The 72,089-nt window shown below is 40.9% G+C and overlaps 2 protein-coding genes across 2 annotated transcripts in view; both read right to left on the minus strand.

The window, feature by feature from the left end:
* Positions 1–20,655: 20,655 nt before the first annotated feature.
* T265_12849 (hypothetical protein) lies at positions 20,656–29,091 on the minus strand (the record flags this gene model as incomplete). The annotated part of the gene is made up of 4 exons (XM_009165884.1): positions 20,656–20,954; positions 22,967–23,243; positions 23,326–23,927; positions 28,968–29,091. Coding segments are annotated over 4 exons (1,302 nt in total), but the record flags the coding sequence as incomplete, so codon positions are not given.
* A 6,540-nt stretch (positions 29,092–35,631) lies between these two features.
* Positions 35,632–72,089, minus strand: part of T265_12850 (hypothetical protein) — a gene marked incomplete at both ends in the record, with an annotated part of 58,044 nt that continues 21,586 nt past the window's right edge. Inside the window, 2 exons of the mRNA XM_009165885.1 lie at positions 35,632–35,728; positions 59,747–60,093. Coding sequence (XP_009164149.1) covers positions 35,633–35,728; positions 59,747–60,093 — 443 coding nt within the window. The remainder of the gene's footprint in view (positions 35,729–59,746; positions 60,094–72,089) is intronic.

Genomic DNA, 72,089 nt, shown 5'->3' on the forward strand with positions numbered 1-72,089 from the left:
GGAACTTGTGGTTGAAACTTGCTTCTGGGTTTATGTTTTGCGTTAAAACAACTGTCGCTCTTTGTAACGTATGTCACCAATTTCTAGACAATGCACCATACTCATACCATACCCGTAGATTTTGACGATTATCCAACGATTTCACTGCCGCTTTGGGCTCGTGAGGTAGGTTCAGTCCCCGAGTTTTCGTCAAAGTTATCAGTAGTATCTCAATCAAAGCGGTTTAGCTGGGAGTCAGTTCCGTCTCACGTTCAATATTCCGGACAAAGTGATAAATCCGTATGACTAGCTAATGAACCCTCAGAGAATTCTTCGGTAGACTTATGAGTAGCATATTCTGTCAACAACACGTAACGCAGTATCTCGCATGTCGTAGCAAATGAACCAGCAACAAATTTGGCTCAAAAAATATCACAAAGGAGAGATTCAGGTAGGATTCATTTGAATTTTCTGTAGATATTAGCTCAAATATGCTCATGCTCACCCCTGACGATATTGAGCCATGTTCATACTTTTCACCCAAATCACAACACATCTGCACATCAGAGTTTTTCTGGTGTGACACAGTCCAGCTTAGTCCAATTAAATCAGCTGAGCTCTTAAGGCACTCTGAACCGCCGTTGTCCCATGACGTTCCGAACGAGAGAGTAATCAAAGAGGAGTTACAAGGCAAATGTTCCTCTCACTCTGTCTTGTCTATATATAAATGTAGGACGTTAGGAGAGGGAAAGTTCGGTGCATTTTGCAACATAAAAGGAAATTCAGAACTGTGTTACTAACAACTGAGACTGAGTCGGTCTCAGAGTTCCTCCAAAGTTTTTGCGAGCTCACAGGATAGAGACAAGCAATTAGCACCAAAAGTTTCGGTTTCCGAGACCATTTGCTTTGCATTAAGTCTTAAACGATAGGTCGAGTTTGGCGCTATGCGCCGTGTCAGATTGGAAGCGTGACGACTGGTGATCTGACCTTCGATTCGACTAGAATTTGGAGTCAGCTGACATGTCATGTGGTGTTCTGGGTACGTACAAGTCTTCGGACGTTTCAAAGTTCTCCTGACGTGTGCTACCATTCATAACTGAGGAATTTTTCCAATTTATCAAGTAGACGTTTCTGTACCGTGCTGCATTTTGGTCTTAGATCTGCAGAAAGAATTACACATCAGTTCTTAAGACTATAACCACCTTCACTCAACACTTGAAACCTTAATGGGTTTCCTCTTTGGTTGTTTTATCCATTGACGACTAGAAATAACCTAACTGAAGAATCGTTGAAATGCTTCATTAACTACTCACCAAAAACATCAAAACAGTGTCACTTACGACACATTTCCAGACTTAAAGCAAGCCGCGGACGGATCTTTTATTTACAGTGTTGTTCATCTCCGCAGACTTCGTGGGCTCCCTGAAGATTACCAAGCAAAGAGCCCGCATTTGGCGTGGTATTTTACTAGAGATGTGTTGGCCCCCAGCAATACTCAATAACACAAGAACTTTGGTCTTTATTAAAAATCAGCTTGCGGACGCTAAGGGGCTGGACAATCGACTCTGGTCGGCAGTTTCAGGCTCTTATCCACGGATATTTCATCTTTGGATTGGATGGCTTGAAAGGAACAGGGACAGTCTTGTGTCGACCGTGCCATTCACAACCCTGTAAAGTTACATGTCAGTACAGCTAGATCGACATAACCCATTGAACATTATGTAAAATGCCTCTAAAAGACAGAAGGCCGGCAGGAGAATACCAGAATAACAGCGGACAAGTCTCTCCAGTGAGGTAAAAATTGAGGCTAGATAATATATCGTTGTCGGCATCCGACCAAAAATAAAGAATATATATCCATAACTAGACTATGGATCATTTAGTGTGGCTGGAAGGAATTTCAGTGCCTCTTGGTTGCATTCTATCATTTCAGTGTAGGGTGTACGGGTTAATTCCCACTACACAAACGGCGTGCCGGAAGCTTATTAATCACCGAACAGATGCACTTGAGCCTGTCGAATCGCGTCAGTCACTGATACACACACACACTAGTGTTGTACACACTTTTCTGAAGATCGGACCAAGAAACAAGTCACGCTTCTTGAACATACATACAAATACACTGTTGCAGAAATGATATTCAGCCTAATCAAGCTGGTAAATTCCCAGTACTATCTCCGCTTGCATTTTATTGTGCGTGCATTGCAACAAGTCTATCACTGATACCATCGATAAGGTGCACGCATGCATCCGATCCAGGTGCAATGCTATTTATCACCACCTCAGGACTGTTTGCGTGCAGTGTGCTTGGTCTGTAGTCCACGCCAAAACTGCTTGCACACGATAGACACTGGTGGTGGGGTGGGGAGGCACGGTAACCCAGGTAATTGAGGTTTGTTGCCACGACCAAACACATCGAGACTGACCAACCGACTAAGCAGGTTTTTGGAGGACTTGAGCTAAACACGTGCGAACGAATTGAAGGTAGATGATATTTATCCTGGCTGACTTGTTTCCCTGATCTTTAAGGTGAAAATAAGTAGCTGCAATTAGAGACGTGGCATTCAAATTTTGTAGGCCACGCAATATAACGTGTTTTCTCCTAATCTGAAAACCGTGTGAGAATAAATTTTCTATTTGAAAAACAGTTTTCTTTTGATCCTACTTTTTAAAGCTAGATTTTATAACCAACAGTTCCATTTCAGTCTTTTGTTAGCTCATGTATATCTGAAAAAGTGTTGGTTTCATTTGCAAACTAATTTGGTTTTTCGAGAGACTCACCTGGAACCCAGCTGAATCTCTTGTTTGTGATGTTCTCAGGCATCATCAGACATCACAGCACAAGACATCACAAACGAGAGATTCAGCTTTGTTCAAGGTGAGTCTCTCGAGAGAACCAAATTAGTTTGCAGATGAGTGTATATTCGCTAATTTCGTGCAATTTTGTTTCACGTAGAACAAAAGGTTGATGGAAACCCGGGGACTGCGCCTACCTGATGAGCCCCAAGAAGGGCGAAACCGGTCGTGGGCTGTCGATAGATTTTCAGCAACCTTATGAGTAGCACATTACAAAGTGTTAGCTTCATTTCAGCGTTCAGTTTCAGAACAAGTTTGACAAAATCCAGGGACTAGGCCTAGCTCAACTCTGGATTATTCGCACATTAACCTCAGCTGTTACATTACAATTCTGGTTCATACAACATTCACGATATTTTAACTTAACAACTAACTTCAGTTCTTTCTTCGGAAGTCACAGCGAAGCACAAGGGACTGGGAAATCTTGAAGTTAGACTTTGGAGTTTCTAGGAGAAAAACATGCCGAAACACGGGGTTACCTCCGATATTTTATTTAAAGCATTAAAAACGACGATCTCGTCCGCATAATTCAAAACCAATAAAGTCTTTCCTGACTTGATTTTAATGTCTGTATTCATGGTGCCTTGAACTGCGCACCTTACAATAGCGTCAATTAAATAGCTGAACAAATCGAGAGGGAGAGGGTAAACTGCGCGAACTCTGTGAGTTGTCAGTTTGCTTCTGGGCACACTGTGTCGGGTCGAAACCCTTCTTGATGCTATTTGACGTGCTTCTGTCTTATCAGATAGAGGCGTTGCAATAGAAGTGAATCTGGTAGCCTTGTCAAGATGGGCCTACGGTTGGAACAGCGGTCCGAATATCACTGAACGACTCTGCCCTCAATTGATTGAAACTTTTTCTACCTTCCAACTGAGTACGAACAATCGAGTAAAAGCGAAACAAACGTTCTTTTGTATCGATGAACAGTGCTGGAGAAAGCTAGTCTGATCCAGCTGCCAGAATAAGCTTTGAAGCAGAAAGGCATACCACTGACATACCACCCGATGTTGAATATGAACTAATAAGCCACGGTTCACAATAAACGGATCGATTGAATAGCACAGGACCAGACAACAAAAGCCAGCTTTATTGTATTTTAATTATTTTCCGGCCAAATATTTGAATTCTGGTTTTTGTGATATGTCAGGTTCCCAGTATTATCTTTGGCTAAGTCACTTGCCGATTATCATAAACAGCTTCCGCGCATTCTCAGCCGTACCGCTTTCTTCCGTTTGTTGAACGTCCACAAAAAGACCACCTTTGGGTTGTGTCCGATGAGCGACCTAACTGAGTTGTACTCTGAGTCTGACGGACATTAAAGGAGCGGAAGTGGCCGTCGCGAGACCCAGCCGCTTCCATAGGTATGCCCAGAAACACTATAAGGTGTCACTATAAGGTGTCTAAACTGAACGATGATCAACTGTTGAACTGTTTCGTCGGTGTTTGACAAGGATGTGGCCAATCTGACTTCCAGGCTTCTCAGTTGTTGAGGTCGCCATGTAGCATAACGGCGCCCACACCGTCTAAACCTAGCGCTAGTGAGAAACAATTGGTGATCGGCAAAACTTGCAAAAGAACTGCATTAGGTTTCGCGTTCAGGGTAAACATGCCAGCAAAACTTGCTTCTGACAAAATAATATTCCCTGTGTGTGCATTGAAGCCTCGTGCCTTGAGGACTACAACCCAGTTCTTCGTGATTACTACATCTTCTCAATAGAAGGCGTCTTTCAACAGAAGCTGCAGTTTGTTGATTCTTACGCGGATATGACAACCAGAAATCTTTCAATACTTCGGCAGGCGAAAGTAGGAAGTCATTTGGTTGCCGCGTTGTGGAGCAGAGCCAATGTAGCTGGGGATTATGACGGTTCAGTAGCCACCTAGTAACAGTAAATTTCATTTCAAAGACAATACTCCTTCTAGATAAGGAACGATTTAGGTAGGTGGACTGAATAGTTCTCAGCTTATTCGTATTGCGAATACTAGATTCCAAAAAGAATGAGTTCCAGAAATCTCGTTGAAAGAAAGAGTTAAAGGTTTGCTGCATAAAATCTCTGCGTCAGTCACCTCTGACCTACGGTTTTCCCTGAGTTTTATACGTGATCTCTGCCACACATTTTTTGTTGAATGAATCAAAGTCGACCGATTTCTACCAAATTGACATTTAACTATCAATTTCGACTGGTGGTTGACCAAATCACTGACTTAGCCTGCAGTAAGAAAAGCGATGACAAAGAACCTCAAAGCTCGTCAAAAAGTTAGATGCGTTGTGTATTAGTGAACTATAGGCGAGCAACATCAGCAGCATTGGGTGTAATTCTTGTAAGCTACCCTCAGTTATGGCGTGTAATAATGCCTGAAGAGTAGCTGTTGATGCTCTTTTTCAAAACCGGCGAAATAAAACTAATACCGTTTTCCTGCATACCTCGGAAAGAACTATTTCGGTCACTCTGTGCTCTGTACAGGAAGATGTAGGTAGCTCAGGTAGCGTAGATCGAGCAATCAAATTGCCCAGCTCAGCGAACAAGCCAACGATCACCACTCTGAGCTCTGGTTCTGGCTATTTCTTCAAACGAAGACCGCCCGCGCTTTTTCAATTAGTTTTGGACCGACCAGCAACTAAACAAACTTACTACCCCGGAATATTGTTCCTTGTAAGGATGTTCGGTTTCTACCCACGGTGTCAATGTTGTGAGTTACTGAAGGTGTAAATGTCGAAATTTGGGAGGCCTATCCATGTCCGGATTTAACGAGCACGCATAGAACGTTACGAGCTTAAATTCGATCACTTGTCTGGTGATTCAAAGCTTCGATGACTTGGTTCATTGAATGGACTGCTTTGGTGCCATTTTTATGGCTAAACGTGAAGGAACACTTCAGTAGTATCAGTTTTCATCTAAAAATCTGAGATCGTAACCCAGAAATTTCCAAGTGATGTTACGAAATTCTACAGTATTCCTTACATTTTGGCCCGGATATTTTAGGATGGGGGATGGAATTTTATTGCGAATCGATAATATACCGAGTCGATTAGAAAGCACTGTGCCAATTGCACAAACAATTAAATGTAAGAATCATGTGTATTGTCCGGTGTTATATTGCTGTAGTGGGTTTTTAAGAGGAGTTTGGGGGCGCAACTTGTTCCCGTCTTTACGATGCACCTGGAGAATTTGCTGTCCCTAGCTCCACTTTCCACTTCCCGCTGTTTTCCTGAAATATTCCATATGTTGCGTACAATCTCAGTGACTCCGCAACAGAGCCAAACGGCTTTGTTTCCAGCCTATTTAAAGGGATATCCGGAAAAACGGTGTAGCCCATCTGGTGTTGTTCCTCTATCGTAGCATCGGTTAATTGGATTTCCGAAAAACGAACTATTCGTGAAAGTCGATTTTGGCCCGTTTTCAAATAGTCGCCAGACATAAATAGTGGGTTTGATTGCGTGCAAGTATTGTTCTCCTCGTCAATACACTCGCGGGTTATAAAATGTTTGATATGATGGAAGCTGATCAAATCAGACATGAGAGCTCTGTGAATTGACCAGCCTTCCCACATATCGATGCGGGTTACAATGCGTCAGTTCTTGTGGATGCTGTACACGTAGGTTTAGATACGTTGACCCCATTCGAAAAAAGTTCTCCCGTACAGAAAATGAAGCGAACGAAAAAAATTATCATTATTTTTTCCCACTTACATCATCCGTTTCCTAGAGCTCTCTATTTAGTCTTGGCAGCAAACCTAATTCCCGGATTGGTCAAAATCAAGGCATATACCATGTGAGAAGCGCGTCTGAGCATGTTAAAAGCTTGATTTTTGGTATTTTCGACGCCTTATTTTTGTGTTTTCAGTACTGAGAATGAGAACGGTGCCTTCATGTGCAGGTTAACAATGTGTCATCAAAATCAAGGAACTCACATCAACGGGTGATGCATGCAACCAAAAGGATCCAGATGCAGCGACACTCATCGTATAGTGAAGACGCCATCATCTACTGTCAACAACCACAAATGTAATGTACCGTCCTTCCAGCATGGCATATCAACGGGGCCCAAGCTATGATCGAAATGGATAAGAGGAATTACAACTAGTAATTTCCAAAGACCAGATTCTCGTACGCCCGGAAACTCCCACATATGCCTGTGCATAACGCTACAACCATGATCAACGCACAAGTTTCTCTTGATATCCACCAAATTCTCGAAATTTGGTTTCAATCGATGTCACAGGTGTGATGCTTCGAGCTGCACCTGGTGCATATCTAACCACCTGGAACTGTTTGTGTGTTTTGTGTACGATTGTGCTGTAAGAAAGAAATGGGTGCACATCCATGGGCTGATGTTCGGAAATCAGGTTGCTGTGAGGTTCAGATGACCTTTGCAAACGCTCGGTTCTGAATATTCCTCAAACATCGTGTGATAAATCTAAAAGGTGGGAAAGTACACCACCATCTGAACGAACAAGCGAGACTTATTGGGGTTTTCCATATTAACATTTTCTACAGACAGACGTTAAAACAGGTTACCAAAGGTGTTCAGTGTTTCTGTTGTTAACGGAGATACATGTGCAGGCTTTAATCTCCGTATCATTTGAACTCGATTTGGGGTCAGCATTGATTCAGATGGAAACGCACGGTACAAATCTATTCATTCTTCCGGGCCTTAGCAGGAAAAAAACACCTAGAAAGATCTTATTTCCTTGAGATCATATTAGATTGCTTTTTTGGACCAGATATAATTGAGAATCACCCTGCAGTTGTCTTGACATCTTTACTTAGCCACATTTTTTACATACTATTTGCTGTCCTACATCTCTGCTATGGTTTTTCATGGCTTGCTACAGAAGTGCACATAAAACCAATTCGTTCTACAACTCACTTGTTTCTGCTATCTTGTTGAAGCTGGTTTAGAGATCAAACTGCCTTGAGAACGCAACGGTTTTCTCCATCAATTTTGAACCACTTTATTGGACAAAATACTAGCTTTCTTGTATCTTGAAGTCGCAAGAAGGGTGCCTGCTACAACAATAAAGAGAAAGTCGTAGCTGTCTGCCCTGTTTACACTGGGGCCGGTTTAACACAGTGTTGAAAAAAAGCGTTCCCAACAATACAAGTTAAAGATCATAACGATGTCACTAAGGTCAGTGAAAAAACATTCAAATTTGCTTCTAAACCTGTCCAATCTTGGCTGTTGTGTAACTGTGTTTTATGTGTCTAAGTAAATCGTATTTCCAGCAACGGTACATCTCCGTATCATTCTAAGGATGACTCTTGGGGAACTTTAGGCTATCGCCATGCAATTTTAAAGGTGACTGGGCTTAAATTTAAGGTAGTCATTTTTTGTGGCACAATTAGGACACCTATTTTGCTTAAATTTACATCGTTTTCACTTCCACTGGTCACTCCAGGAGCTTTTTGGGGTCAACATGAGTCCCTTCATAGAAAAAACGAAATTTTAAAGCACGGAAATACGTTTGTTTCGCATTTGATTGGTTCGTTCTCAGTATGAGAGGTTACCTAACAGGAAACAAACCATTGTTTGGACATGAATAAGTAAAAATATTTCGGCAGCAATTTAAATATGTAACAGGCATAAATCACGATGTTTTTGTTCTCAAACAGCCTCGTCTACATACAGCAGCAGTAGATCGTTGTCCAAAACCATTTTTAACTTAAGGGTGGATTGATCAGAAAATTGACCGTTGATTACAACAGGCTGGTTAAAAAATAGGTGAGTACTAGGATGGTTATGTGGGCATTCTCTTGAATGTCACTCACTGGTTTTGCTTTCCAGCTCAAACGACTCTGAAGTAAATCGTTTGTACTGAAAAGAAAGTGAAGAAGGACCAATACAAGCATTGTTGCTACTACCGGAACCACAACATTTATCAGAGTAAGTCCAGTGACTTTGAGATGTTTCCGGGGTCACTGTATCTACTACGTTTATTCTTATCACTTAAGCGAATAGTTGAGATACTATTTGCTGTCTATTAAAAAAAGTTGCATTTTAATTTGTGGCAATTAGTACGCTAGTATGATTCCAGTGAATTTGCCCGAGAGATTTTTTGTGTAACCCCAATTAAAGCAATTGACCAATTAAGGGCAGCCATAGATATACGGACTGACTTACTCCCAAATTAATACATATTGTATCTCTGGTCTCTTAGTTGTGAAAGTTAGACTGAATTCGCTTTTTGAAAAGAACGATCTTCAGAGAAGCTCCTATATTTATAGTGTTACTGCTTTCGGGGTTTTGTAGAACGCGCACTCACTCTCTTTTGAACAATTGTCCCACTGTCCTGGCACAATCATCCTACTGGGTCCTAAGTGGGGGGACTCAAGTTGTGTTCAAGTAAGAGCTCATCAACGGTGAGTGCATTTGGCAGTGCCTCGCACATCAAACGTGCAAATCAAGCGTGTTGCTACTATTTAGACGGCGCACGCTGGACGCACTTGAATTGTTACGTCTGAGCAGTTGATCATGTTCACGCTTGAGTGATGTTAGCGGAAAGTCCGACGTCAAGAAAGTGCATTGCTGATGAGCTCTAATAAGGGCGAAACTAAAGTTCGGTGTTCCCTCCTCCCACATACGGTGTACGCTCATCGGATCGATTGCACCATCACAGGAAGACGACTGTCAAACGAGAGTCACGTGAGTGTGCATCCTTTATTTCTCCTGTGAGTTTATTAAACACTTCTCGGAGACCCGCAACGAAACAAAAATTTTCACCCAGTTGTTGCAGATCAACCGCTTATTTGAAGGTTTTGTCTGTTTATCTGCAACGTCACAAACGATGAATTATCTATATTACTCAATGACAACGAGGTGGCTCAGTGTTAGAGAGCAAAATTTACAGACAGGAAGGTCCGTGGTTCGAACCCGGCCCCTGCCTCTCAGCTTCCCCGTCTAGGCTTGGGCAACCTGGCAGTATCCCAGTCCTTGTGCTTCCTTCTGGTGGTATGGCAGCTAAGTACCGAAAGGATGTTTCAGCTGAACGCTTACATAACTCAATATCTTCTGGGGGCGTAGGCTCTCTTTAATCAGAAAGTAATCAGTGTTAACAAGGACAGTATCCAAACCATTCGTCTCCCAGATTGTCAGCAGTCAGCGTTTATAATGTTTTTTCTACCTAAATGCCTAACGATATCAAGATATGGAATAACCTGCGTCAGCTCAAACGTACTGAATGACAACCTCCCACTGTGAGTAACGAACCTTTACTTGGGGTGACATAAAGTCGGGGTGGAACTGAAAACTGAGAAAATGAATGATAGATTTTGAGTCAATTTCAACAGAGGATGTTCACTAGTGTACTTTAAAGCCAAGACACCTCATATTCATGTTTATGTACCTACAAAATACCCTGGGATCCACAACAAGCATTGTTTCGACGAGGTAGTGCGACTGCATGGACGAATAATGGGACAGAATTTTCTCAACGTACGAGCACTGAATAGTACAAGATCACCGAAAGACGACCGTAAATTTGGAACCCCAAATTATAGCTGCAAATCCTTTGTGCACCGTGTAAGACAGAACAATGCGTGGTCTAAAAAACACTGTCCACCGAGTTTATCAGCCAAAAATCGCGAATTTCCACCTGCTTCTTCGTGACGCTCAATAATGTAAAATTTACCAATCGGTTATACAGTGATTTCGCATTTTCACTTCTTGCAATTCAAAAGCCAAAGAAAGAATTTCATGCTTTTTCTTGAAAAAGTGTATGGGTTGGAGTTTCCAGATAGATCTGAGAAATGAGCTTTAGTGGTGGTGGGTAACGATGGCGGAAAAATTACAGTTCTTCTCGACTCCTGGAAGAACACAGAACGTTTCATAAGCACGCGGCCTGTTTCTGTAATATATCAATAGATCAACGAAAACGTTTATGCAAGAGATATCTGTGTGTCAGCTAAGAATATGACGTTTTTCACTTGAAGTCTTCACTATGAACTACACACCGTGGATTAGTGTTACGGTGGGGCGGATCATGGTTTGTAACCCAGTGTTATCTTGTTCGAAGATTTTAATTACCGATATTGAAGACACCTTTCACCTGACCAACAATTTCAAGCCTTGCGATGTATAAAGGGAATTGTATATACTAGAATGTCACCTGTGATTGATATCCATGTGGCGTCAAGCCGCAAATTTGCCACAGTCAGTGGAAACGATCACGCTCATATGACGTTAATCAGTTTGTGGACTCCACAAGCGATTGAATTTTGCTGAACTAAATGGGTTCGAACTCACTTTTGGAGAATCTTGGATTCAAGATGGGCCGCATTCGGCGGTCCTGAAATATATACAGGACGTTTAGTAACCTTGAACATAAGGTAGTAGTATCATTGTAGACACCAGTAATTAGTTTTGGTGCTTTTTTCATCCCGCTTGAAGAATTACATCCAGACTATTCCGATGCTTCCTACCGCGTAAGTATAAGCCAAAAATAGTAGTGTCGATGAGCCCTAATCTTCTCATCTTGAAAATACATTCCGTAAGTACCATCAGGTCACCGAACAGCACATGTTTAGGTGTTAACACAGACAAAGGGATTTATTTGACTGTCAACATGATGGGTTGGTGAGTTTGCTTCACGTCGCCCGGGCTCATCGATCAGTTGTGCTGTTCCGACTTCACCGTACCCCGACTGCATGTACCGTTTTTATTATTTCGTTTTACATATAGCAGACAATTGGTTACTCTTGTTCATTCACTGACTCGTGCGAGTCGCATCAGTGGCGACGGGAATTAAATATGAACAAACATCAAGGAGTTTTTAAAGTCAAAATACAGCGTAGTTGACTAAGATGTTGTAATCCGACGTTTCGGTTGCCGTGGGCTACAGTCTTGGAATTGATTCCTCAGTCAAAGAAACCAACAGTACACGTTGTTTGCTTTTTGTCATATCCATAAAATTAGCGAACCCAAAGAATAAAGTTTCTCGATCTTTTTGATACGAAAAACGAAATAACAAAATCTCGCCACTTAAACGCCTGACAACCGTCAGAAATGGAGGTTGAACTCTCAGAATAGAACCAAAACGATATAAGGTTAAAGTTAACGCTGAACTGAAAAGATGAAGATTCATCCACACTGGAGTATCGAGAACATGGGTGTAAGATGATACAAAGGAATTGGAAGACGGCGTCGTCCTAAGTGAGATTGTTTGCCATTTTTCCGTGATCGAAAGAATTCCGTTTAAGACACCTTTCAACCTATTCATGTAGTCCTGAAAGCGGATGAACATTTCGGACGTTTTATCTGATGAATCACCCATCTCATTGCAGGAACTAATTAGTACTACATGTTAGGCTTGGGACCCGGACTTCAGGTGCTAAACCCCATTGTTGCGTTTAGAGATTTTAGCTTCATCGTTACACGCGAACTGAGTATACAAGCCTCAAAAGCTAGCTAAAAGACACCTGATCTTAAAGATGCTGGCTAGAGAGTCCCTTGCCCAATCCAGTGTTGTCCATTTACTGGGTTTCACCAAGGATGGAATCCCTTATGTGAATTAGGATCTTAGGGATTTGATCGAACAGTTTGCCTAGTTACACAGCCCAAGGCTGAGGACAACGTCTCGGAGGGCGTGAAGATGGATACCCCGGTAAAAAAAACATTATCCCAAGGATGGAATCCCTTATGTGAATTAGGGATCTCAGGGATCTGATCGAACTGTTTGTCTAGTTACGCAGCCCAAGGCTGAGGACAACGTCTCTGGGAGCGTGAAGATGGATGCCCTGGTAGAAAAACATTATTCAACTTAAGTCAGACATTGCCATAAAACTGAAAGTGTGAAGCACTTCTTGATAGATCTACCATAAGACCAAGTGATACAGACATATCCTAAAAAAAACTCTTCGAAATTCTTGTTAGATCACCTCAAGTATTCTTTTGGATTACTGTTACGTCCCAATGTACACTAAGGTGCAATCCAGCTTTGATTTGTCTGATTGAAAGCGTAATTTAAAAAAATACTCTAACTGGGTTATTTGACCAGCGCGTGATCCACTCGTACAGTATGCACTCGCCCACCAACAGGTGGCAGATTTTGACGGATCACTTTTTTCATAAAAATCGCCAGTAAGATCAGGTTGACAACTCTAGTACAATTTATTGGTGTGTGTGTGAGGTTTGTCCGTCCTGTAAGTCATATGTAACGATTCGGTGAAAATATTAAGTGAAGTAACAGGCCTTCGAGTAGAGCAAAGAAATATATGGAAAGCGATTTACCATGGACGTAAGTTGGCCTCGTTTGTTTATCTATCCATCAATCTATTCGTTCACTGTTAATCTTGTTAAAGTCTTACCATCAAATTCAACATTTCTGCAAAAATCGTCTGCCTTGGTTTAGTCTCCAATTCAGCGGTTACTTCTTTTTACAAAACTTGAAAGGTTCAGGGCAGTATTACTCAGGTCTCTCTTCTCATCTCTTTCATTCGCCTGAGGTCACGTTCTTGCAATTTTCATGAACTTCGGTTTCAATCCTTTTGGAAGCTTTGTGATCGGTGTCGGTTTGTTCGCAATGCAAGAAACGCTCCATTAGTTTTGAGTTTCAGCATTGGAACTGGATGAAGAAATAGTCTATCCGTTGCGAAAACGGCCGATTGTATTTTGTGCGGGTGAACTGATCAGGTTCACGATTTACAGTTACATTTGTAACATACATTTGAACATATCATGAATGTATGGGGTCAAAAGATATATTCGGAGACAAATACGTATACGAATCTAATATGTTCACTACCTTTGACGATTTTCCGAACGCAATGTAGGGCAGCTGATATCATAACAAATGACCAAGTGACAAGAAAGCGGAGACTGAGATAGAAATGCGTTGTGCATCACCACTGCCAGAAAATGACATCAGAGTGTGTTACGCTTTTCGACTACGCTGAGTGTGGTTAGAATACGTCCTTCACCATCCAAACTGTCCCGACGCAGTTGACTGTTGGTCCGATAGCAGCTGATCCGTTCCCCGAGCATGGAAATTAGTTGGCAAACGTTTCGACACCATTCAGGGTGGATCCCGACACTTTTGCAAGCCAGTTGCCAGAATGAGCGAGTGGATCAACAGCCAATCAACCCATTCGAGCAACCGATATTTAGACACATTGCCAGTCCCTGTACAACTCTACTTGAGATGATGTTGTGGCCTCACAGAGCAGATTGTAGCTTGCCTTAAAATGTAAGTTTGATACTGAAGTTCTGAACCCTAAAATGCTCCAAAAGTTGGAAAGTGAACAAAAATATTATGGGAAGTTGGCACTGATTGCTGCTTGCCGTTGAAGCCGTAATGGAGTTTGTTTATGTAGGTTTGTGATTCTCAAGGAAGTATTTGCCGCTTAATCACTTATGTCAATATCTGATTAAGGGAACCATTCCCACAGCGTTTTTCTCAGCTGACATCAAAAATCAGACTATGCTATCTCATTTAATTGGCCTACTGAGTAGCGGTTGGCAAGATATTCGATCCAGGGTGCTCAGTGTTCTGTGAAAGTGATATATTGAACCAAGTTCTGATATTTAATGTCCTTACAAACTGTTTTATCTTGAGCTTGATGGTCGCCATTGAGAATACAAACTGGGAGTAAAACGGACACAGGGTACCAGGCATCAGTGACTAGACATCAGGAAAAAGTAACCCCGGGGATACTTCACCTCTTTCAACAAAGTGCTTGAGAGTAATCAAGACAAGCAGTCCGATGAGTAGCTATTAGGCGGGGGTTTACGTGTTCAGGTGATACTCTAATACTGCGTTTGCCGCGGCGCAGTGCTATCATTCTGTAAGCCTAATTGTTGCTATTGCTAGTCCCTGGCATTATTTACCATTGACTCTAATCTCCGTTTTTCAATTATTGGATTTTCATCATCAGATTCCGACCATGGGCACGTCCAACTTGTGACCGATTCGCACACCTCGGTCTCTTGATCGTATCATGTAGTGTAATGAACAAACTACGGAACAGGCCGGCTAAATGCTCTCGGGAGCATTTTATCGAGAGCCCCCCCCTGGGTCGTGGTTAGAGGTATCGGGTGTTCCGCTGGCATCACTCACCTGTTCATCTATCCAGCGTGCACTACTGGAGTATGGATAACACGCTCTCCTAGCATGTCGTATGCGCGGAGTTACACTCCTGATCCGGCAAATGAATAGGAACTGCGATGAGATCTAATAAAGGCGAACATCACTTCCAGTCCTTTTCTTTCCATTCGGTATGACCTCATCAAAATGATTGTGTCAGGACAGGAGGGCGACTGTTCAAATGAGAGTCATGTGAGTACGTGTTCTAATAAGTCCCGGAAACATCAACACTTGCGATGTTTATTGCTTATTGGTAGTAAAGTTTATGACAACATTCCGTAGATTCTGCTGTCTTCAGGCGATTCTACCTTCGTTAAAATGACAGTGAGATTTTGAAATCCTCCAGTTGAATTTTGGCCGACATTTGAGGCTTGCCTATCCCAAGAAGCACAATACAAATATGTTGTTATTTTCGGGAATGACCAGCAATGCGCAAAACTCTAACCTCCAGACCTGTAGTTAAAAAACCGAATGTTCTTCTTGTTCTTCTGTTGTGTCCACACAAATTGAGGGAATCAGTAGACTGGAGTTTCGCTCTTATTTTAGATATGTATGCATTTCTGACCCCAATTTTCATCAGGTTGCAGAACTGGACGAGCGTTATTCAAGAAAAGTGGTAGGAATCTTCGATCCAGCCACATACGTCATCTTAAACAAAAAATTACCATTGGGGCACAACTTTACTTTAACTAGATTAATGGTTTAAGTACTACGGTAATGTCCGACCTCATCAGGCGAGGCAAAAATCCGAGAGCATCAGGCTGGGTTTCGGTAATACAATGAATACATTTCACAGATCTTCGGAGTATGTCAAATTCACAAGCAGATTACCGCACACCGCTGGCTACGGGATCCTTCTAATCGGTAGATGTGTTCGCTGTTCAGTGTATACTCGTTGCAAAGGGGGTGCCTTCAAAGTTTATGGATATTCTTCCTGCCGTAAGTGTGGGTGACCAAATCAGGTATGGAGATAGATAACTAGACATCTGTTATGGTAAAAACACTTATGTTATTTGATGATCATGCATTCGCACAAACAACACAAGTCGAATATCGAACAAGTCCCTATTTTGGTTCTCATTTTCCTCCTTTATAGTGCAAGTCTTGACTTCAGGAACCCCATACCCATTTGAAGATTCAGCGTAGAGTACTTGAATTTTCCATGTGTTTACTGATCTTAGAAGTTGAAAAGGCCGTGATTGCAGTGCGACAGATGATGTGTTAATCTTGGCGTTCAAAATGCTAAGATAAGGGTAGTTCTATCCCGTGGCTGCGAAACTCGATATGTCTGACATGAAGACTTGAAACGTCCTCGGGTGTTTGTTCATAGCTCTCTCCGGAGTATAGCAAACGTTAACTGGTCGCATCATGTACGCACTGGAAGTGGTCTGTAAGTGAATAATGGGTTACTGAGCCATATTCGCCAGAGTATCAGCTATGGCTTATCAGGATGGAACACGTACGACCCCTACCAAGAAAAGCCGTATTTGCCACTCCAAACTGATTTGGGTGAAATATTATCGGAGAACAGGCCATGATTTGGCAATGCGTGATGAAAGTGACTGCTGTAAAGTTGAGTGCCAGGATATCATCGGGTACTCCTGAATATGGTCTTCATGACTTTCTTAGCTCGTGGTGTCAAGTCATAAAGATTACGACCGATTCCATTGATGAGCTTGACGTCGCTTCTTAACGGAACTGCCTAGGTAAGGTACGTCTGCCGTTGTATGCCAGATTTACATGGATAAAATTCACAAATGATGTTGGAGCCATCTCGTAGATGGAGTCGTGACCCAAAACGATCCTCATATATGTTTGTCTGAATGGGAAGGCGTTGGTATCCCGTTCTTGGCCATTTTTATCTAAGGACATGAGGCTATTCGGAATAATTCACCACTCACCGTTGCACGAAAGTTGAACACAAGGTGCAATTTCTGTGGGCGATGATGACAATGAGGAGATGACTAGTTTTCAGTTTTGTTACTCACTTGAGCCCTATGCTTATATGTTAGTAGGTTTGGCCCCACAGCATACAACGCTGAATGTACGAGAACGCCAAAATGGTAGGTAGTGTCATGGTTTGGTCGATTCTCTTACCGCTTTAGTTTTAGAAAAATATGTGCTCTAAGTTTCACCTGAACCGCATTTAAAAGTTCGCCTTTATGGCTGTTTGCTGCCAAAAAATAAGCGGGCTTGTGTTTAGTCAGGTTAGTCCCTGTTTCTATCTGTCGCGGATATCCTGTAAAATTGTTCACTGATTTGCTGACCAGTTATAATTTCTCAGTGTCATCAAAGATCAAATCCGAACCCGTCTAAAGGCAGAACATTCGTTGATTAAACTTTGACAGAGTTGTGGGTGCTGAATAACATTTGAGGTCAGCTCCTGTTAGCACAGCGCGTTTTGCCTTTTGTGGTTATACGAAGGTGTGCGTTTTGTTCTCACGTGGTATTTGCTCCCTCTTAAGGTCGCACTGCAGAGTTCTATTGCTTGGTAGTGTAATTCAATCCCCTCAACGTTGTGGACCTATTAGACAAATGATGATGAATGAAGTACAGTTGGCCTGACGAACCTACTTGGACAGTGGTACTGTAAAAAGTGTCTTTCACACGACATGATATGAACTAGAATACTTTCCTCAAATGCGTTTGCCTTGTTCCTCGTGACTGATGTTCGCCGTAAATCCACATTGCCGACGGGATTTTGAATGTTGTCTCTTTCCTTGAAACCCATTCGTAGGCGATTTTTGTAACATACTTCATGACTGAAAAGTGCATTCGGAGTGATACCATTCAATGTGATGCGTCTTTCTCTGACATCACGGTTCGACAAGACTCAGACTGTTTGGCTAATTGTTGTTCTGATTTCGGAAACACGGTTGTCAGTTTGTTCCTTTTCCAGCCGCTGTGGTCACAGCATACTCTGTCAATTCTATGTGCTTCCAGTCTAACCTCGACTTCCGATCCCATAATACACAGCGAGCGTTCTTAATGGAGTTAAAAACGTACGTTTTCGAAGGCGATGTAAACGTCGTCCACTAACGACGGAAAATTCCTACATGCTAATTATCCCTTACATGAGGATGACCAGGTCTTGTGGCAACAGAAGACAGGACAGTTTTTGTTATTCAAGTACTTTACTAGTGATACATGATCCTTAAATTTATCTTTTCCCATCCACATGTCACCAAGGCAACTCAACAGTGGCTTCACAGTGCTCCACGCTACTACACAAAAAATTTCGATGGATGAAGGGTTGGTGACGTCAATATTTATAAGTTTTTGTAAGGCCAAAAAATATTTTACGCAAACGGAACTAAATGATCCCTTCCTCGTTCCATCTGGCATTGTAGGTAATGAAATATATATCTGCGCTTCTCATCTGAGCCCTACCCATAAGTTTCGAACGCGAAAAACGAAACAGTAACCGTGGAAAATCGCTCCCTTGCAACACCCTTTCGGTAACTACCTGCCACTATGAAGAAGCACAGGGGACAGGATATTACCAGTTCGCCCAAACCTAGACAGGGAAAGTCGAGAGGCAGATGTCGGATTCGAACCACGGAGCTTTCGGTCAGTGAATTCGCGCTCTTACCATTGAGCAATCCCGCCCCAGAAAACAGTGACCCTATTCGTAAGACTATATACTCTCGAGATGCCCCGATATATGGTGTACTGCGTAACGGAAATAAATAATGATGTCATAAATATGCACCATCTCGATTTAACTTGGCACCAGACGACACCGGTAAACAGCGCGTAAGTTGATTGATGAAAAATCGCACTAGAGATTAATGAACCGGCCCAAATGAAGGGTAGTATAAAGGAAGCTGTATTTCATAGCCAGGCCAAAATGACATTACCTGGAAGAGACACTGTTTTTGTTTACCGTATTTGGCGAAGAAGTTCTAAATATCTTCTCAACAATACCTAATCTAATGGAGGGCATTCGTTTCAACTATTTGTAACCATGCGCGTTGAAATCGACAGATGACTTTTCCGTGCGTAATGGCTCTCGATTACTAACCTCTTTCCTCATATAAACCACCCAACCTCCAATAAGAGGCGCTTTTCTCTAACGGTAGGGCAGTACGTTGCTTTGAAAAGATAGAATATTGAGCGACGTCTGCTTGGCTTTGTTACCCAACGCAGTACAACTTTCTTGCTTTAATCTGAGGTAAACACTTATGGATTCTTGCTGAGCTGAAGAATTGCTGGAGCTAATTTCGGGGTAATTATATTCTTGTTTTACATCGAAATCAATTAACTACGATAGGTAATAGTGTCTGACGTGAAGTGAGCTGATGGAATTCTTTGTTGGTGATAATTATCCAGAAATAGTTGCCAGTGGGATATCAGCTTCTTTTTTGGGTCGAAATATGTTAGATATCTAATGCGATATTCTGTGGTGTACGTTTGATTTATATTGCGATGTTTTGAAATGCACATTTTACTCGATTGTTGAGGATCATCTTCGGCAGTAGTGAACTTTGTGCATTAGGTAAGGCTTCCGTTCGAAAAGTTTCCCGGACTTTTGAAGGACTACGAGCATTCAAAAAGTATCTAATCAAAACTCGTAGTGGCCCCTAAACAAGTAAGCATCACATGAAGAATGTTCGCGTTGCTTGCCCATGGAATTAGAATGGAGAAAAAGACAGCCGAAAACCCCAGTCTTTATCGCGATGTTATAACGAGCCAAAAACCGAACACTCACATCCCACCGTGAGTTCCACGCAATTATTTTGGGGTTTTTTAATATCAATAGTGCCTTAGATGGCATACGTTGACCCTAGTTATTCGGATTTGTCATTTGGACTTCGTAATATACCGTTTTCTGCCCAATCGTTCTGGGTGTAAGCGAATATTTGCTGTTTACTCCCAGGGTGCCATCATTATCACCGGATTGCTTAAACTAACTGGTCATCTGCCAGTCACCTGAGAGATCGAAAGACCTCATGTTGCTGTGCTTTTCAGAAGTAAGTAAGTTCCCTAGTAACATGCTGATATCTTTACTGATCCATGGCTTGGTAAATTCCAGCCTTCCAGCTAGGTGAAATTGGGGGACAAGGCTGGAATCCAGGCAGGAAAACCGACAAATTTCAAAGCGAATTGATTAACTGTACAAATGTCGTTCCTTTAAGGCAAAACTTCCTGACTATTAAATGTGGGGTTTCGGAGTCGACTCAACCTAATAAGCTCTTAGAAGAGCAAGCGTCCTTGTATGACTGAGCGTTTTCGGAAACTCAGACCGCTCATTCCTGAAAGATTGGCAGGAAAAATAAGCATTCTCCCAGTTTTTTTACACCCTAAATTGGATTACGTTTCGCTACATCTTCTAGAGAAACTAAACGAATCCAAACTCGCGTGATCATTAGTTCGATGTCACGGTAGCCGTGGGGGTTCATGTGTGTATCAATGGGCGAAATGATTCTGGTGGACAGCAAGGGGTTATTAACTATCTCACAACAGCTGTTGCGTTACCAAGTGCAACTAAAACCTGTTATTTGATTTTCCAATCCGTGAATTCCACCATTCATTCGGGTGTCGCACAGACTACTCATAGCCTTAACAACCCTCCTGAAAACTAACAGAAAAATCAAATAGGTCAACGAAGATGCTTGTACAAAACGCATTGACAGAACCATGACCATGCGGCTTCAGTAAGTGAGACTGTTTTGTAGATCAATGCTATATTCAGAAAAAACTTCCATTTACACGAACGTGTTGCTCACACAGGTGTGATAAGACCTAAACACATGAATTAAGAATATCTTGAACGGACATATAAGTGGTTGAACATTGTCCATTCAGCTGACGATCAAAGTCTGTCTCTGTATGTGGTTGATCGTCTGTCCTACCGTCAGGCATCGGTAACGGGGTTTTGGCACAGTTGGCATTGCAGCATAACGATCCGTGACTCACGGGTACATCAAGTGCATGGCATTGTGGACAGGTTCCGACACCGGTAAACAGCGCGTAAGTTGATTGATGAAAAATCGCACTAGAGATTAATGAACCGGCCCAAATGAAGGGTAGTATAAAGGAAGCTGTATTTCATAGCCAGGCCAAAATGACATTACCTGGAAGGGACACTGTTTTTGTTTAATTTCTAAATATCTTCTCAACAATACCTGGTCTAATGGAGGGCATTTGTTTCAACTATTTGTAACCATGCGCGTTGAAATCGATAGATGACTTTTCCGTGCGTAATGGCTCTCGATTACTAACCTCTTTCCTCATATAAACCACCCAGCCTCCAATAAGAGGCGCTTTTCTCTAACAGTAGGGCAGTACGTTGCTTTGAAAAGATAGAATATTGAGCGATGTCTGCTTAGCTTTGTTACGCAACGCAGTATAACTTTCTTGCTTTAATCTGAGGTAAACACTTATGGATTCTTGCTGAGCTGAAGAATTGCTGGAGCTAATTTCGGGGTAATTATATTCTTGTTTTACATCGAAATCAATTAACTACGATAGGTAATAGTGTCTGACGTGAAGTGAGCTGATGGAATTCTTTGTTGGTGATAATTATCCAGAACTAGTTGCCAGTGGGATATCAGCTTCTTTTTTGGGTCGAAATATGTTAGATATCTAATGCGATATTCTGTGGTGTACGTTTGATTTATATTGCGATGTTTTGAAATGCACATTTTACTCGATTGTTGAGGATCATCTTCGGCAGTAGTGAACTTTGTGCATTAGGTAAGGCTTCCGTTCGAAAAGTTTCCCGGACTTTTGAAGGACTACGAGCATTCAAAAAGTATCTGATCAAAGCTCGTAGTCTAAACAAAACAAGTAAGCATCACATGAAGAATGTTCGCGTTGCTTGCCCATGGAATTAGAATGGAGAAAAAGACAGCCCAAAACTCCTTATCGCGATGCGATGTTATAACGAGCCAAAAACCGAACACTCACATCCCACCGTGAGTTCCACGCAATTATTTTGGGGTTTTTTAATATCAATAGTGCCTTAGATGGCATACGTTGACCCTAGTTATTCGGATTTGTCATTTGGCTTTCGTAATATACCGTTTTCTGCCCAATCGTTCTGGGTGTAAGCGAATATTTGCTGTTTACTCCCAGGGTGCCATCATTATCACCGGATTGCTTAAACTAACTGGTCATCTGCCAGTCACCTGAGAGATCGAAAGACCTCATGTTGCTGTGCTTTTCAGAAGTAAGTAAGTTCCCTAGTAACATGCTGATATCTTTACTGATCCATGGCTTGGTAAATTCCAGCCTTCCAGCTAGGTGAAATTGGGGGACAAGGCTGGAATCCAGGCAGGAAAACCGACAAATTTCAAAGCGAATTGATTAACTGTACAAATGTCGTTCCTTTAAGGCAAAACTTCCTGACTATTAAATGTGGGGTTTCGGAGTCGACTCAACCTAATAAGCTCTTAGAAGAGCAAGCGTCCTTGTATGACTGAGCGTTTTCGGAAACTCAGACCGCTCATTCCTGAAAGATTGGCAGGAAAAATAAGCATTCTCCCAGTTTTTTTACACCCTAAATTGGATTACGTTTCGCTACATCTTCTAGAGAAACTAAACGAATCCAAACTCGCGTGATCATTAGTTCGATGTCACGGTAGCCGTGGGGGTTCATGTGTGTATCAATGGGCGAAATGATTCTGGTGGACAGCAAGGGGTTATTAACTATCTCACAACAGCTGTTGCGTTACCAAGTGCAACTAAAACCTGTTATTTGATTTTCCAATCCGTGAATTCCACCGTTCATTCGGGTGTCGCACAGACTACTCATAGCCTTAACAACCCTCCTGAAAACTAACAGAAAAATCAAATAGGTCAACGAAGATGCTTGTACAAAACGCATTGACAGAACCATGACCATGCGGCTTCAGTAAGTGAGACTGTTTTGTAGATCAATGCTATATTCAGAAAAAACTTCCATTTACACGAACGTGTTGCTCACACAGGTGTGATAAGACCTAAACACATGAATTAAGAATATCTTGAACGGACATATAAGTGGTTGAACATTGTCCATTCAGCTGACGATCAAAGTCTGTCTCTGTATGTGGTTGATCGTCTGTCCTACCGTCAGGCATCGGTAACGGGGTTTTGGCACAGTTGGCATTGCAGCATAACGATCCGTGACTCACGGGTACATCAAGTGCATGGCATTGTGGACAGGTTCTAGTTGAGTCCGAACCCGAATGCCCAATAGACATTCCTTCGTAGTTGGTCCATGTTGCTAGCAGAGGTTCACAGGATGGGCAGCAGCAGGGATAAACCATTTCTTTGGGACAAAACTCGGATGAGGTAGATTCTGGAATCGCACTACCAATGTTGTTACGAGAGTCGTGGTACTGAGACTGGTTAGGGATGAAGGTACGCAGCTAGCGCAATCCATGTTGCTAGCAGAGGTTCACAGGATGGGCAGCAGCAGGGATAAACCATTTCTTTGGGACAAAACTCGGATGAGGTAGATTCTGGAATCGCACTACCAATGTTGTTACGAGAGTCGTGGTACTGAGACTGGTTAGGGATGAAGGTACGCAAGCTAGCGCAAGGATGACCTGGAACAGAAGGCGAGGATTTCTCATGGCAATGGCTGTTCGAGCACATAGCATTGCTCACAAGTGACGTGTACTCATTTTTCGCAAAACAACGCTTGGAGGGACTCTCAGACCTATCCATTTGGTCCTCTTCAGAAGACTGAATACACCGTTTGGCTGCCGGTGGCGTGAGAAATGGAAGCGTGTGCGTTGTGAAGCGATGGGAAACAGCAGCACCTTGATTGTTTAAAGTAACTGGCACGTAGGTAACCGGTTTGATATTTGGTCTTCTTAAAGTGGCGTAGACAAGTTGTGCTGAACCAGGACGGGAAACAGCCGCAGATGTGGAACGCAAACATGTCACGCTTCTTCCAACAGTTCCAGCATTACTGAACGATGGCACGCATTGTGGTGAATAGTTCCTGGTCCGGACAGGGGTCTGCGTACGATAAATTATTTGTCTTGGTTCGGCGAGACTGTTTGGGATAGCGGTCAATGAATCTGAGTGCGAAAAATGCAGAAACCCAGTTTGAAGTAGTGAATGTGTCTTCCGGCAAGAAAAACAGCCAAAGGAAATAGCTTTTAAGGTTTAAAAATTGAATGAATACGTCCGTGGGTATTCTTCTTCTAAGTAGTAATAATGAAGCAGTGTTTTGCAAACGATGAACTTTTTGTTCACTTCTGTTCTGAAAAGGAGGAGGTATAGTGGGAGTGTGTGCAGGCCCTCATTAACTGATGACATTTTCCATCCAATAATCTTTTAGGAGGTGATTAAATGTAATCTTTCTGAGATGGATATGTCTCACATGACAATACCAGCAAGCTGTACTGTACAAATAAACTGGAATAGTACAGAAAAGTCCTTGAAAGAGGTAAAAAGTTGAAAAATCTATGTCCGATCTTAAAAAAGCATTAAATATTAATTTCAAAAAATAATTGTCTACCATGCGGCCCCAATTATATAAATTTTGTCCACATTTTTGTCACCTTGATGGTTGCCCTTCTTAACTCGGACTAATGTACAAGTTGTTTGGGGGGAGGTCCGAGCTTTTGTATTTTACAGTCATTCATACGTCATTCAGACAGTTATTTGATGAGTGTTAAAACACAGTCAAAAGTCGTAGTTGGAAAAAATCACAGAAAACAGTTTGGGTGAGCAAACTCCACTCTGACAACTTTCTCAGGGAAAAAATCCCTTTGGGACAACGCTTCTCAGTGCAATGCACCGAAATCGTGTGGGAACAACTTTTGACTCCGGAAATAAATATTCTCTTCTCCCGTTTTGGAAAGAACTGAAATACGCTGGTTCAGTATGTGAAGATAACAGATATGTTCATTGTCCGGCTACAAAACTAGGTGCCAAATTTACCTCCTATGATAAGAAAAAAATCAATGCAATCTGAAAAATGAAGCGTCGTGTGTGATATCACTTTTTGGAATATATTACCTGCGAATAAACGGTTTTGGAGCAAGAAATAATAATGAATGAATTTAACATCTGTACATCATTCAAGTCTTAAACGAGGACAACCACCAACCCATCGCTACGGCCCACCATGCTCGCTAACAACGCAACAATGATTTCACCTTGATTAGTGATGAAACGTTTAAAATCAAATTGTCCAGTTCAGCGAACAAACCAAACGATCATATATGCACTTGGGCCAACAAATATCTTAATTTATAAATCTTTTGGTTCTACTGGCGTATTTTTTTTACATTCCTACCGCATTTTTTTGGGTGTTTTTTNGTGCCAAATTTACCTCCTATGATAAGAAAAAAATCAATGCAATCTGAAAAATGAAGCGTCGTGTGTGATATCACTTTTTGGAATATATTACCTGCGAATAAACGGTTTTGGAGCAAGAAATTATAATGAATGAATTTAACATCTGTACATCATTCAAGTCTTAAACGAGGACAACCACCAACCCATCGCTACGGCCCACCATGCTCGCTAACAACGCAACAATGATTTCACCTTGATTAGTGAAGAAACGTTTAAAATCAAATTGTCCAGTTCACCGAACAAACCAAACGACCATATATGCTACTTGGGCCACAAATATCTTAATTTATAAATCTTTTTGTTCTACTGGCGTATTTTTTTACATTCCTACCGCATTATTCTGAGTGTTTTTTTGCGTTTTACGTTCTTGCACGGATAACTGCAGCTCTGAGTTCATTTTGGACTTTCAATTCAGTTGAAAATGTACAAGTGGATACCACGGTTCCGATGTGTCGGTATACTCATCAGATGCGGATCGGCCTGGGTAAAGATGATGGTGTTCCTAATCCAAAGAGATTTCAACATGTTGCTCTGTTGGATTAAAAATGTGAAAGACAATACACAAATACCAGCGACTTGGTAGCTGAGTTCAAAAACCAACAAAAAATAGCTATTATTCGTCGGCGTTTTCAAGAAACTTTGTTGCTACAGGACGTTTTGTCTGAGGACAGTAGATTGAACTGTATTTTCTATAGTTAGTACAGTGTAGAACCGAGTTTTATCACGAGTCGACTGGTTCTCCCATGTTAGCCTAAAACAGTTATACAAAAGTCGGCAGCAAGAAATCTTGAGCTTTTCTGTTTGAAGGCTGCGTTTGTGGCGTGCAAACCTCACTGGTTGTGGGACTGACTAAGAGGATACACGTGGTGGCTTTGGGTTTGTTGCCACACAGTGAACATTATTCGCGCAGGAACATTCCTATCCTTGAGCCGGAACATCATTCGGTTTGGTCCACAAAAATACCAAGAAGCACAGCATTGGGGCTTCCTTCTTGTGCGCATCAATACTGCGTATAACCGAGGGTGCGGGAAATGAAATTCTGGATATCTGATTTGCTACCACTAGTCAAAAGGCACATTGGACGCGCTCGGAATTTCGCGTCAAAGCAGAAGAAGGGGTTCACACCTGGGCTATGACGAAAGTTTGTTACTGTTTTGTACTAAAACGTTTAACGCATCATAAATATAATGATGTTCCCATCTTCCGACAAACTCAAGAATCAATTGCGTTGTAAACCACCACACATCCGATTAATTCGTTGAAAAACCTGAGAACATAACCTCTGTGATTAGCCCCCCAAAGTGCCATGAAATGTGATCGTAAAATGCCGAACAGTGCTGCTGCTGGCTGAGATTACGTTAAGACACACCGACAGCACTGTTAAATAAAAAAATTGACTGATATCTAATCAACCACTTTGTAGGTGAATTTCTTCTCTCCTGATTGATTTACTTACATCATGCAGGTAACGAAAAGGGTTACATTCTAAAGCCCAGCTGAGTTGCCGTTGCTTATGAAGACAACACAGGAGTAAAAGCAAGAGCAACTCAAGCAACTTTCATCAAACATCAGTTGGTCCCATGTCTTTAAAGTCCTTGTACACAGTTGGAAGCAATCAGTGTGCATAATCAAAACATGCGAAGTCCAGAGGCATTCAAGATAGCCAGCCTACTAATTAAGGCATGTTAACGATGGTGAGTTATATCATCAAACATTTTTTTCTCTTTAGCTCAGCTGGACTAGAGGGTGGACATAGATAGCAAAGATTTTCCGGAGTTCTCCGTGTACCTCAGCACTACATAATCTAGGAAACAGGTTTTTTCTAAAATTTGTCAGTTGTACCTGATGTTATCTTTTTTCGTGTGTACAATAGAAAATTTTGTACTGATGGCTACGACATCAAAGTACCCACACTTTAGTTCCGCGCAACCAATATCGCGTCAGTAATAGCCTTTTGCCAATCTGGAAATAAAGCGTTTCTGGCTGCCTGAGCTACTACTATCCACAAACTACTTGGTCGCAGGTTAACACATGTTAAGAACTAAGGGGAACTGTCACATATAAGCACATCTGAAATAGGCTCTGAGGTCACATCCACCTATAATGGTTCTACTACAGAATTACTAGTCATCCAGGAAATTTAGAAATCAATTATTCGAGTACTTATTAAGAAATTATGGAGTACTCTAACCGGCAACACGAATATGACCATATTTGGTTTCTGTCCTCATGAGCTGTTACCTATCTTCTCGCAAACACGAGAAACAAGCCGATGCCAAGATCCGATTCAAAATTGGAGAAAATTACTCGAGCATGATAGTGGAAAAAGACACACTTTTGCCATTATTTTATGACGCGCCAACTCCTCGTCTAACAGGTTTTTCCTCTGTTTTATATTTCTACTACGCGATGATCCGAACTAATGATATCTTCTGGTGACAAAACGTTACTAACGAAAGTACAAAGGCTTACTGAACGGAACAACAACGTTGGATGAACCCCTTATGAGAAGGGATAAAAATCTTTCTTGATTGAATTGAGGATTGCTCACTTTTTCAATCAGCTGCTATCCCGATTTTTCGTCTTTCTATTCTTTTATGTCCCGAAGATCTTATAAAACAAGTTTGCTTCGGAAATTTTACCATTAGTACCCTGGGCATCCGCTGTAAGAATCACGAAGTCGGACAAGGAACTGGTGGCATTCAGCCAAATGCGGCTGTAAAAATGAACAAGTATTGTCCAGAGAACAAACTGGTCGGGCCATCTAAACACAAAACGTGAGGCTAAACTGCCGTGCGTTGTCTGGGTTTTACTTTGCCATTTTTTTCACCTGTAGTTCATATATGAGTCTGGTCAGTGAGCAACAATATAGACAGAGTTTTATTGCTTCCTCCATACCGTAATGGATCATGATAAATTTGGGATGTAATTGCTTCCCTCATTAATCCAGTGCTACCTCAATTCCTCTGACAGGTAAAAATGTTGCATGTAGGCTGCCGAACAACTGGTCCCCGTTGTCCGCAAGATAGAGGAGAAAATGTATGACCATAGTCTTTCCTGTCCGCTACTCCCAATGGACCCATAATATTTAATAAACTACAGTGGGGACGAGCAAGGCGGTTCACTTTCACAGACAGCCTATCTAGTTCATAATTTTAAGTTCTGTTTAAAAAAACTAAATGGATAATGGGGGTGCTACCAAGAAACCGTTAGAAATGATTCCATTTTCCTTGAATATGAAAAATGAAGCACGTTTTTTACAGAAAGTTATGAAAGCAATTCGTAGGCGACGATAAACTTAAAACTCTGAGTAGAGCGTAGTTCTACGCAATACGGATGGGGTACTTGTATCTTAGATGTCCTTATAAGGCAGCAAAATATCTGAGTAGAGCGTAGTTCTACGCAATACGGATGGGGTACTTGTATCTGAGATGTCCTTATAAGGTCAGCAAAATGCCTGCACAGTTCGCCTCTCGATTTTGCCGTCATGACCTGCCCGGACGATCTGATTAATCATACTGTTTTCACGACCAGAATAATCGCTAGTCCGTATCAGGCAGACAAATTGGTGGGAATTCCTTGAATCCCCTGGTGAACAGCTTGTCAACGGGGCTTGTCAAATGTAATGAATGGTTTATCATCTACACCTCGGGACCGTCTTAAGCTGTTTCGTTGCAAAGATAAAAAATGAATTGGGTAACCAAAATGGTAAAGTGTTGAATTTTCTTGCTTGAAGGCGATATACGATCAACGGGTTCCAGCTTCTGGCAGAGAAAGGTGAACTAATATTGGGAGCGTTTGATAAACCCACGTCGTACGGAGATATTCATGAACGGGTTGCACAGTTGTGTAGGCTAATATATGATGTGCTGTTGACTACGACTGAAAAGTAGTGGTATTGCACGGAGTCTCTGAACCTCAGGCACAGGTTACTGGTTGATCAACGGTAAACCAATCCATTCAGCTACCTTTTCCTACAAAGTAGAGTGACGGCAGATAGGAGATAGTTGCTGTTATGTCTGCTCTTTCTAATTTATCTTCAACTTCGAACAGCAGTGTGGCAGTCGGTAAATCACCCCTTTTTGATCTGGCCAGTTGAATCACTAAGGCATTTTCTGGTTTCTTGGACCAGATGTTTTTGTCTTTTGTTCTCAGCTTAGAGCAGTGTAAGTTCAACGATTACGAAGGAAGACCCTTGATTNTTTTTACAACCCAGGTCTCCTGTAGAACAACTTCAATCGGAAGGGATAATTAACGGTGGAGAGTCATGGATTGGCGCTCGTCATTAAAGTTTGAATTGAGAAAGGAGGCGCGACTAAAATAAGCTCTTTTAGGCTGTGCTTCTTTGGGAAAAAATGATAAACGGTGCAGCCTGATTTACCGGTTATTGTAGAGTCCCTTGAAATCCACTGGTCAAAATAACAAAGGCGGCAACCATGCAAACATAACCTTGCCACATAGTATCTCTGTAAGTAACTCAAAGCCTTAAGGGATTGCCAATCCCTCTCTTTTCTGAACAGTAAAATAACACGTTCTAGCGTATTCACCCGTGCGGAACCTACTTAAAAATGTATCTGTCTGATGACACGTTATCAAAAGCACTGTAGCCGACCACAGTGCCCCAAATTCCAAAGGGAATAGGCGTAGAGCTGAAAGTTTACCAAGAATACGCTTTATGCGTCATTCGTCACACCTTTGGGCTGGAAAACCTCATCTGTTTGAATTAGATATTCATTGCGCACTTTTTTGCCGTCTGAAACGCGCAAAATACCCCTTGAACAATAAAGGTGATTTTCATACAAAATCTTAAAACATTTTAGGGGAGGACCTGCTTGTTGAAACTCAGCTGGAGAGACAGAATTGAAGAAGGCCGTTGGTAGAAGGAATAATGAAGAATTTGGTGCGCAACTCATCGTATTGGCTTATGTTGACTACTGATCCCGCGTATTATCGCATACTGACAGAGTGAAGTCACCTAAGTTATTAGCCTGTAAAATTAACTAATCACAGAGTTGAACGTATCCCCGGAAAATACGTTCTGGAGAGACAAGTTTTAATAATGTGATACCATCTTCATATTTGCCCGTTTAAACAGTGGCGGATGACATGATAAAGACGATATTTTAAGGGCGGAATTCATTAACTCCTCCGGAAGCTGATTTGATAACTGGACGCAAATACTTTTTTGTAAGATCTGACCACCCGATGTTTTGGCCGGCTCAAAATGTAACTAAAAGGTAACGATGATCAAGAGCTTGATAGAGCGCTGCCAGTTGATTTCTGAACTAAAAGTTAGTGCCGACGAACTTGAAGTCTAATAGGCTCCAAGTGAGAATATGTTGCCATAGTTTGGAAGGAAGGGGGAGAGGAAAGGTGTAAATTTTCCCACCACCTTTTGAGACCATACAACTTACATGGTTGGCAAAGTGCCGACGGATCGACGTTGTATCCGCTTTGATGGTAACAAGCCACAGATGTCATCAGAGTACCAACAGTCTCAAAATGAAACTCACTCTCTCCTTTAGCGCATTAAATATTGATCTTGTCATTAGTGACGCCCAGAGTTAAGCTGCAACCTCGAGCGGATAAATCCGACTTAGATCTACCAATGGCAGAGGAAGTGGAGTGTGATCGTGGCCGAGTCATGCTTTCTTCTTTGGTGGGCGAGATATTGCATGTAATTGTGTGTCGGTTTTCACTGTTCGTTTACGGAAGAAATTCTTCCAATATGAATGCAAATCAACCCAGCTCAGTTTTCCTTCAAATAAGAGCTTACACTATACAGGGAGCGAGCTGTCCTGATTTAAAGTTGAGTTGAAGTAAATTGGCTACCACTGTAATCCCACACCCAAATGGTCAAATATGATCATTTAGGTCATTTCCAGATGAATTAGAATTATAAATCATACGGTCACTGGGTAAGTGGCACCAAGTGACTGGGCGGCTAGAGAATTAACTACGGAGAAACGGCAAAAGACTGCAAATCACTAACCATACCGAATTACTGGGAAACAGAGTAGAAATACGGGTTATTTAATGCATTAGGAGCGTAAAATCAGGAAAGATAGAGAAACGTTTACTTAAGATGATAACGATTTAGAATCATGGCAATATCACGCATTTACAAAGGTTAAAATTTTAGTTTTCTGGAAAAACCTTCGAATTTAGCAGTAAATTACTAGTCTGCCAAGGTGTGTTAATGCCACTTGCAGAAATCGTTCTATGTTTATCATCTGGCTAGGAAGTTCCATTTGTTTATCAACAAATTAGGGAAAAATATAATATTTTCTTACCCCTTAGTACTCCTCGAAAAGTTGATTTCAAGAAAATACACAGCTTTGTTTCAAGTGCCACACCAGCTGAAGCACAGACTGCGCTTGAGAAACAACCCAATTTCGGAGAATGTGACGGAATCGAAGGTTAGGCGAACCTCATTTCAACCTCAAGGCAATTTGCAGATGACTTCATTTCATGTTTACGAACTTCCATAAATAGTATCCTCATTTAGTTTATGGTAATCTCAAAGGGTTATCGTGTTCCCTTTTGTTAAACTGATAAGGTGGAGTATCTTACCGTTACTCTTTTAAGTGCTACATTTTTAGCTCACCTTCAGTGATCTCCATCTTCAATCTAAGGACACCTCGTCTAGGTCCTATGGGATTCGGACAGCATTTTACACTTTTTGAAAGACCAAAACTACCTCTTACATGCCATACGTCCTCGAGCTCGCCTCTCCACCGCGAAAAATGAGTGCTTTACAAATCTCTGGTGAGCTGGGTTCGTATAGTTTGGCTCCAAGAAGCTTCTGATTAGTCCCATTAAAGCCAAGTATTCTTCTTAGTTAACTGGCTCTTCAAAACGTGCTTTTTTTCTGCAGAGTACCAGTTCTGATATCCATTTCCGATGAAACTGCATTACATATTGGACGTATTTTGAAGGCCTCCTGAGGCGAATTTTGTGCTTGTCTCGTTCAGTTCGTGCAAACATATGTTTTTCACACTGACGTTCTATTGAATTTGGAACTTTTGTTGAGTTTTCGATGGAAGAAGACCAATCGATGCAATTATTACTTCTTTGAGTCAGAACCCACTGAAAAGTCAGACACTCGTCTGGAGAGACTGGTTCAAGTGGCCGCCAAAAATTATCTTCTGGGAGATAGTTTATGACATTTACACTTGAAGCAATAGACCTTCAGAGGGGAGTAATTTGTGCCAACCTCTTGAAGAACAGCCCAGTAGCAGATCCTACTTCACAAAGGAGAGCACCGTTGGGTGTTTTCCTGATGACCTGTTATCTAAAAAAATCGGTCAGAGAGTTTTGCCCTTTTACTGGTAAATTTCTTTTTGAATGCGATGAATTCTAGCTGCTTTGAATGTATGCTTTTCAATCATCAATCACTGCTAAAGACTGAGTATCTAGGTGACGATATTCAACTCTTGGATGTTCTGCCATGCAACAAAAATTCACCTAATTGTATTGAGAACAGTTCAGGTAATGCGGACGCATATGAATTCTCATTATATGGCATGACTTACTTTGATTTGAGAACCTAATAGGTTACTTCCTTGTTAATTCAGCCTCAAGTTTTCTTCGCACAGTAACACGATTCGTGCAGAAGCACGCAGGATGTAGCAATGTCTTATCCGCATTCAAAAATCTGCGCGTAGACTACGTACTGAGAGAGGATTTCTCTCCCCTCAACTGTAACCCGTGCAGAAATGCCTTTTGACTAGAAAACCCCCCTATTTCCTTCTTACCTGCTTTAAATTCCTTAGGGTTTTTTAAACAAACCATGAAATTGGTGTTCTTAAAAATGTAAACTATAGGCTTACGCATCTGCTTCCTTTACTCTCACCTTACTTTACTTTATTCTCACATTACAGAAGTATTAGATGATCCTCTAAGCCATTTTGGCGGGAACGTCATTCCTCAGGTTCCTACCATACCAAAAAGGTTGACAAAGTACAGCCAGACAAACGTTAGTGATTTCCATGATATGGGTGCGGGAGGGTCTGCGACTAAAGCCATAAAGTTCGTTATGGTCGGAGTATGAAGACAGGTGGGCGTTTCCCCAAGTTAACCAGGAACTACATATACATATAAGCTGCAGTGCTAATCCCCCCCTGAGAAAGACGTTTAAAAAATGTCGGTCGTAAAAAGCATCCTTTCTGAACAATCGGTCGTCGGTCGTGGCCGCTGACGCATCGTATGTTGCCACACCACAGCACGTTGGATTTACTCAGCTTGCGAGTGCATAGTCCTGGAAAAAATGGAACGCTCCCCTTAATAGAATACATACTCACATTTGTCAAGAAGTGACTACTAGCCTTAATCGGGTAGATGTAAGTCTGTTTCGGTTTTTAATCGATAGTCACTTAACTTTACCTCCGTATCGTCTTTCATAACACAGCAAGAAGTAAGGTGAAACGTCAGAGAATGATCCGGCCAAGTAATTCTGATTTACAAAATAACTGGAAAGTTCTACGGGGTTTGTTCGTTACCCCCAAATATTCAAACAGTTTCCGCGAAAGATCAGGAGGGCGTTTGAGGATGTTCTCAAAAACTCTGTGAAACCCGGGGACTGCGCCTATCTGATGAGCCCCAAGAAGGGCGAAACCGGCCGTGGGCTGTCGATGGATTTTCAGCAACCTTATGAGTAGTACATTACAAATATATACATGTATCGCGATATTTCAAATATCGTAGCGACTGTAACATGAGGTGGCCTGGTGCAGCACATTCAGTTGCCCTAGAACATCATAAACAAGAGATTCAGCTGGGTTCCAGGTAAGTCTCTCGAAAGAACCAAATTAGTTTGCAGATGAGTGTGTATTCGCTAATTTCGTGCAATTTGGTTTCAAGTAGAACATAAGGTTGACGGAAACCCGGGGACTGCGCCTACCTGATGAGCCCCAAGAAGGGCAAAACCGGTCGTGGGCTGTCTCATCCACCTTCTTGTCTGATGGATTATCTTTGTCGATGCGGATAAGGTCCGCATTCGAGGGCATTTTTCCCTTCGTCTGTGTTAATCCGTGTAATGCTTTGCTACCCGACTATCCAATCGCAGTTGTGTGGCGCCATGTTAGACGTGTTGTGGTAATTTATCTGGAAGAATTCAGATGTCCCACTGAGACTTGGAAAGATTTATACATGTAGCCAGGTTTTTGGAGTACAAGAACTGGTGCTTGTACCGTCGTCCCTGTCTGGACTGATGACCGTCGAGCGGTCTCTGCGCGTTTGCCCGCCGATACAGTGTCACCAGCGGCTCACGTGTAGTATCACGTGAGGAGTGTAGCCTCCTCGCAAAACGCCTGTGACTTTGGCGCCGGTAGGAAGTACTCTCTCAAATGATTGGTCGAAATAAACTTGACGCTATATTGGCGGAATCAAACCAGATACTTGTCCAATATGGATTCTTCGAGGTTAACCATTAATTCCCTGAGGATTTGTCGTATTGCCGCATCTTCTTCATTGAAAAGACTGGGCAAAATTATTGGAGGTCATCAATAAACTAACCATGCATTTATAACCGCAAGTATTTTTAATCCACGCTGATTTTTCCATTATTTTAGTGTTCCGTTTGTCCGTTAATTGATCATCAAGCAAGGTCCCACTGAAAAATTTGCTTGCAATAGGTTACTCGCAATATTTTGAGTGGGAAGAGGACATAACACATTATACTTTAAAACTGTCTAATCGTCCGCCCCAAGGCATGGCTATAAAAGAATGATGAAGCAAATAAATATGCAGACTTCATACAGTCGTCACAAGATGTGATCGTTTAGGCCCTATAATCCCACTTTATATTGGTCGTTAAAAATGACATTTTGAAGTGAGAAGAACGGCCGTCGTTTCGCATTATCAATCAAGATAGACAGGTAAATTTGCTCAGGATGCACGGAACTTCATAAATTTGTAAGCGGTATTCTTATTTAACACAGATGCTTACAGCCCGTTCTATCTTTTCCACAACGAGATGGATATCAACATCTTAGGTCAACATGAGGGTTGGGATACTTCCAGGTTGACCAAACCTAGACATAGGAAGTCGAGAGACCAAGGTTGGGTTTGAACCACGGACCTATCGGTCAGTAAACTCGAGCTCTAACCACTCGAACCATCTCGACCTTTAGGCCAAGAAAATATGAACCATCCTGTTTAAATAGCTCTTTGAGACCGTTAGTTCATCTAAGAAGAAAACACCAGTTAAGGAATACTGATATGTTTTCATTCAAATCCATGCTCCCTCAAGAAAATAGACGGTCAAAAATGGCGCAAAAGAATTATCAACCAATTTTTTTCAAGTGAGCACTAGTCACCAGTCTTATTTAACAGCCCGGTTGACTTACCTGTACAGTGGACAAATAAACAAAGACTTTCAAAGAAAATTATCATCTAAATTTAATTCATAATTACCTGAAGACTTTGCGCGTGGCCTTTGTAAGATATTATCGAAAATCCAGATCGTGAGAAGTTTTCGGAATTTGGACGACTTGGCTCGCCGTCTTTTCACCTTCAAAAAAGAAGCGTAAAACGAATCGAATGGTCACGGAGTAAAAAAATTATGGAAATGGTCACACCCAAAAATAAATGCTAATTTGGTGAAAACCATCCAAGCTTCTGTGACGGTAAATGAACATTTTTGGCTGAGCTAAAGAGGTATTGGTAAGGTATCACTAAACCGGGAGAAAAGATATATCACAGGACTATGTGTTGGTCGTTGACTTGTTAGCTGATCTGGGCTACTTGATTGCAAACTTTTCATCCCCACCATATATATATACGTGTATCACGACTATATATGTTTTTAATAACATGAAAACCGCTAAACTTTGTCTGTCTGGCAAACTTCAATGAGAAGCCAAAGGACTCACCAGGTACAACCTAGTGAAATAAGCTACAACCTTGTGAAATAAGTGCAATAGACAACGCACTTGCCTAGTATCAAACCGTGTTTATATTACGGTTAAAAAATTAAACTTATCCGTTTGCTACTTCAGACAGCAGCATCTTGGTGAATCGTCGGTCGCTTCACCCCGATGGGCTAACGTGTGACCACACCATGCAACATCAAAGGTTCTGTCAAACTGTCATTTGAGTTCGTATATTGGTGGATTAGTCAAAAAAGATGTAAGTGATTAATGAATCCCCATTCTCTTTGGATCAAATGAGACTTATGATAATATATGTGTATAGATGAAGCGTTCAGTGGGTCCTTGGGCATACGGAACATAAAAACCGCAAGCAGATCCGTTACGCACACAGAGTGTTCTCCAGACTCAATAACGAGAGGATGATTTCTCACGCCAGTGCGGTATAACGTATGGATGTGCCAAACGTTTTGTCATTGATTAAGATTAAAAGCATTCCAGAAAGGAAGAATGGTCACTTCTGTCTTAAAAATTTGTGAGTCTAAGTAGGCTTGAACGGGAAACGTGCTAGCAGATCTCAGCTCTACCTTTAGCTTGTTTGATGGTGCGTTTATGTGAACAAAACCAAGTGGTATGACATGAAAGGCAGGTCTTTTAGGTTGCCATCCACCAGCAAAGTCAATTCAATTTGCTGTAGGTACACATATTCCCCAACGGTCAAACTTGTGAGTACAATGTATGTTCCCTTTCTCATTAGATGAAGCATATTTCATACCAGTGTAACGGTGGTACTACTGATGGGGAGGCACGCGAGTAGTATGTGTCGTCTGTAGAATTTTGCTTTGCGTTTTTTGAAAAGGGGATATCTGTTGCGGAATTCGTGGAGCCAATTTGTAACATGTGCTTGGATTTGACCGACGAATGAGTGGAGTCAATGAACACGCATTCGGGAGAAGATGGGTGTCCAGTTTTTGCAATAAGATGCAAATTAGAGTTTTGCTTCCTTGTTCAATGGTCTGTAACCGTTCAGTTGGCATTTCCTAATAAATAACTCCGCAGCAAAGGCCTTCTTGCTTTCACCAGTATAAAACGTCTGGCTGAACATCCGAGGTTATAGCTGTGGTGACTTAATATTCTTGTGGTATGCCTAACTCAAAAAGATGGATAGATGGATTCGGGCTGTAGATTTCTGGATGAGTCCAACAATATGGGCATCTTCAATGTGAGGCTCTCTGTTCCTTAGTGACAATTTGTGTAGAAAACAGTTAAGTATTAAGCTTCATTCAACCGAATGCTGCGAGACTTAGTAGTTTTATTTTCTGGTAACTTGTGAGCATCTATAAGAAAGCTGTTGAAATAAACTAATGGCATCCTTTATCAAGAAGTCTTTTGTTTCCACGATAGATGAAAATCACCAATAGGTAACCATAGTGAGCGCATGTTTAAGACCAAATACTATCTATATCTTAAGCACCTATCTATCTATCTATCTAGCTATATATATATATATATATCTTAAGTAACTAAGACGAAAACAAAAAAGTGCTCTTTGTCTTTAACCTTTTAGAATAACCTTCCTGGTGGTAACGGTCAAGTTCTTTAAACAAGTGTCAGTCCGGTAACTTTTCTAAAGTTTACGCTTCTGTGTCCATAGCAAGCTGACATCCAAAAATCGTTTGCTAACACGTTTGCATGGCGCATTCAGAGATTAGACTTGTTTAACCTCAGCTCTGGTCCAAAACGGTCTCAATAAATTACCACTATCACAGATAAAATAATATTGGTGGAAACTGGTGTTTACACGACACAAAAGAAAGAACGCGTCTCTAACACCAAGATTTATACCACCAAGATTTACACTGGAAACTAATCAAATATGACGTCGCGTTTTGTAAACGTGAAAGAAAAACATGCTTTCCTAAAAATATATTCCCTCTACACAGTGGTCAAGTTACCTGTGACAGTTATGCTGGGTGACAGCTAGCCAACATGCATGGAACCCAGGAGGTTCAAGTCATTCGAAAGTGACGAACTTATCTTTTGGTGCCTAGCTTCGGTTTTTAATGGTAGCTTGCTTCTTACAATTTCTCAAAAAAGACGTTCTGCTAAAGAATTGGGTTTATATTGATCTGATAAGGCATTGTCATGTCAACTGGAGTGACAAAAATCTAAGTTAGGTAAGTATTAGCATTATTGGGTTAAATGAATTCTAGAAAAAGGAGACAAAATGAAGAAAGCGATCGGCCAACATGCTGATGTAACTTGGATACCTCTGAATTCGACACCACAACATCGAATTTGGAATATATCTTGATAGATATGGTATAGATAACAATGTAAGATAAAACTATGTGATTAGAAGTACTTCACGGTTTTTTTTTTTTACTAAGGGCCACAACTCATACAAAATGTTTCTGCGCAGACACGCCTGTTTTGTCAACCAGCCTAGCTAGCATCCTTTGTCAAATTTGCGTTTGGTCATTTCCGAAAAGTTTGCACTTTGATTAGCCAACAAATATTCTGGATTTTTAAAAACAAACCGACAACGTGGCATGCAATCTTTGACAAAATCTACATTGGTGGATTTTGTGTGTTTTATCAAAATTATCCACCTCAGTGAGACTCTGAGTTATCTGTCTGAATGTTGAATATTTTTCCGCACGAAAATCACTCGTTATCCCAAAAGATTTGAAATTGTTCGCCAAAGTGTCTATGCTAATTAGGTTTGGGTGGCTATTTAAATTTTCTGCGGTTGACAAACCGTGAAATTTCAAGCAACTGAGATGCTTACAAAACAATATGTGATCTTCATTCGCAAACAGAGCCGACGGTACCCGAAAACAAACGCAATCAGAGTTCAGCAGACAGTATCGATTTTCGGGTCTTGATATTTTAACATCTCGTTTATCCTAAATGATTCACGAACCGATTATCTGACTGTTGATATTTTCTGCCGTATGCATTTTCACACGAGTCTACGTCAAATACTGTCGAGAGGTTTTTTCATAAAGCAATGAGAAGTCGATCGCTTTGTAGAGGGCAAACCCTTAAGCATCAAAAAGGAACTTACTTCAAAAGACAGGGGGCAAACCCTTATGCATCAAAAAGGAACTTATTTTGAAAGACTTCAAAGTAGAAACCCTACTATTTTCGAAACTTATATTGCTGTGGATACAGTTATAAATATATTTGATAAATCTTGATTATTCTTATATTGATTTTTTCCGAGGACAACATCTATCGACAAGTAGGCGATCGGTCTCTACGACCTCTTATAAGTGAAGATACATTTGTATAATTGAATAGCAGAGGTTTTCAGGTCAGAATGGTACTGATGAATGGTACCGATTTACAATCGACATGTAGGCGATCGGTCTCTACGACCTCTTACAAGTGAAGATATATTTGTATAATGAAACAGCAGAGGTTTTCAGATCAGAATGGTACTAATTTACAGTTCTTTATCAGAAAGCGAAATGATCCATGCTTGCAGTTCATTTCTATTGATAATGTCTGTCGGGGGTCGTACACAGTTGACCCTCAAGAGTTCGTCGAATAAAGCGGCAAAAAGAAGTCCCTGTTTACTGATGCATGCAAATCGGTACAGCTCAGTGGAAAAATTTGACGAATGCAATCAAACTTAGCCTGTACGGTGATATGCACGAGGTGCAGGTTTTGCTGCATGAATGTTTCATTGTTTGATGAGGTGTTAATATTAAGAGTAATTTTGTACGGTATAAAAGGTTAATTCCGACAAGTTCCGTGTAAAAACCACATAGTTATGAACAACAAATAAAAGCAATTCGTTAGTTCCTGTTTATTAGGCGAGGGAATAATTTGTTACAACCTCCAGTGGTCAGAGCAATGTAGCGGTTGTACGGAAAAGATTAAATGGTTTCACGAAGTTGCAGAAAAACCTGGGGGCGCTTTCGTTTGCACTAGACGTTTTGTGCTCATCTTTTGGGTGAATCCTTATGTCAACGTTTCTGAAAAACGCATACTATCTCAAATAAGAGACATTTTTAGTGGTTCGAAACACTTTTGGACAACCTTGAGTCTGTACTAATTAGAACAGATGGAGATTGAGCAACAAACAACTGACTTCCCTAATTGAAAAGCACAAAACTTTCCGTTGGCGGGTTTTTCGACTTTTGCATGTTGCTTACAAACCAACCATTTGAGAAAGCTTCTTGGGTGACAAACTCATTGAACAAGCCAACAAGGAATAACTCCATCCTGGGTGCCGATATTCCGCAAAGCGACCAATAACCGATTAATACAAGACGTTCAGAACTGCTTACTGACAGACATGGTGGCATTCTCAGGTAAGTTTTCCTGTTTAATCATTCAACACTACAAATTATTTATTTGCAACGTTTATGATCTTATCATATTCAATTAAAACTTAAAATGAATATATCTAGTCACCGTTCTACCTCAGTCAATTTAAACTTCATCAGCAAATGAACTCTTGTCGGTCATCCGGTTTTCCACTGTACACTATTTTTGGTCAAATGTGCCTGATCTAAACGGTAAAAGGTCGTTGAAACCACGCTTTCCGTTTGTAACTAACATCGACTGTCAAAAGTGGATAGCCACCTGCGGCGAAGAATAGTAGCGAATTGTTTTTTTAACACTCATCTGTCACGAGTTCATATGAATAGGGTAAAATGCCAAACCAAGATTCTATGTTCGTTCCTTCATTGTTAGAGGGAGATTGTTATGCCACACCTTCATTGAATTGCAAAACATGCCAACTACGGGGGTTATAAACTCTTTCAGTATGAATTAACAAGCCGCGAGTTGCGTTTGTGTCCTGATTGAGGCTCATTATCGCTGACGGTTAATCAGATGTTTGTAAGTACAGTGTGGTTTTTGATGAAACATTTGCGAGGTAACTTTTCACCACTGTGTTGATTACGTCATATTGTTAGCGGTCGGCACAATTTTCACACACACAATATATGCTTAGGAACAAATTTTGTATCCAAGCCGTGGCATGGACTCCCAGTTTATTTATGCACGTAACAGTTGCAGAAACGAGGTATCCGTAGGTATTCCTCTCCTTTCATGTCAGTATTGATGTTTTTCGAGCTACATGAATATTTTGTCACTTTCAACACGCCTCAGGCTGTTGAACTTTCCCATTCGAACTGAAATTTGCCATTATTCGTCTCAAGTGTGTATGACAATTAAATGAGAATGTACATATTGCTCAACGAGCAATTAAGAAGGGTCCACCATCTGGGTTTATTTCCAACTTTTCCACTTGCTCGTACGGAATCAAAACCACGTTATTGGGTAACTCGTCTCCAGACTGACTAGATTTCGCAACAGATCCACAAAAGTCGTGCGTGCAACGTATGCACGTTGGACTCTGCCGGGGACTGTTACAAGAGATAGCGGTCAAGATTGTGCAGAACTTTGAACAGTATCCATGTAATTACATGGCCTTCGTCGCACATATTATTCTCGTACATGGCATACTCAGCAATGTCAAGGTGTCCGCCTTCCTCGGAATACAACAGGCAAAAATTTCCAGACATTATAAACATGCTTTCAATCAAAATTCCATCCTGAAAGTGATTCTGACCTCTGATGGAAAGTTGAGAATTACTGTACAGCTGTTTTATCCCTGTTTTAAACCACTAGCAGTTCGTGTCACGAAATCATAGGGATTTTCGAACTCCTGCCTACTTGACAGCTAGTAACTCGATTCGGTATCTCTTGAGCTGCCTAAGAATCGAGGACTCAAGTTTCCGGTCACACATTTGGGAAGTATTTTGGTTTCGCATGGAAACCGCAGCATTCTTAAATCGGTTCAGTGAGCCAATCAAAGAGCTGTTGGTTTGTCATCCGACTTAGTTTAAGAAAAAACGAAAGCATTAGCCAGTCATTGTGCATACCAACGAACGAAGTGAACGAAATGAGACATTTTTTTAACTAGCTGCTTTTCAGCCAGTAAAACAATGGAAGTGAACTGTGTGACCAGCGAAACCTCCCGGCATGATTACCTACCAACCCTCGTCACAATGTCATCTCTCAGCTGAATTAGCGTTGGGTGAATCATCCAGAACGTCTCCATTCAGGAAATAACTTTGTACTAGTGCGATCTCCTGGTTACACATAATTAATACGTCGTTATCCATTGGTTCGAGTAAATTTAAAAACTTCTGTCTAGTTGTGTAGGTCAAACCCTTGAAATTTCTGGTAACGTCGGGTATTGCAAAGACAATCTCGGGACGTTTAACGTTGAGCTTCTCCAACAGGGCTGCTCAAAGTAATCAGTTAGATTTTTCGGATATCCGCTTTCACCGAGATTCTGAACTAATTTCCAAAATGACCTGTCGAGTTCCATTACGCGGCCCAAAGTACCTCTCAGCTTTTGGATTTCTTCATGATCCTCCGTTCCAATTGCGACTAACTGACTGCACTCGTTTGATCTATCACGTACTGTTTGCCTCCTGCACACAGACTTCGAAAGAGTAGCAGAAACCATTAGAGCTGCAATCAAGTGTGTGCTGAAGGCGCTCATTATAGTCCTCTGGTTTTCTGGCAGATGAACAGTGTCCGGATATCTTAAATAGGCGCAAATAATTGAAATCCCAACGTAGTCTTTGATAATTCATTGAGGATCAACTTTATTGGTGGTATCACTCAGAGGAAACTAGCTTAGTCCCACATAAATCTGTTGTGCAACGTTTCACTCTTGTGGCCGTCTATTTAACGACTGAGAATGCATACTAGTCTTGGGCCTCTGAAATCACTGCGCCTGCTGACTCTCGACTATTCATCCCTGCTTAAAAACAACGAAATTAAATGGCCCAATTCATGCTTCAATAACCGTTACACTGACACGCTGTTACTCCACAGGGAGTTAGGCATGAGACAGGCAGACCGCTGAAGAACACTAAAATTCGCTACGGAACATGGAGCTGCCCCTTTGGAGGTGCAATTATGTGTTTTTGAACTGCACTCTTTCTGAGCTGCATTCAGAAGCGAGGCAAATTGCGTAACGTCAGAAAAAGATCAATACACTTTCAGAACTAGGAGGCAAACTTGTTGTTATCCGTCAAGTGGTTATTAAACCTTATTTTTATTAAAGTACCATCCAGCGTTGGAAATTTCGTTCGTGTTAAGAGTACTTTTTAATTCTAAGATCTTTGCCTTATCCGAATATATCTGGCTTCAAAAACTCAAAACAGGGTGTATCTGCGGCAAACATTTTTCAACATATTTGCTCTTTCATTATTTTGCTATTGTAATTATTGTGATGATCAAACCAGGGGTGACTTCCTAGTTGATGTCAATCGTTAATAGGTTACTAGATGACACGCAGTGTATCAGAGTTTGTCAGATAATTGTGGAAATTACAGTTGATGGTATTTGTAACCGAGCAGCAAGTTTTATATTGATACAATGCGTATGAACATCCTCAAAAAAGTTGTACATCAAAAGAAATGGTTGTTTGCATCATATTCATCAAACCATCCAATTAAAAAAAGTATTTATAAAAATAAAAAATCGTGGACGGAAATTTGGAAAATTGTAGCAACATGTGCGCAGTTGTAATTTGAGCAGAGATTCCGTCCCAGTGATGGCGCTTTCAAGTCGCTTTGATTTACATTTTTAATGTTTGAATAGCTATTCTCTGGACAGTGCTGTATTTATCCATAAAAATATGTAATATATATCGTGTTTCCCTTCGTTTAAGGTGCGTTTATTAAGTGCACGAATGTCTGCAATTACTGACCAAGTATGGTACTATCAAAATACTTGACTGTGCATTTTTTAGTGTTCTCGCAATTTATACTTGGAAATTTTATATTAGAAGACCTAAAGACGACTTTTAAATGCATCGAAAACGAGAAAGTAAAACTTAGGGATGCCCCACCTAATTTCTATCAAAATTTAATCTGACCAGAGAGGAACCGCCAAAAAATTTGGGTGGCAGGTGAAACAGATTTGCATGCACCAAAACTCCGTAGTCAAAACCATACTTGGATATTTTTGTGGAATATTAAGCCTAGACAAGTATTTTTACTGTGGAGCGGAGTTTAAACACTGGTGAAAACCCTTTGTCACCCTTATTAAGTAGCCATACACATTGCACTTAACGTGGCCAGAAAATCTTGCTCGGCCTCCCTTTAAATCCCGTAAATATTCCAACTTGGAAGCAGAAGTTTTGGTTCGCGGGAAAAATAAATTTATATTTTAATGCTTTAGTCTGTCCGAGCCCAACCTTGATGATATGTCGAAAGCCAATCCAGACACCAGTTTCAATGACCAGGACAATGAACTTTGAAGATAACCACGCTGTTAGCTGTTGCGTGGCCATCCTAAGATACTGTGGACTTAAAAGTCTGATAAGCTGAAAATCTAATTTTGTAGGAGTATGTCCGTTCTGTTTTCGATTCTCACCATTTTTTGGATTGGAATCTGTTCCACTGTCACTTACATGCTTTCATAACCGAACTAATTTGCATGAATATTGTAACCACTTAAAATAACACTGGAAACTGTTTACGCTTCATGGTCACTTTTAGTTAACTTCGTGGGGGGTGTTTCCATTCTCTGCGCAAAACCAGAGGTGGTCAGCAATGCCCACTGGTGCTGAGAGGAATTTTCAGACCAAGAAAAGATTGAACCACAAGGTAGACGAAAGCCATACGTGACTGGTCCACTGTAAAACTCATTACAAAATCCAGGAATGTACAAGTGTTCATTTTAGATGGGAATTGGTCTCGCAGGTTAGGTTTGGCCGGGTTGAATGAATTCCATCACCCTGCTGTGGCTGCTATTCACTGTTCGCTGACCCCGTAGGAAGCGGCATCGGGAGATGTGAACAGTGGGCAAAAATACGTCCAAACGAAGCTTGGAGTGTGGGGAGGAAATCCCACATCAATTGAATCGTCGTTAATCTGCGCATCAGTGCTAGACTGTATAGAGCTTAGTTCAAACCGGAAGACTGATACCGTCAGTAGCTCTTAACAAAGGCCAGTTAAATTCTATTGTATTCCATATCTTTTACAGCCAGTTCGTTTGTTGAATGTCTTCAAATAACCACTTGCATTTGTGACAAAGAAGAATGTGGCTATCGTTTTCGATAAAGTTTGGTGACAATCGGTAGATTTGTTGCTGGGCAACGTTTCGCCTTTGACACAAAAGCTTCGTCAGGCCAAGCGACTAGCTCCCGAGGTTGATCGAGATTTAAGGCGGAAGGAGAATCAACCAGCTAAGTCAAGCCAAATTTCTGTTGGGTGTCGGCAGAGGGATTTTGGTGTGGTTGAGTGGTTGAACAAGTGTTGTATCGGTGGGGAAACCTACATGTGTCTGGGTCCAGCCTAGCGTCTAGTTCTTCAGAGTCGGTTCATTCGATGGTCCCTGTTGAACGTCGTTTGAACCTTCTGTCCGTCTGTGTGGATGAGCTAGTGCTAAGAAAGTTGTGTAAGAGGGATGCTGTGACCTTTGCTCGGGTTAGGATTTCCACCCCTACCCCCCAGTTCTACGTGGGTTGACAACCACACAGTCACGTGTCAACGCGGCTTACATAAGAACGCTTTCCATAAGCTCGACAATTCCACACTCTCGATTCTATTGACGCTGTGATGCTTAGTAATTTGCACCACCTCGGCTATCAGCCACTGTGGTGTGAATCGCAATCCTCGTCTTAAAAATTTCACATTCTTCGAATCTACGTCTCGTGTCTAAGGCATGTACCGCCACCGCTGAGGACTTAGCTAGTGTATGGAACTAGATGTTTACATTGAGATTCATTTCCGTGTTATTTGTGCGCGGAGTGCTTTCTCCTTCAGGAAACTAATTCCCAACCCTAAGTTTAACCGTGGTTCTTATTGGCTAGCCACCTTGTTCTCCGAAGCATAACATACTACGCATCGGCTTGAACCTTCTCAGTTGACGTGTCTGGGCATAATGCACTGGAACAAAAGTGCCGGATTTAAATCTCTATGCAGATGAGACGTGAAAATTGCTCAGACATATGTCTCGCTCGATTGGTCGCACAAAATCTCGTTGACAAAACCGGAATAGACAGTGATTTGGAGTGTGTCCGATTCTTTCATCCGCGCGCGCGCACGCACACACACACACGTGATTGTTGTCTAACAGAGAGAATCGAGCATGCGACCTCACATTACTCAATTCTACCTTTCAGCGAATGTATACAAAAGAGAACGTGGGCAAGCGCAAATATTTGCGCAACCTATTTCCATGTGCTCACACATTTACTGAATGAATATCTTCACCGTAGAAGTTAATGAACAGCAATAACTGTGTAAAGAACGTATTTGGATAGCATCAGCTTTCAGACATATTGCTTTTTATAATATGCGGTCAGGCGAAACACTAAAAAACCTTACGTAATGCAGGGGAATGCGCTTTGTTCTGGACATAGAGTTTGATCATTGTCCTCAAGTACCTTGTTCCGGAGAAACGCGATACCGCAATTGACCCAAGGACATTACAGTATACTTTTTAAACAAAGAGGTGGGTCCAACAGGGTCTTTCAAAATATGCCGTTAAAAAACTCAGACAAGAGAACATTTTTGAGGTTTCAGTAATTACCGAATTACAGTGAACACCTAAGGTTTTCTCAACGCGTCTGGCAGAAGGATCTCTAAAATATGGCATGTAAAGCAAAGTAAGTAATTGTCCAAGGGTGCTACATTTCTAATTCTGAAGTTTCGGTTTGTTTTTTTCAGCAAATTCAAGGGAAACGATTAATCTTAGCTGCCGTTGGGGCAACTCTTTTCTTGCCTAAAATGTGTGGGACCCAAAACTGGCAAAACGTGTATTTCATAAGTTATCGGAGTGGTAAAAATGTACGAAAAGTGGGTTTGTGATGTAACTAAATAACTGTTAACAAATACTCATAATGCGAAACTACTTTGATGCCACGTTTTTGATAGTGTGAATAAATCTCAAGAGGAAAACATAAGACGACTTCTGCAATAAATAAATAAATAAATAAAAACAAAATAAAATAAATGAATAAATACACTAATATAAATGCGACGCAAACTCTACGACTGACACCATACAATGACTCTCTGCGAAATGACGGAACACAGTGCGGTCATAATAACTTGATAATAATTCAACGGATTATCCGAAATAAGAACTTCGTACAAACCAAACGTCTAAAATATTAAACGCCCAGAAAAACTGAAAGCGGAATTGAGCTTGCATCATATACCACTGTTTTCCTTCGAAATACATGACGAAATAAGACAATGAATTCTCAAATCTTTTGATTAGATTAGGTATTGGTCATGACGTGAAAGCTTAATAACACGAGTGTTCTAAGCTATCCTTCCGACATATTCGCCAAGTTCAGCAAAACACACTCAGAAGTTTGGACAACTACAGGGGGCAATATATTCGTGGCTGGCTACGTCTACCAAAGTACACTCCGATCAGCTACATCCATGCCGGTAAACAGACTTGGTATCCCAAGTCTGAATGCAGCGATCCCGATGCAGCGGACAGTGCGTCTGGGAAAGCTCTCTTCTACTCGGTGCCAAGTACTACGCAATGTGGTCAACGATTCCGCATTTAGCAAGATTGTTCGGGATTTCAGCTTTCCGATCCGGGTCCGTGGTGCATGCTCGCACATTTATATTCCTAGAGGTCTCTTTAAAATCTTACGAATTAATTCTCCGAAAGCCTCGGTAATCTAGTTTTTGTTACGTAAGAACGGACTTAAACACTTGTTACGAGAACAGACTTGAATGAATTCCCTGCACAAACGCGCCAAGCAGCAAACATCCATGGCTGACATGAATTCACCATGTTGTGCGCTGTCGAGTCATTACGGTCAAGCGTCTGTCAGTGCCTCAACTTGGCGCATACAGTTTAAATGCAAGCCACTAATAGTTCAGAACACACACAAAGTTTTTGTACTTACTGTTATGCGTGCAGACACCTTACTGAACACTTACTGAAAACATAATTTTATCCCGCCCATTTGCCCAACAGTTTGTAAGTGCAACATGCTCTTGGCTTAAGCTGGCTACTACTCAGTGTTTCCTGGATCGCAAAATCATCAACTTTGTAAATTTTATTGACAAATTTGTAGCATGCATGGAGATATCCAGTGAAATCTCCACATTGCGCTTTTGAGTCTTCTATCCGCACAGCTTTCAAATTTAACAATTTTAACCTCTCACCTGTTTTTACGTTCTTCTTAGTTTAAGTGAAAAACAAACGTTTCTTACCGGAACTGATTTCTTTCGGCTCAACTTGTTTTCACTCTTAGACTTTCATGTATGCAAAATTTTCAAGCATAATATTCCACTAATGGGACAGCCAAGCCAAGACTTTCCCCTCTGGAAGAGACCAGTGGTTAAGTCATCATTATTTGTACTTTGGCGACCAGCTACACGATCAGATAAGAATCGCTTCTCCTATCCTTGGGGCGTTGCACTAATATCAAACCAGACAAGCCACTGAACCACGACCAACTACACTGCAACACAAAACGACTTGGCAGATAACATTCTAAATTTACTACATCATCTATCTGGCAATTATACTTTTTCTAACAACATTTCGATATGGACCGGATGTAAAAATGACGCCTAGTTCCGGTGGCTAAAAGGGAGAAGGAGCTTGTGGCGATCGGAACGAAACAATGTCATTTTGATAAAAGTTTGGTGATTTTACATGAAAACGCCGTGGCAACAGAGGGACTGAAGAATTTGGTTAAAAGTTTGGTGATTTTACATGAAAACGCTGTAGAAACCGAGAGACTGAAGAATTTGGTGTGTTCGTGTGCGTTGGCCCATAAACACTGTCAGCATCAAGAGGTGGGTGATCAAGTCTTTTTGTTGTGGAAAACTTGTACAATATCCACGGTTAAAAAAGTGAGTTCTCCAGGAATCTGCCTCCACCAAAAGCACACAAGTCTGTCGAACAACTTCCTCTTTGCATAATTTCATGACGGTCGGGAAACCTGAATTGGTTTTTGGAATCAGTCTAAAAATTACCCGCTCTTTCAAACACCCCCCAGGAAAATGGCGATTACAAATTGTAAGATTGATTGTTCTCAAAGACAAAGCATGAATGGACATGATCACGAAGCCTCGTGCGAGAGTTAAACTGTACAGTCCTGTGCACTCCGGTTTAGTCGAATCGCTCACCAGGAGTCCCCACGTTGTCCTACGTTATCCGGTATTAATTATTGCACTATCGCGAAATGACTTGTTAGAATACGACAGTAGCAGGAGACAACAACTAAGTAATAACGGGGCGTTGTTTTCTTTCTGTCGGGCAGAAGTTCACTACCACAACTATCTTTGTCGAGCAAACCATGATAGCAGTGGACTGTATAGTTCATCTAGATTTATTGTATGTGGCAAGTGGGCACGCAAAACCAATAGAGCAGAAACTGTTACGAGACACTTGTTTGAGCCACTATCTGTTCTTTAAAGATTGCGCTAAAAGTTTTTTAGTAAACCGAAATTGGCTGGTGACAAGAATACCCGTTCAGTGAACTTATTTGGGCCAACATTCACCACACACTGCCCTTGAAACGTTGGCGCAAGAACTCGGCCTTTGTTCAGAAAGGCACCCTGTATAACCATTGTTAGGATGTAGACTCCCAGATCTTAGATCTCAGTCACATGACAAACCTCAATACGTTTAGTTTGGAGTTTGATGGCCAAATACTGACAAGGTAGCGGTCGTCGGATTTGATTTCATGACCTCTGCGTCGCAGTACCTCATGTGCAGTACAATGCCTCTTTTATGGTAACATCAGACGAAACCTTTATGCCACCGTATCATTGGTCCTCTTAAGCTGTAGGCCTCGCATTACAATACATTTTTTTCTTCGTTAGACTCAGAGCTGTGAAAAATAGCAGGTCAAATACTTTCATCTGTTAACTCTGAGTGGCCTGAATACCACTGTAAAAGGTGATAATGTATCGCGGAAAAGCTCAATTGCTTTTCAAAACAAATCAACAGTTAAAACAGATTACGTAGGCATTCTTACAAAACTCATCAAATTTTGAGTCCGAATCCGGACTAAAATCCATCTGCTAAAGCGGTTTTGAATCCCCCAACGTATTCTCTGTCACACCTGAAAACCTGGAGCACTAAAATAGACGACAGACCTTGAAGACAGCCCAGTTGACTGCTCAGATGAAACTAGCCCATTGCTGGTCGGCTGCTACAAAAATGAGAATATCTTCCCTGTGATGCGGTAACCTTGAACGTCCAATGAAATACATAGAGAAGGATATCCGAATTTTTTGCAGGCACCTTTTGGAAGCAATTTACTCAGACGGAATACCTGCAGACAATGCAAATGTTGACTCAGTGATGGTCACAAATGTCTGTATGCGTTTGCTTTACCACACGTCGTGGATATAAATATCCCATGTGTAAATGCAACAGCAAGTCGCTCGACTACACGTAGTACGAACAGTTTAAGGTCACTGTTATCAGCAGTTGTCCATCTATGAAAAATTAAGAGGTGAGCCTTGCAGAGTCAAACACCCCACGCCGCCGGGGACACGCCTCGCACGACAGGAAGAATGAATCATCAGCATTCCCCCCACAATATCGGCACAATATGTATTCTTATCGTAGAAACGGGTTGCGAAGGCGGTCTGCTTACACTGGACAATAACAGTGCAGTGCCGATGGCAAAGTGATGTTCCTGTTGTTCTTGGCCTTATCGGCAGTGTTTCATTGAAAAACACCAGTTACCTGAAGAGATTCTGAAGTTTAATTTCACCAAGTTTCTCCTTCCCTTCATATGCCATATGTTCCACGAGGCAAGATACTATCCATAATGACAGTTGCAGTAGTAAATTTCAGTGTTTAGCTGCGGTGCACCGTGGTCTAACAGAAAACTGAGTTACGACGCCCTTTCTCGGATGCACTGAGATAGAACAGAGCATATTATATACATAGTATGGTTGAGTCAATCACTATTCCGAGCTTCATGACAATGTACCTTGGTTTATTAGTATCACTGGAGGGACAAGCATGCAAGTAAATAACGGTGAGTTTTAAAACATAGTATACCGTGTAATGGAAGCAAATGGATTCACGTATTCGCAAACTAAAATTATAATGGAAGCAAACGAATTCACTTATTCGCAAACTAAAATTGCACTCGTATCATCAAACCGGAGGCGTTTTATCAATTAGGCAAAATCGATCTCTTGGCAGAACATGGCCTCTTTATGCACCACAATCCTCACTTCATTGCGTGATCCTTTCCGTAAAACGCAAGTCAAGTCATCTGCTAATGTTCACAAGGCACCATTGGTCATACACCATAACACCCCGTAAAATGGTGTCATAGATTATGAATTCCAATGCGTCCTCTGGACTGTGTATTCCATTGCCGTTTTTTCCGACCAGTGACCAATAAAAAAGTCGTTCAGCGCAGATCGATGGGTTTTTTGGATTTTTTCCACTCAACTACACTCGTACGCCATTGATGCCAAGAGAAGTCGTTAAATGAATAAATTGATCTGCTGAAATTGAGGCGCATCGACGCCTTCAAGCGTTCCTGGTGCCGATTGCTTCACAATATGCTACGCGTACATTTAGACGTCTTCGGGTCAAATGCATGTTTGAACCCGACCACATGAATATGTTATTGATTCACCATTATCGATATGAGGGTCAGTAAGTGGACTACCACATTAGTTAACTAGGCTGGCGTCGAAAACTTTTTAACTCACCCACACACAGGAACGTACATGAAATATGTAGGTATTTTAGTATTACAATAACGGCAATGTACATGCATCAAAATTTTCAACAGTGTAGTCCTATTAAAGTATTAAAATATTATTAAAGTATTAAAAGCACTATTAAAAGTATTATTAAAGTCTCTATCCGGTAATGCTTTCTACAGACTGCATGTGTATTAAGAAAAACGTACGTCATCATTTGATGGACACTAAATGTAATGAAATTGCGAACTAAAACACAAAAATGTTGATCGTTATTAAAGGTAACGGTGGATGTGGCGTATATTTGAAATCAGATGAGCTATACACCATCATACGTAATTAGAAAAAGATATTTGTCCTTGAGTAATCAATGAAGGATTCAGTTAATTCTTCAGCATCAATAATCTCGTAATATTGCCCATACTACAAGACCTGACAAAGAAAGATTCAAAAGGATCACTGGATTATTCAAGAAAAATGAAACAAAACCGGTTTTGATTTCACGTAGATTGTTGAACAATGGGAATCTTTTCACGGGCCACAGTAATGTGTCCGTTGGAAGAAGGTCAGCACCCCATTGTTTTAGGGTGCTGGGATTATATGATTGGTGGATTTTTGATTCGTAACGAGATATGTGATCCGAATTTGTTTCTGCATGTACTGGAACATTTGAATATCGGTGTGTGCTTGTGGATAGTTACAGGGTCCATCGGGTTGTTATTCACACCATTGTCATATAACGTGTCCTGCTCTCTTGGCAGCGTATGATCAAATTTTAATCCAACAAAGCAGCAGTACTGAGGTGGAGTTCAGCTGTTAATGGGGCTTATTAGTGGTGAATTTACTTGGCGAAACTAACGTTTGACCTCCAGTCACTTTGCATGCTTGGTGAACATACTACTGCTTTCGCACTTTGTGTGGTTTGTCCGATGAATCGAAAAACTATGCAAATGTAGTTTAATCACCCAACTCCCCAGGCAGCTGCCTACCGGAATGAATACTTAATTTCATGCTGTCCTTTCCTGTGAACACCAGCAATTATTGGTGCGCTGTGAGCAACTTTGCCAGAGATAAACGCTAAGGTACTACTGTCAATTTATATCAAAGATGTCCGTGGACCAGACTATCCATTTGGATAGTCCACTGAACTTGTTAATTGGATCGCCAACTGCTGATTCTCGGCAACGCACTTGCTCCAGGAACGGACCACGTCATTTCTCGAACCAGTAGCTACTTATAACCGTGGTCTTCCATTCTTTTGGTTGAGCGTTTTCGTTCCGTGTATTAACCCCGTGCGGTGGCGTATCTCGCCGGTGAGAAAAGTCTCTCAACCGAAAGTGTGAGAAAGTGGATAGCTAGGATATTGTGTTTGAATTTTGTCCCCGAAATAAATATAGTACGATAATTCTGTTAATGTCTCGAGCAATGGGATTAGCAAGATAGGTTGACCTTCAGGAGAGGTCCAGATTAAATTTCAGGCCCATGGTTTGGAAAATGTTAGGCCTGCATTCAGAAAATAACTGAAAATTAACTAAAAAATAATTGGACTACTCAGTGGTTGTAATGTGATTTTGAGTAAGTCAGCAGCTGTCCAAATACTGCATGTCTTACCAAACATATCGGATAACGTCGGATAACGTCTTCTGAGGCTAACAGCTTATAACCAATCAAAGACCCCTTGTGATCGTATTATTCGAGTCCCGTCTGCATCTTTGCTATTCACAAGATGGTTTTCGCACAGACCCAAGTTTCATCTTTGTCGTATTTCACTGATTTTAAACGTTTTCTGAGTTTCCGGCATTTTATTAACCGCTGCTGGTTAAATTTGTTTAATACAAATTCAGCAGTTTCGTAAAAATCTTGGTTTTCTGCAAATGAACCGACCAGCTAGTCTGTTAACTGTTCCAATATCTTTTTGCTTAAGTACTAACAAGTTGGAAACTTCACATTTGTATTAAATATGTCAACTTTGGAGTTGCCTTTCGGGAATCAGTTTTTTTTCGTTTTTTTCAAGGTTCACCCAGATCACACCTCGTCTGTAGTGCACACAAGAGATCAGGTACCTGACCGTAAAACTGATGTTTCTCCTGAAAACAGACAGGTTGCCGCCGGTCGTAAAATAGACGCGTTTGTTTATGTAAACTAACCCTAACTAAACAAAAAATCAAAGGTAAACATAGTGCACAACATAGTTACAGTATCGATAAAACGTAGATATTCTCACAATGAGTGGTTTAGAACATCACACAAATATTCAATAGACACTAAGATTTTCTGACTCTAAATCTATGGTTTAGTGAAAGTTATTCTGACAAAATTTTTGTCTCATACAAATCACTTTTTGGTAGCATGGCTAACATCAAGAATTTATTCAAAAAACCGCGTTACCAAGTGAAATTAATTTAGCGAATCTGATGCCAGGTCATAATGACATTGGGAACAAAAGTATGCTTTATGGTAAAATGTGGCTGCCAAATTCCTGCAACGCCATACAAGCAAACGATGAGGGTACATAATAACTCTTCACCGCGTGATATGGCTTTGTTTTTCCCGGCTGAATTTAATACACCATTTCAAAGTAGCTTTGTTTACTTCGGTATGGAATCAGGAAAACGTCGTTTTTAGTCAAAAGATGCTTCATTCGCACCAGTAATCCTTTAGTTTAAAAAGACTGAGAGGAAACAGATGCTGATGGCTTAGTAACGACATACTAAGTACACCAGATTGTGAAAGCAAACCGCATCAATCATGTGCCAAATGCTTGATCAATGCTTGAAGTGTGCGCCGGTGACAAGTTTGTTTAATTTTATCATATCAGTACACAACGTAAGCAATTTTTATTGCTATCAGCATAGTTAATTGTATGAATCTAATGAATTAAGAGACATTCGGCTTATTCTAAGAGTTATAACTTTAAAATATGCATTAAAAACGTCCCGTGGGCAACATGTGTAACATCGCTGTGGGAAAAACATTACATAGTTAAATACAACGATGGCAGATTTTGCTTGAATATGTCAACCAGAGGCTCCTAAAATGCCCGCCGGTCGTAAAATAGACGCGTTTGTTTATGTAAACTAACCCTAACTAAACAAAAAATCAAAGGTAAACATAGTGCACAACATAGTTACAGTATCGATAAAACGTAGATATTCTCACAATGAGTGGTTTAGAACATCACACAAATATTCAATAGACACTAAGATTTTCTGACTCTAAATCTATGGTTTAGTGAAAGTTATTCTGACAAAATTATTGTCTCATACAAATCACTTTTTGGTAGCATGGCTAACATCAAGAATTTATTCAAAAAACCGCGTTACCAAGTGAAATTAATTTAGCGAATCTGATGCCAGGTCATAATGACATTGGGAACAAAAGTATGCTTTATGGTAAAATGTGGCTGCCAAATTCCTGCAACGCCATACAAGCAAACGATGAGGGTACATAATAACTCTTCACCGCGTGATATGGCTTTGTTTTTCCCGGCTGAATTTAATACACCATTTCAAAGTAGCTTTGTTTACTTCGGTATGGAATCAGGAAAACGTCGTTTTTAGTCAAAAGATGCTTCATTCGCACCAGTAATCCTTTAGTTTAAAAAGACTGAGAGGAAACAGATGCTGATGGCTTAGTAACGACATACTAAGTACACCAGATTGTGAAAGCAAACCACATCAATCACGTGCCAAATGCTTGATCAATGCTTGAAGTGTGCGCCGGTGGCAAGTTTGTTTAATTTTATCATATCAGTACACAACGTAAGCAATTCTTATTGCTATCAGCATAGTTAATTGTATGAATCTAATGGATTAGGAGACATCCGGCTTGCTCTAAGAGTTATACTTTTGAAATATGCATTAAAAACGTCCTCTAGGCAACATGTTTAACGTCGCTCTGGGGAAAGCACATACTCTGAATACAACGACGGCAGATTAAGCTTGAACATGTCAACCAGAGGCTCTTAAAATGTGTAATTGCCGGCAAAACCAAAAACATTCATCATTACGTTTTCTATTGAAAAACAGATGGACTCGGGGTTTAGCGAAAATTAGTTTCAATCGTAAGAGGACGAGAAGAATAATGAATGCATGTGATTTCGAAGACTGTTGGTCACGTTTTATTTGCTACTCACTTGCAGCGCCTGTCAGCTGTACAGTAATGTGTGGTGAACAATAACTAACAATTCTAAAGTCAACTTTATTCGACAAAGGAAGAGTTTTATCGAATAAGCTGGAGCACTTCAGTGTCCGTAAACTGCTTTGATAGCACTACTAAAATAATCGCACCTCAAAGCTACCGGGTATGTATTTATACGACTAAGTATAAGCATGGAGTTAGCGCTGATGGTCTGCACGCATTTGAAGCTTACTCCAAGTACAAAAAACAAGAGATGAACGTCACGTGGTTTACTGAGTGATCATCTCTGTTATACTGATTCTGCCACCGTCCGTTGCACTGTGTGACAGAGCACAGCCCTGACTCTGTGTGTGTGCTGAGTGGCGTCTGTACGTAGCTTGAACTGTGGACGTGCGTTTATAAACGTGTTGAAAAGCGAAACGAGGATTAAACTACAATCAACCTTTCAAGTATTTGTCTAATCATAGTCTGTGAACCAGCAGACTATTTCTAAAATACATTTTAGAGGACGAATAATTTCCGCTGTGCTGACAATCAACAGGCTCAACCAAGAAGTCCTGCACACCACTTTATTTTGAACGACTCAGATGTTGTGAACCAAAACTGACGGCCTAATAGTCAAAGACCTCTGGTTCATATTCCAGATGGGTGTACTCTAAATTTTAGTGAGCTTGAGGATGCGTAGCGCTGAGCAAAATTAGCAGAAGTATAATCATACAACCATGTTAGAGATGCTCACTCTTGACGCAACACACTATCCATAAGGTTAGTGAAGACTCTCTAAAAGTTCAAGGCCAGATTTACTCTCTGTCAACACATTTCTTTTTACCATACGAGTTGCTTGGGAATCTTATTGATCGCATTTGGAAAAATGTACGCATTTTAGATACTGAGATCAAAATGTGATGGAACTAACCCCCAACCGAATCTCTCACTCGTGCTCCCCTTCAAGTGAATGTGGTTCACAAAGGTCACTACAACACATTTAGTGGAGGAGCACCATAAGAGATGTTGAACCTCGAGTTTGTGCCAACTTATTCCTCCCATTAGTTGATTACGACTGAATCGCTCCCTGGTTATCTAATCATCATCGAAATAACCACCCACAATATACCAGTGCAATGACCGCTTAAAATTGTTCTAATAAACGTGGTTGCGCGATCAAATTCATTCATTTCCAGATTATCTCCAAACAGCCGTTCTTCTGGCCGAAAAAAAAACAAATTTTCAGATGAATGTAGTCATTTGCAAACAAATTTGGTTTTGTGAGAGACTCATCTGAAACCCAGCTTAATCTCTCGTTTGTAGTGTTTTCAGGCAACTGAATGTGCTGCACCAGTTCGCCTCATGTTTCAGTTGCTACAATATTTGAGATATCACGATACATGTATATCTGTAATGCACTACTCGTAAGGTTGCTGAAAACTCCTTGACAGCCCATGACCGGCTTCGCTCTTCTTGGAGCTCGTCAAGTAGACGCAGTCCCTGGGTTTCCTTCAACCTTACGTTCTACTGGAAACCAAATTGCATGAAATTAGCGAACTACACTCATTTGCATACAAATTCGATTTTGTGAGAGACTCCCCTGGAAACCAGCTGAATCTCTCGTTTGTGATATTTCTCAATGTTTTCAGACATTATAAGATGTTTAGATATTTTAGATGCTTTTAGACTAGATGAAGGTAAGCATGAAGGTAGCCCGATTTGTAAATTGTTTCAACCGACCCTGAAGGGCAAAAAACTTATTTCAGTAATGTTCAAATCTTATCTATCTCATTTCGGGGGAGAAAGCATTATACGTCCAATCGTGCTCCCATTCACACTGGTTATTAGGGGATACATGTTGGGTTGAAGGAGCCGACAAATTTGGCGAACAGTTTCAAATCAGTTGTCAGTTAGATGGAAGTTTAATTCTTTCTAATCCACACTCAAATCCAATAGGGCTGAGTCTTAGTGAACAACAGGCAGTCTGTCAGTTGACAAACTTCATATCCGGTTCCCCGAATCATGAATGACAGCTGCATTAGGTAACACCGGTAATGCCGGGTTATAGCGACCCATTAGCTAATTGCTCCGATCGAAAAATCTGTAAAAAAGAAACGAATCAGTGTATGATCTGATGCAGATAAGGATTAAGCTTAGTGTACATAATTGACAGTCCGTCGGTGAATAGACGACGTGAGCGCATGCAAACCGATGGCCACATTAGTATGATGCTATTGTGCCTGTTTTTTCGTGTACTGTAAACTCAGATCCCAGTAGTTGATTATGCATATCGAAAGTGGACCCAAGTGGTGCTTTCCGATCAATTCCCTTGCTGTTCACTTACTATTTACGTCAATAGTTTAGTGACATTGCTAAAGTATTGTCTTGGTTGACATTACTTGATTGGTGTCATGTAAGCAAAACGAAGGCAGGGAGTGCTCTTGGAGAACCTTGGAATAATATGGATAGTAACGTACAAATGCAGGGCTATCTTTGGTTGCAAACAGAATGGCTGAAATGCGCGCTGATTGCTCTCGCAGAAACGTATGGTTGTTCACATTACATACGGAAGCTGCGGTTGAAGCTTTGAACAACAGACCGTTTTTCACCGTTGATAACATGTGCGCCGCATAAAACGAAAGAAACCAACCAGTATAAATGAAGATAGAATAGTTTTTTTTCAACTCTTTGGGATTACTTTTTCTGACTTATATGTAAATCCTTTTATAGCCAGTTCTGTCTACACACAAGGCTTCATTGGTTACACATAGCGTTCATGTGTCTGAAAACGCGCGCCCTTGACCGTAGTACAGATGTGTGTTCTGACCTTGAACTGGTGACAGGTGCATTGTGCAATTGTTGATGTTTGCCGTAGTATGGTGCACATCTAGTCGGAAAATAACTACCTCTGAACAAGGGTAAAACTTACTCTAATATCTGCAGTATCCGAATTCATATTTGGTTGATCCTTATACAGAAAGTCAGAGTATGTCCTCTGTGATTGGTGGTCAGGTGTTGGCTGTCTCATACGTGAAACCCTCTCAGGTATTTTCAGCAGCATCAGTGTTACGTTGAATGAGCCGCAAGTGTGATATCTGTGTGATACTCACAGATGGCTTGCCGCTTGATCTGTTCTGTTATTCTGGTCTTTACAGTAGCGACACGAGACAAACCGACCTTACTGCTGGCGGTATCACAAACATTCTTGAACACGGTAGCTCAGTTTTGTACATTTTGTAGGCTGACGATTGATAAAGCGATCTGATTCATTTTTAAAAGAGATGAGATAGCTATGGCCCGGAAAGAAGAAGAACGAAGCAGAGTTTTTCCAAAAACGCACCACCAGAATGATGCACTCCCCTTGCCAGTCACCAAGAAGAGCTATCTGTTTTGTTTCTGCTACTTCCGGAATAACCAGTTACGAAGTTGTTTCAGGATGTTTTAGAAAATACAATCTAAATATGCGAATTCCCTACGATATTTTTCTAACATCCGAAACCGGGGCATTGGCTAATAACGTGTAGGTTCTGTAAAGTAGGAGGGTTCTTAGTTTTTACGATCACAGTAAAATTGTTGATCATCAGTCTACTCGCCGAACTTGGCAGTTTGGTCGAATATATCGGCAGTATGCGACTTGCTTTGCAAACCAATATCATAGCGTAGATAATAGGGCAACAATCAATAAAAAGCACAATTTTGCAACACTCAGACATACTACTTGATTGTAGGGCTTCGGGAATTAACCAAGATGAGTAAAGTCGACCTAATTAGACCTGTTTATGACGGCCGGTATTAGGAAAAAATCAGATGAACGCTTACCAAAAACGGGGCCGCAAAGTTTTCGTCCGTTTTCTTTGGACTCCTTAGACAAGCTTCAGGTTGATTTGCATATTCCAAAGAACATGTCTGGTAGTTTTCCGCTCCATCCAAATGCCAGACCGCCGTCATATAGTCGGACTGTGTTTCCAAGGGGAACACCGTTGTTGCAGTGATGGTTGGGCTGGAGCGAGAACGAATGGTAGCAGCTGGGAAATCGGGCTTCGAAAACTGGCTATATGTGCCCGTTCGAGACTGAGCATAATCTGGATTAATTCTTCCACCAGAACACCCACGATGTTCCAGATCAACGGAAGTTGATGCTTGTTGGAGTGTATTCGGATCTGAAACTTGGGACAAAGACAAAAATGAAATGCACAGAATGTCTTTTCGTGTAATTCCTTTTGTTATCTGTTGATGGTGCTTCTATCTGTAGTGAGATGATACGAAACTGCTTTTGATGACTAACAAGTTGACAATTTCTACGACATTCAAAATGATTTTTCACGCCGCCCCTTTATGAGTAATGGCAATGCTGCTGAATGTACAGTCTTTGTTGACTGTAGCATACATACATACATACATACATACATACATACATACATACATACATACATACATACATACATACATACATACATACATACATACATACATACATACATACATACATACATACATACATACATACATACATACATACATACATACATACATACATACATACATACATACATACATACATACATACATACATACATACATACATACATACATACATACATACATACATACATACATACATACATACATACATACATACATACATACATACATACATACATACATACATACATACATACATACATACATACATACATACATACATACATACATACATACATACATACATACATACATACATACATACATACATACATACATACATACATACATACATACATACATACATACATACATACATACATACATACATACATACATACATACATACATACATACATACATACATACATACATACATACATACATACATACATACATACATACATACATACATACATACATACATACATACATACATACATACATACATACATACATACATACATACATACATACATACATACATACATACATACATACATACATACATACATACATACATACATACATACATACATACATACATACATACATACATACATACATACATACATACATACATACATACATACATACATACATACATACATACATACATACATACATACATACATACATACATACATACATACATACATACATACATACATACATACATACATACATACATACATACATACATACATACATACATACATACATACATACATACATACATACATACATACATACATACATACATACATACATACATACATACATACATACATACATACATACATACATACATACATACATACATACATACATACATACATACATACATACATACATACATACATACATACATACATACATACATACATACATACATACATACATACATACATACATACATACATACATACATACATACATACATACATACATACATACATACATACATACATACATACATACATACATACATACATACATACATACATACATACATACATACATACATACATACATACATACATACATACATACATACATACATACATACATACATACATACATACATACATACATACATACATACATACATACATACATACATACATACTACATTACATACATACATACATACATACATACATACATACATACATACATACATACATACATACATACATACATACATACATACAACATACATACATACATACATATATGCATACAAGTGTCAGTTTGATACAGTCTTTATCGCAAACACCTGAACGATAGCCTTAGGTGGACGTAAGGCGTCCCCCCCCAAGAACCGAATTTTGCTTTTCGTCAGTCATCAACTAGTTTCGAGGGCGAGGGTTTTTTTTCTCATTTTCTTCATGCGGGCTAACTGCCTGGCAAGCCATCGTTATCTAAGATTATCAGCGCTCGAATACCATTAATTCAGTGGCACCATTGTGCGGGAGAATGGTCATCATGTCTTGTCTATTGGCATGTAACGTTCCTCCGTGTGCTTTGATATCCACAGTGGATGATATCCAGTGGATGAACATCTCTTGAGAGTCGTGAGATGGATGATACACTGAGGAGATAAAATATTACCGTGCGCCAACATTGAGAAAACTGTGAAATAGAGGTCAAATCGCATCAGCTGATGAGCGCACGTGACATCTATTTTTCCATTGTGAATCAAACATTCACTGGGCTCCACAAAGCCTCCACGGTTCACTTGGAATAGACTACTGAATACATGTATCATTAACACAAAACGTCGCTATCAGTCAAGGTGATTCAAAAGGAAATCCTCTAGATCCATTTAGCCAGTTTTCTGTCTTTGTTGCCTTCAGAACGACAAAGGTTAGCAGAAGCGCATCCTGGGTAGATATGTTAGCCTTATGGCTGGCAACTTTTTTGAGGACGAAAGATAAAAATTCGACTCACTTTGGAGCAAAAAATTTTGCATGTTGTTTTCGAGCATTAAATTTCCGGTAAAGTGACGGAGACACAAAACGCCACCGAAATTCGTCGGGTGAATTTACAGGTAGTTGATCAGTTGACCGTCGAATTTTCGTCAAACGGTGTACTGATGATGAACCTCGGGTAATGGCCAAACATCTGCAAGCTAATTTCGAAGCTGGACAAACATCTCAGCAGCCTCTGTTCAACCACTGCCAAAAAGCCTCATTAAGTGTCCCCCATATGTGTTGCGATATGATTAATCACAACACTCAGGCAAACGTAGCCCCTAAACTTTATCAATATTTGCTGTTACTTCAACGTCTCTGAGATATAGAACACTACAACTTAGGAGAGACAACAGGCTCCTATGATATCCTTTGATAGTCTCCCTTCAAGCCGGCTTAGTTAGCCTTAACATACTACCCATTTAGATGAGCTCCTGCACTTCGATTGCAATGCACCCTTATCGATCTTTCACAAGGGTGTATCAGTGAGAGAGGGCTTGACCTCTTCGCAGGGGGTGTTTACGGTAGATTTTGGTTATTACAGGCAAATGATCCCGCCTTGGAAAGTCTCTTGGTTACAAGTTAACGTGTGGTCTTTAAGTAGTCTTCAGGTAAAAATGACCTGATTCATAGTATTTTCGCTATCAACTCTGGACTCGACTTTGAAACCTGGTGGACCAGTTTCCAGTTATCCTTATTCAAAGTAGGGGAAAAGCAGCTGAATTTGATGTACAAAATGAATTGCAAAATTCGCATTTGTTGGGAGTAATAGGCCTGGCGGTTTGCTTGTCTGGTCTGGTGAGAACCCAGCCGTATTGGATGCGCATTATTCCACGTAACTAAACACCTACACGCAGATTGTCAGATCGATATTACCATTACGAATCGAAAGCTTTATTGGTCTTGTGCCACAGTGTATTGCAGGCTTGCATTTACACAGAGATTTGTATTTAAGACCCATCGGCCATTTTCCAACAAATGAGGATTCATTGCCACTCACAGCGAAACATCTCAGTTTTGATTAAATGACCCGAATCAAGAAAAAATCATTCACTATGGGCACGTATTGTCTCGGTAGAACAGTTATGTGAAGCGGCTCTAAGTAGAACACACAGTTGAAAATTATTCAGGAAATGACCTTGAATTTTTTTCCATTCGTTTCTGTGACTAAAATGATAAAGTGGCTGGATAATATGTCATACATCTGGATAGTAAGTAAAGGCCAGAGAGATAAGAACACTTGTCACAATCGTCTACATATCTTTGATAGCCTGACACAGATGATGGAGCAGTTTTCAAGGACATTCACTATAATCAAATCGGTTAGTGGCATACTACTGGGGCGTGAGTATACGCCAGCTCCTATTGCTTGATGTTGTATAATACGCGTATGACTTTTATAAATACACTTAAAGTCCATTTAAATGTCCCTTTAAAGTACCATCTAGTTGTGATGAGCTTGAAACCAGTTTGGGTGTTTGTGTTGCGATTAAATTTGAGAGAAGGAAAGCTCAGTTTATTCATCGGAACCCAGATTAAGAGTACTATTCTAATGACGTGAAGGTAGGCGACTTCACCGTTACCCGATTGACAATACCGACGTGGATCAAATGTTGTCAACTGTCGACTAGGTGACCTAACATCCCGCTAAAACTGAGCCTTCGAAATTTCTTGACCTTGTTTTACTTAGTCTGTCCCAAACCTACGATGACGGCCTAGAGCCTAATGGCTTCACATTAAGTCTTATTTTGGTAGGGCAATCAAGCACACAAAGGTTCTATGGTGAACACACTATTAATCTTAAAATTTGGCTAATTCTAAGGAAGTTGCTTTTCTCGGAGGTTCATCTATCGCACTGGTTCATTTTGGTATCAGTAGCACAGTTAGAGCTATTGAAATAAAATGAGTAGTAAAGTTTGAATGGTAGGATCATTCGCAAGTTTTCTGTCATCTTGTCATATCAAACTGTGCCTATTGCTCAGTTAGAATCACGAGAGCTGTGTAAATATTACTTTACAGGGGACTCTACATCTGAAAGTGTATCTTTTGTTGTCTAAGGAAATTCTGCTTATTGGCGATTCCTCCCTCAAAATTCACTCATCGGGGAGCTAGCAGTGTAGCTGCCGTGGAGTGTGGATTTTGTTTGCATACGTCTGAGTTCATTCACATAAACAAATGTGGGTGGAATCTGAATGAAAATGGCGGCTGCCGACCTTGATTTGAATTCCGTCAAAACAAAGACATTCATGGGATTGAAAACAAAATACGGATTGCTACAAGTTTATTGTCATGGTAGGGTATGAAAGTCAAACAAGCGCTGGTTGAGCTTCTTAGGTGAAAGCAACCAAATTTTCAGCGCTGCGCGGCAAAGTAGGCGGCATGTTTGGTATCATTGGACAACAATAACGTAAACATATTGGATGGATAGGGCTGTTTACTTTAAAACTATTCATAAGGGCTACCAAAGTGAGGGAAAGACGTCTTTTTCGTTTCTAGAAATGGGCATCTAAGAACTTCATGTTTATAACCTACTGTACCATGGCCATATTTCAAAGGAGCGAGAGTAAATAAATGATCATACGGTTGGAATGGATGTTTAGACAGTACTTAACTCAGAGATCATTCGTTTGTTAAATCAAACATGGTATTTACTCAAACCACCATTTGAGTATTCTTAAGGGGAACATTTCGTTCCAGCTGTTTACGGATTGCCCGAGCAACTTCACAACAGACAGGTAGTCACGACTTTTAAAATATGGAGTTATGTTTCTGCTGATGTGTTAGTGCTTGCAGAACTTGGGAAGAATACTTTCAAGGATGATGTCACTTTACCCAACGAACAAAAAGAGAGGTGGTCACGGATAGAACAAGACGTCACTAAACATAAAAAAACTTGTCATCCGGTTTAGGAGGGTCATACGGAGGTTTACACGTTACTGCACAATATTTGTCACCGTGTTGTAAACAAAGGTGATCAGAATGAAACTTACAAAATATCCTACGCAAAAATAGATATCTCTTTAAAAAACCCGACAAAAGACCGATCATGTAGATATAACCTTGACCGACATTCACATTTGACCCACCTTAACTTCATGCTATCTTACAAAGGTATAGAAGGATCATACGTGGTCGTTGGCTTGTTCGCTGAGCTGGGCAATTTGATTGCAAACGTCTCATCACCACTCGAGGTGACATCAGCAGTGGTTGTCACAACCACTAACCCACCGCTGCACGCCACTACGCTCCCCAATAGCGCACTGATGATGTCACCTCTGTTGGTGATGAAACGTTTGCAATCAAATTGCCCAGCTGAGCGAACAAGCCAACGACCATCTACTCTACCTGAGCTATCAACATTTTCCTCTATAAAATCATATGTATTATGGGATTCAAGATCTCAGGTGAAAGATAGGTCCCTGTCGGCCGATTTCCAAGCACTCTCCCGATGAATCTCAGCAAAATAGTGGGAAACCCTTGCGGCTGAAAGTTTTGAAGAATCATGCACGCCCTAAGTACTTAGTATAAAGCCGTTTGTGTACCAATCACCTTGTGAATATCAGGTGCAGTGTTATGTCAAAAGCTTTGCTGTTCCTTGATGTCCAGCCTGATCAATTTTAACAGTTGTTGAGGATAGCTCCAAGGGCTAATCACCGATTCTTGTGTCACAACACTTCCGCTGTTACCAAAGACACACATGATTGAGGTACCTAGCAAACCAATAAACTGAGCAATTGACTAAATTCTCAGGTGCGCGAGTGCCTCCAACATCGGTAGGGGTTGATGTGTCACTCCGTTCATCTAACAACATCATTCGAGTCCTCATTGCCGCATATGGAATTCGAGCTTTTGTCGACATTCAAACAGATCTGATCCTGTCCTGCCGATCTGTACAGTTGTTAGCTTTGAAATAAGGGTGTACATACATACGGTCTTACCAGACTGAAGGTTAATTAACGTACATTTTGTTTCATCAAAGTGGGAATATATACGTTTGAATTAGGAGGCTATCCATCTTGAACCATTCCAATTTCCTGGAAGAGTTCCGTATGTTGCTTTGTATAAAACAGTGGACAGCACGTCTTACAGAAAAATGGCTCTATCACACATCTACACATCGCCTTATATCACTTTATTCTCGTTGACAATTTTTATTTGCGTTCTGTGATTCACTCAACACTTGTCTGATTAAACAAGGATCGAATCAATAGGTGTGAAATTGCACTGTTTCAGTGATTTCCAAATTACTTCTCACACTCCTGCAGTATTCTGTAATTGCGCTGTTCAACAACGATAAAAGAACTTCATGATTTCGCTCATTAATTACGCAATCTAACTATGAATTTCACTTTTGCGGTGAAACAAATAAGGTAACATTTATTTTGAGTTCAAACAAAAGATTATTGGTTATCAAAGTGTTTTTTAAAGTAAACGTGAAACAAAGAGTCACTTCTCGTGAAATGGATAGCTGAAATGCCTGATATTATTTGCCACATGTACTTCTGCGAGCATGAGGAATTGGTGTGATTTGAATGGAGATTTTGGCCTGTGATTGATATCAGCCCGGGCCGAGAAGTATTGCGGGGCTATTTCATCCCCATGGCTATCCATCAGCGTTGCGCATATCATGAATCTCCAGGAAGATTCGAACCCACAACAAACAACGGCTAATAATTAACAAATAAAGCGTCTTGTCTCATGTGTCAATTGGTCCATACTCAGGCGCGTGGCAGTGCCACTCATTTTTGTTACGAAGTTTACATAAGGTGGTTAAGTTTTGACTGGCTCCTCGAGTGACGACTCATATTCAAGTTCTATTAGTGTAACGGTGATACTACTGGTGATAAGGCGTGCGAGTAGTAGGTTTTCTTCTTGTGAATCCGCTTTGTGTCTCTTGCAAAGTGAGATTTATTAGGGACTTTGTAGAGTCGCTTTGCAGCATTTGCTTGGATTTGAGCGACAGTCAATGAGTATCCAGGAAAGTCCTGGAGGACGCGTTCAAGGAGAGGATGGATATTCAATTTTATAAACGAGATGCACCTGGGAGTTTTGCTTTCCTGTCGAACAGCGGAGAATTTGCTAGGTAAGTGGAACCAAATCATACCGAAAACCGATAAGCCCTATACTTCTGTTCCATTCGCTTTGAAAATTGAGCATCTTGTAAACATTTGGAGGTCACCGTTCGGTGAGACAGTCAAAAAGTGAACTCTGGATATGGGCTCCGTTAACAAAGGACGAACGACTCCTTGTCCCTTAGGAGATAGAACTAACCGCATTACTACAGCTTCTCGTGACCGACTATCTTTTCTTAGCGGGTGGCCGCGGATTCCAATAACCCTTGAGATTTAGCTTGTGCAAACGCCCACTGTGACTATATTAGTTTAGCATGTGTCTAAAAGGTACCGAAATTTGAGAGAGAGAGAGAGTAAGCTCATTTCTTGAAAAATCGGTTAGGCATAGGTCAAGAGAACTCAAAATCTCATCGGTGATGATTTCGACACCCGCAGCATCTTTGAGACAGGCGTAGCAGTACACAATAGAGTGACTAATTTTTCACGAAAGGTTGATAGCTGAAGTTAGTACTTATATAGATGCAAAGTTCCAAAATGCCTTCCATTTTCAGAAGGTAGGAAGTATTGCTTTAATCAAGAACTTTTACCTGGACGCTGAAAGTCCTCATAGCATAGCAGGCTCCTGAATTAGTGGCCTTTGGTATTGGAGCAGTCTTGATTGAAAACAGACATCCTTCGGTGTGTAAACAGTTTACTGTAGACCGTAGACTTTCCCCACTCATCTGGCAGTAAAACTATGCGCTAATCGCTTTTTCTCCTTGTTGCTTTATACGTGTTTGATGTCGTGCCTTCTTGACTGATAAAAGCAACTAAAATGTCAAAAAACTCCAGCTTTCCATATAATTCTTTGTCCTCTTTTGGTGTTTTATCCATGTTCAAGTTTGAAGAGGGTGTCAGGCTTTCTCTCGTTATTCATACAAAAAGCTGACCAGACCCTGACCAATGAAACAACTGTCAGAATATGGCACATACCCGGGCAAATAGAGCGGAGGAAACCATATTCAGAATCCAACAGTCATCATAATGTAGGTGCTACGTAATTCTGCAGGTTCCATTTGGTTATCTGTTGACATCTTCTACATTTGTCCTCATTTATGCTACGCGACGCATCCTCTACCTGACCAGTGGCTGGAGAGTTCAGATCACAATTCGATGTTCTCTTTACGAGGCAGAAACTGTTCAGATATCTGTATTTTCCTTTATGTTTCCATTCAAGAGGTCATCCATCCGCCTTTCAGAGACTCGAACATCTAGCTCTGGCATAGAGAACCCGGTTTCTGGAGCATTTGCTTCTTCCTAACTCTCTCACTGATGGGCAACCCAAGTGTCCCAATTGTTGAAGTTGCCTTGAGTAATCGTGTTATTAGCATATTCCTGGCTGAACCGCTATAACTTGAAGGTATTTAGTGGTGCGTGTAGGTGAACCCTGTAACATTGTAACGTTGTTTTTGACAACAAGCTACATATCATAAACGAGAGAAGCAGTTGAGTTTCTCGCTTAAACCGGATTGATATGAAAATGAGTGTATTTGTCGAAGCTACTGACCAATGTCGGCCTTGAATCCAGTCGTAGTGAACGAATTCAATGGAGAACTTCAACGAGTTTTCAAAAGCACATCGCGACATAAGATCCTAATAATATTTGGCAAATGGTTTGCTTGAACGTCTGGAAGAGGCGAATACACGAGTTATCTGTTAAGTCCGTTTTGATAAATAACATGATGGGTTTACAGATTGAAGATGTTGATTCTAGAAACGCAACTGGTACATATTACATGCCTTCACGAGTTAGGCTAAAACTTCACCTTGCCGCCGGACCAAATAATAGTTTTTCAAAGGGCACAACTATTGTACGGTGTGCCTGAAAAAACAAAGGGTGCTTTCGGAAGTTCAATCGGTTGATTGCACATTAACAGCTTTAGTTATTCACCTAAAATGTTTGATGCTCCAAAAGACCAGTGGGTAGGTTAGATGAACGCCACATTGTAAACCAGCTGGTTTACCCGAAACAAAGCTCAGCGAACAAGCCAACGACCATCTACGCCACCTGAGCTACCGACATTCTCCTCTATTAACAGCTTTAGTTATTCACCTAAAATATTTGATGCTCGAAAAGACCAGTGGGTAGGTTAGATGAACGCCACATTGTAAACCAGCTGGTTTACCCGAAACAACATTTCCTTTACGATAACTGGGGAAGATTAGTATGTCCAGAAACGTGGCAGAAACCACTCGCAATAAATGACCTTGGCGTGTTCCGGGAGGATGTGACAGGGTCTTTCAAGGAACACAGTACATCACACCAAGCGGAAATGGTGCAAAAACAGAGCAGACTTCGAAACCTGGTGATCTTCCGAACTTTCTAACTTTAGATAAATGACGTCAAAGACATTTGAACCTCAGACGGAATTCGCTTGGCGACGCAAATGAGGAGTTTCCCGAAGATCATTGGATTAGATGAAGTGATGGGCGGACAGTTTGAAACAGATGCTAAACCATTCATCATCTCAAACCCTGGATCTAACCATGAACATCCAAGTAAAACGGAGGTAGCTGAAGCACCACTCATTTGAAGAACTAAATATCTCAGACGAACACTGGTTTGTAACTGTACTCTAAATCCGGTACTTTAGGATTTTTACGAGCTACCTCATAAGTTATTTTCTTTAACCTGATAAACCAAAGCCGTCTTCGGTATTCTCCTGATTCTCAACAACGATCGCACCCCGCTTTCGCAACGTTTTTTTTTCAATAACAAAAGTTACACTCAGTCTAAATCCGCAGCTTTTACTTCCTGAAATGGGCTGTGCAAGTGTTTACATACCTGACCATGAAAATTGAAAAATACTTGCCGATCCTTACATTTTGCCGAGGTAAAACATGCTGACTGTTATACCGCACGTAGTTCAGTGTATCATGAGGCACTGTGGAAAACCTCCTAGCTGTTGGTGTCTGTGTTTCGCTCTTGATACTTCTCAGGTTCAGATAATCATCAGCGAAATCAACTGGTGAATTATAAGAGAGCCTAGTTGGTTATCGAATGACTCCGCGAACATGGACGTTTGACTTAAAATACGTTAGTTGCATAGTTCTGCTGGATGAGAACTTGAAGCAAATCATTTATTGGCTGGTTAATGCAACTCAATATACCACACCGCTACGTTTTGTACTCATCAGTCCCAAGACAACGTCGTTCTCGCCTGCGTTGCCATGGACGCCCAACCTGTCACAGTAAGACGTAAAGAAACCGAGTGAGTTAATGGTACTCGGGTTTCGTCGTCTGGCCTGTCCAGTAGATAGACAATCTTCAGAGGTTTACAGATCTTCCCAAGAGTTCTATCATTTAGACTAACTTGGTCTAGTTGAGAAGAATTCAGACTGCTTTTCATAAGAGAATCTTAATTTTCAACCTGACGATCCACCTAGTTTATGCTTGCGAACGAGGGTCAGTACGACAGGGTGATGTCCCGAAGTTCATTGAGGTTTTAGACTACTAAGGCTCCCGATGAATTGAAAGAGCTCGCTAGTCAAAGGATATCCCATCTGCTTAACCTCTGTTACTGGAGAGAGCGATTTTCATTCGTAACAGACGCGAGCAAAACATAAGTGACACGGAACTTTTCAATCTCTAAGGGGTGTGCGGAGTACAACGAAAAAAACTGCAACTTGAACACAGACTCTTCTTGCATAACACCCAATATCTGCTTTTGGACAGAGGCTACTTCAACTAATGACTATTCCTGTTCAAGAAAAGAGCCCACCAAGCTAGCCAAATGAGCTATGGAAACCATACTCTCAGCTGACTAAATATGTCCGACAAATTCCGCCAAATAACGGATAGTGAATAATAGGGCGATCGGTCTCTGAAGCTCGTTTTTCATATCTTATGTTTTAAGTACCGAACAACACAGAGTACAAACCTTTGTTGTGGAGGTAAAAATTCATTGAGTGTTTTATGGTTTGGATCGCTCCAAGCCTGTTCTTTTTGCTTGCGCCTTGTGAATTTCAACCTAAAGTTTCCAAACTTGCCTTATTCCCACTACCTTCTTAACAGAATTACGGAATTTATTCTACGAAAAAATTGTATGAAAAATTGCATCCCCAAACTTGATTCGATAGGATAAGTTATGTGCAACCAGTAAATCATGCTCGGCCTCCAGTTAGAGACAGAATAGGACGAAGTAGTAATAACATCATAGCAAAGCGCCAAACTTTCTGCAAGCTCGCGATTTAAACAGGACATTTTTCTCAGCGGTGGTATCAGAACCACACCCATCACTTTTATGCGCTTAAACTGATGCAATTCAACAAAATGAGTCCACGTAAAACAAAAACAAATGAATCAAGTTTGAGAAATTTCAGGCGTGCGTAAATAATAGATTTGAGATCTTGTGACATGGGTAAATGACCGTGGATCACGCAGAGCCAAGAAGATCAATCCATTTAGACAAGATTTCACGCACAGGGAAACCATTTGATTTGGTCTCATTCTTGTTTTACTGAAGTAGGGTTAACTATGCACGTTCGTCATGAGACGCCATTTACAAAGCAGGATTCTTGCTAAAACGCGAACGGTTTGCCTCGATCTTAAGCATTCGGGCAGACAACGGAATACGTTATTGCAATACTGGC

The sequence above is a fragment of the Opisthorchis viverrini genome (genome assembly GCF_000715545.1).
Source record: "Opisthorchis viverrini unplaced genomic scaffold opera_v5_19, whole genome shotgun sequence".
NCBI classification, from domain to species: domain Eukaryota; kingdom Metazoa; phylum Platyhelminthes; class Trematoda; order Opisthorchiida; family Opisthorchiidae; genus Opisthorchis; species Opisthorchis viverrini.